Source organism: Mauremys reevesii, linkage group 13 (genome assembly GCF_016161935.1).
Source record: "Mauremys reevesii isolate NIE-2019 linkage group 13, ASM1616193v1, whole genome shotgun sequence".
Classification (NCBI taxonomy): Eukaryota; Metazoa; Chordata; order Testudines; family Geoemydidae; genus Mauremys; species Mauremys reevesii.
Window position 1 is genome coordinate 37,978,789 of NC_052635.1, and position 72,089 is coordinate 38,050,877.

The 72,089-nt window shown below is 41.9% G+C and overlaps 2 protein-coding genes across 9 annotated transcripts; one reads left to right on the plus strand and one right to left on the minus strand.

The window, feature by feature from the left end:
* Positions 1 to 222: 222 nt before the first annotated feature.
* Positions 223 to 30,154, minus strand: CTCFL (CCCTC-binding factor like). 8 transcript variants are annotated; one of them, XM_039499277.1, is made up of 12 exons: positions 30,072 to 30,154; positions 29,224 to 29,379; positions 23,734 to 23,820; positions 17,221 to 17,452; positions 14,868 to 15,038; positions 14,241 to 14,374; positions 12,156 to 12,276; positions 11,005 to 11,154; positions 8,771 to 8,931; positions 6,178 to 6,360; positions 5,200 to 5,323; positions 223 to 2,988 (listed from the first exon to the last, which is right to left on the minus strand). In XM_039499277.1, the coding sequence occupies exons 3-12, from the start codon at positions 23,779 to 23,781 to the stop codon at positions 2,831 to 2,833; spliced, it is 1,482 nt and encodes a 493-aa protein (XP_039355211.1). In that variant the 5' UTR covers positions 23,782 to 23,820; positions 29,224 to 29,379; positions 30,072 to 30,154; the 3' UTR covers positions 223 to 2,830. The 8 variants fall into 8 exon arrangements, with proteins under 8 accessions (XP_039355211.1, XP_039355212.1, XP_039355213.1 ...); XM_039499278.1 differs by lacking the exon at positions 29,224 to 29,379 and adding an exon at positions 24,804 to 24,881 and having other exon boundaries at positions 30,080 to 30,115; XM_039499279.1 differs by lacking the exon at positions 29,224 to 29,379 and having other exon boundaries at positions 30,080 to 30,116.
* A 10,375-nt stretch (positions 30,155 to 40,529) lies between these two features.
* Positions 40,530 to 48,110, plus strand: PCK1 (phosphoenolpyruvate carboxykinase 1). The gene is made up of 10 exons (XM_039499280.1): positions 40,530 to 40,748; positions 40,968 to 41,217; positions 42,064 to 42,245; positions 42,894 to 43,097; positions 43,423 to 43,610; positions 44,707 to 44,869; positions 45,043 to 45,267; positions 45,355 to 45,486; positions 46,493 to 46,588; positions 47,186 to 48,110. Exons 2-10 carry the CDS (start codon positions 40,994 to 40,996, stop codon positions 47,638 to 47,640), a joined length of 1,869 nt encoding a protein of 622 aa, XP_039355214.1. The 5' UTR covers positions 40,530 to 40,748; positions 40,968 to 40,993; the 3' UTR covers positions 47,641 to 48,110.
* The last annotated feature ends 23,979 nt before the right edge of the window (positions 48,111 to 72,089 follow it).

Sequence of the window (72,089 nt, forward strand, 5' to 3'; positions counted from 1 at the left end):
TCATAACCTGACTCAAGATACAAAAGTACTAAAAGCCTCCATCCTGTAGTTCTTATTCAGACAGAATCACCACTGGTTTCAGTGAAAAGTGGAATTAGATTGAATGGCAAAAGACTACAGTTAGGAAAAGACTCCTCATGGAGTCAAAGTACTATCTTTCTATCTTCAAAAGCATACATTACTTTCAATTTATAAATGGCTTAAAATGATAACTACTGTGAGTTCACAAACAAGAGAAAATATCTTTTATTTGAAGCAGTTTGATTTTCTGGTTTAGAGTAAGAAGAAAGCCAATTTACTCTGATTCAAAATAAACAGTTTATACACAAAAAATGGTCAAATGTTTACACAAACATTGTTATGAATTTTAAACAAAGAAACCAATGTTCTGATTTTCAGATGAAGATTGTTAACATTAGAGCATGCTAAGCAAACAATACCATTCACACTTTCATAATAGAAACAAAACCATTCTTAAAACCTAGGTCTTGTTAGGTAATTTAAGTAATCAGCATTAACTATTAGCTTATTAGAAATAGGTAAACATCACCATTAGACAAACTGCCACAGAATATGAACACAGACTATGAATCTGAACAGCCACATAAGATTGTTATTATGGAATGTAGGTGAAACAAACTAGCAAGGTTAACTGGTTCAAGTACACTGCCTTCCCAAGGATTCTAAATGACTTACATTACAAAACTGGATGGAGTATCGCACTGCATTATAAAAGCCGTAGCTAGCTGTAGCTAATGTAATCAGTAGTTGTTTAAGGACTTGATCCTGTCCTGTGGTAGGATGCATCACTCTGTATCTCGTTAACCTGGGTACTCCAGTCTGCAAGGTGACAAGTGCCTTGGTGAGTTGCTCACCACCATTAACTCCTAGATGTGTGTTGGTGCCCAAGAGGGTGACATTGCTTTCCCACTTCCAATGGTAATTGAGTCTCAGCACATCACAGGATCGGCCTTATTTCGAAGTAGGGTAGCTGCTACAAGCTATCTAGTTATACTTGCCATGTAAAGGACAGGATAAAGTTCTTAATACTATATTAATTGAAAAGAAACATACTTTTAAGAGGTTAATAACTGCAACAAAAACATGTGTGTGTTCTTTCAGATGTGAATACTTAAACTCAGTTAACTTGGAATGCACGGAACACAGAAGAATCTTATTGTCATGGCTACAAAAGCATTGTTAAAAAGATAATTAAAAACCTATAGCACATAATTAGGTCTACGCGCAGAATATAAGTGGGGTATCAGTTTGAATTTACAGTATGTGTAGCTTTGTGTTAAAATATTTGCCTTAAAAACATTAGAATTAGGCTGTCAGCCAACTAAAGTGAACCAAATACTGCACTTCTCAGGCAAAACCTTTGCTGAAGTTATGATGATGTTTTGATTGAGTAAAGACAGCAGGATTTGTAACGCTCATAGAAACAATCCAGATATATAAAACATACTCCACATCTGAAAATCAAATATGTTGGGTTTTTTAAATTAAAATAAAATTTGTTCATTATGACTTGTTATTAAAACTAGTTTAAAAAAGCATGTTTTCACTGAAAATGCTAGTATATACTTAAAGTATATATTTTCTATTTTGAGCATGCTTTCAAAAATTAATTGTAAATGCAAGTAAAAATAAGTGAATAATGCAAAAATTGGTTTTGCTCACTGTAACCAACAACAAAATCAATCAATCAATGGTACTATTTGCGATTGTCATGAAGACTGAGCAGTAAGACTGGTATAAAAGTGGGGATTCCAACAAATTGGTAAAAAGCTAAAATGACTAGAATTTCATTGCTTTTTACACACAGCATGTCCCACGAGCATTGTTAAAATACTTTTTATATTTTTTAAAAACAAGCATATATTATTAGAGGCCTGAACCAAAGTGATTTAAGTCAATGGGAATCTTTCAAATGACCTTTATATGTTTATCAAGTTCCAAGTATAAACCCATTCTTACAGTCATCTGCATGTAGCTACATGCAGGACAGCTATAGCGCAAAGTGGTTAGAAAAGTCCTAATAGTCGACCAAAAACAAGGCTCTGATTCTCCTCCCACCCTGGTGTAAATCACAAGTGCCCCAACTGAAATCAATGGAGCTACACCTGTGTAAAACTGGTGTTAAATAGGAGGAGAATTTGACCAAGGCCTCACCCAGTTTTGAGGCTTGGTTGTTATGTTACAAAAGTAGTGTCTTTTTTAAAATTAAGAGATTAAAAGTATACATACTGTAAAGTTAATAATGTTACAATAAACTTACTAACAGGGTACCCAGATGCATATCATGGTTCTCAGATTTATATATATATATAAAAAGTACTATATTAGGCTAAAATTGTACAGATTTGTTAAGATCTTTAGTGTTCCGAGAGCAGACCTAGCTATGTTCTTTGCATCAAAATAATGTTGCCTTTCACAATGTGCTCACCATGAAGTAAATGCAAACAAGCTGAAAGTCACACAGATCTGGATCTGACATGAGCACAGAGCTACTGTGGAATAAATTTGCTTGAAAACTGTATGTTATTCTATAACTAAATCTGGAAGAAAAATGAAAAGTAGGTTGAATTTATTCAATTTACTTTTTTTCCATGGCCTAGTTTTTAAAATTTGTTTTTCTTTGACGCTGATGTGAACATGTTAGAATATATGTGGCTTTCACGTAACTTTAGCTAACAACTTTTTAGCAACTTTTACAGAAACCAATACCTTCTACAGCTTACTTCCCTTAACATGCTTACAAACTTTGCACTAGTATACAAACTGACATTCTGTACGTTAACAATGGAAATCAGAACTTGTGTTTGTATTATTTGTCCATCATGTTGAGGATCATTTCACAAGTTATTTCTGTTTTCTGCTCCCTCGGAGTACTTGTTTCTATTCCATATACGACAGGGGCAATCTCACTGGCACGGCATTCAGTGTTCACAAAGGAAACATCTTGGAATGATCCCAGGTCAACAGCTTTGCAGAAAAATTAAACATCATAATTGTCAACTAGAGAAAGAATGAAATACTAAATGAATTTACCATTCTGCAGTTTCACTGTAGGGGGGAAAAACATTTTCAGTGTCTATAATGCCCCACTACATTTTTTAATTTTAAAGTCTCCAATTTTGGAGGATGAGTACATTCTGTTATAAATGTCACCTTGCTACCATTAGGATTCTGTTCTCAACTTTGGTGGATCAATTTAGTTGTAATGTGCAATAATCAATGCTACTGAGTAGCACCAATGATTTACTAATCAGGAGAGACCTCAACATTAATTAACTGGAGACTTACATACTTCTCACATCCATGGCAGAATGATGAAGAGGGAATTCCTTTAAAAAAAAATTTAAATTCATTTTCAACAGCAGCAGCAGAGCATGTTATTCATCAGTCAGAAAGACACCACAAATCCATTTTTAAACCTGAGCAAGAGAGTCAAAAGTTCTTGTGATACTATGATCTTTTAATAAGCCAATTATATATCTATATTTTATAGTCAATATTCCAAGTGTGTGTGGAAAACTCTTCCTCTGCCCTTGTTTATCCCCAAATACTAACCACTGAAAAAAGTAATTTGGACTCAGTGCTTTAGCATGTAATATCTGAGAGAGTCAGATAACAGGAAGTAGTTGCATTCTGTCTCTAGTGCTTGTAGAGAGATTATTTAAATTCCAGCAAACTGAATTTCTCACCCCAAGAGCTGAAGATGTACAAAAATTCTCATAGTCTGTATGTAGCAAACAGCAGCAGCAAAAGTCTACACAACATAAGTATTGCAAATACAAAAACCACAAGCAAAGCCTAGGTCTGGGCCTACACTGGCATTTCTTTTAAAATCTTCAGTCACAACCATTGCAGCCTTACCACTGAAAGGAGTGGAGGGAACACTATTGTAAAACCACCTGCTGATGTTCCACCTTGAGATGTATTAATCAGACTTTGAAAAATTACAACATCACAATTATCATTATGTGAAATGTTATCCCAGTGGCATTGTCCATACAGGGGAGAAAAAAAAAATCAGTGTAAACTGCCTGCCAATACATTAAATATTGTGTTGCCTACTCATGCTTAGAAAGGGTCAAATAGGACAAGCTTGCAGTGGATCAATGAGCCAGTACCTTTTCATATTGGCTACCATCTTGTACTCCAGAATCTAAGCTTATTTTCTGTTTAAATTACTATATGGCCCTGATGACTGTAAAGATAACCTTCAAAATGTGAACAAATAGTAAACCAACACAGCGTGAAACACTACCTCAGCAGAGATGCCTAAGCTGCTGGCAGGAGTTCTCTTCGAGAGGTTCTCAGTTTGGTAACTCACTTCCCCACCCTTGATCTGCCATAGCCCAGGTAGCTCTCCAGACATGATGCAAAGCTCACCTTGACTCCCTCACCCCTTTTGTAAAGGCTGCTGAGGAGAGTGAGAGAAACACATATCTAGGGGTAATCCTTCTGTTCATCTTGTCATTTTTAATTTATGGGATAAGCGCCCAAAGTACTGGATGGGAGCCTATAGCTGCATTTTAAAAATCAGAAATAACAACAAAACAAATGTGTCCTCCCAAGCCTGCAGACAGCCTGACACAATAGCTTTGAGGTGTGAACTGTCTTACTCATCTCAGTGGCATGTTAACTGAGAAGCCCAATTTTGTTCAAAATAGTCATTTTTACTATTTCTCTGATGACCAAACACAAGATAAAGAAGAGGAATTGATCATATTATGAAGACATGCTCAGTTTACTCTAAGCAGCATTCTAGTTTGGCATCACAAATGGGAGGAGCTTGGTTTGTGGTACTCAGGAGTTTTCAATTTGGTCCCTATTGCCTGCTGACCCACGCTGATCCACACAAGAGAACTCTCTGTGGCCTTCGTCTTCCTTGATTAAAGAACAGTGCTGCATTTTTGACTATTGCAGGGCAGGGAGACTGGGAGGAAACTTGCATGAGCAGGAGAACAGTGGCTCCAGAACAAATAATTGAGCAATGACTCACACTCAGATGACTGGGCTTTCTGACACACACAAAAAGGTGTCTGAAACAAACATTCATCCTATGTTAGCACTTAAATTAACTTCACTGTGAAATATTAATTAAATCACAGGAGGAGATTCACGGCTTTAGCCATATCTGGTTGATTCCAATTTACTTGATTAAATTCTAACTTATTAGCTGATTACCTTCTTGCTTAACATCATGTTTTAGTCTGTCACATCTTTTCTTTTTGCCCTTGCTTCCTTTGCGGCGTGTAACAGATTTTGCCCTCACCAATCCACAGCTTTCAGAATGCTTATGCATATTATTCTGATAGGACAATGAAGCACAGACATATGAATGCAATTATGCATTTTAAATACAAAGAGACAAACATTTCAAGTTTCTAATATATAGATTTTAGAAAACTAGAAAAAAAGTAAATTAATCTCAATGACTTGCTGCTTATCAAACTTCTGAAGATTGTTCCAGTAAAAATTTTTAAATTCCACTTTAAAGGAACATTATAAAGACTGGCAGACTTAAAATCAGATCTAGCATCTTTGTTTGATTCATAAGTGAATAAAATTGATATTTTATAAACTAATTTACAAAGAAGATAGGACCAGATTTTGAAGCTACTATAATCACAAGTCCAAACAACAGTAACACTTCTTGTTGCTAACACAGTATCCTGTGTGCTCAGGAAGCTGGCTGATACAAATTCTGCTGGTAGCATATGGTTTTGAAGAATAGGATTATTATTCTCTCATTCACGTTGCTGAACTATTCCTTATATTTTCTACTTTACACATTTTCTCAGTTTCTTCTGTTTGTCTTTTGGTACCTATCTAGGATACTTTCCAGATATTTACATTTGTTTCTTATTTGCCTTTTATTTTCTATCAATAGACTATTTGCACGTTCAATCTTATTAATTCCGAACTTGCACTGTACCAATAAAATTCTTGAAACAAACACCTGGCCTTTATATAAAGTGGCAAATTGTCAATGTATTAACCCTTTGATGTAAAATCTGGGAAAAGCCTATTGGTGTCTCTGCATCAAGGAGCTAGCAGGAGATTCAGTTCAGCCAGTAGTCTGCTTCCTTATAAAAATGAGGTATGTAGTACTTAACTAAAGATATCTCCCCATTGAGATTCCTTAAAAGGGAAGTACCTTACCCAGCGTGAATAGCCCTTGCCACATTTAGGGCATTCATAAACCGTTGGTTTAAAATTGGAATCATGGTATTTCCTGAAGTGAACAGTTAGAAGCTGCTTCTGCCGGAAGCATTTGCTGCAACATACACAAGTGAAGGGTTTCTCACCAGTATGTGTACGCTTATGCACAATCAAGTGTCGTTCCTGAAACAAAGAAAACAATGTTTAAAACATAACTAACTTTTTGTGACAAGCAAGAAAACTAGAGTCCAAGGTTGTTGCAGTTTCCTTAATTTGTCTCACAGAGCAGAGGTACTGAAGAACATGTAGGGTAAAATTCTGCTCCCACTGAAGTCAATGGCAAAACAGTCACTGACTTGAATGGGACCAGGATTTTACTCAATGTGTACCATCACTTGGAGAACAGTGATCCCTGAAATAAAATGTTAAGGGCTGAGTACTGAGATTTAGTTTGTATTTTCCTAAATTTTTCACTTTACCGGAACATTCAAGAGTGTCAATTATTTTACTGTGCAATCATTTAAAGAATGGTTGGAACAAAACAAACCTTTTCAGAAAAATGAGAGAATAAGTTAACTGTTTTGATTTTTTTTTTTAAAAAAGTTATTTCAGGAGTTGGTGGGTTCTTAAGACTTTGTCTCCTACTGTCCATTGGAAACTCCACCCCTGCAGAGTTTGCACAGCCCCAATGATGCAGTGAGATCCACTGATATGGATCATGCACCTGGAGACACGCTGAAGGAAATGGAACTCTGTAGGGAACAGTCTATGCTAGCCCATCAGAGCCTATGTAATTAACAGTGGGAAGGAATGACTAATAGCAACGGTATCAGACAGGGTAGAAAAGATTGCTGCTTGCAGAGAAAGCACACCTGCATACTGCAGCTTCAAAAACCTCTTCAAGATCTGGCTTGCCTCCTGCCCTCTTTTCCCCAGACAAGTGGACAGCTGACTAGATAAGAGAATGCCTGTGCCCTCCTTTCCTCGGACAAGTGGTAACTGGTGAGTTCAGAGGGCTAAGTGGTTTTAATTCAACAGAAATTATTTAAAATTAATAAGATGCTGAAGTTATAAAGAACACATGTGAAAACCCATATTATTGAGCCCTCAGTATTTTACACTGTTACCCACTTCAAGGGAGCAATGGCAAGATAAAGCTATACATGGTTTCAGTGGGCTTAAAAGCCCAGCCTTAAAAGTTAAATATCCCTTTCTACTACAGAGTATGCTTGTCTGATTGAGAATCCATGCTTTTGATCCGTATTTAGTTATCTTCTCTCTATATTTTAAGTCTCTTCCTGAGTGTGAGAGAATCTTTCTAAAAATCAACAGGCAGAACAAGTCACTAAATTTTCCAGTGACAGTCCTAAAAGCAATTAGAGCAGGAGTCTCAATGAAAGAATCCTGTGTGTTTTTTATGAGTTCTTTTTAGAAAAATTCATACTACTATAGCATGTTTATTCTTTTGGCTTGTGAAGATTTTAACTGTGCTAATGTATAGTACATACATTGCTAATGTAAGAGTAATGGAGTTAATAAACTGTTACGAACAAATAAATATTCCATAGAGCATGGCCACATATTTCAGTTTTTAAATACGACAGATTTCTAAATACAACTTAAGAAGATGAAAATTCATCATGTCTGGACTGCACATAATTCTCTAATCAGAGCATCCAAAAATAAAAGTCTCTTTGGATTGAAATATAGTGTAAAATGATTTGTCTAGAGTGTCCGTAACTCTTTAATCACATCATCCAGGAATGAAAGAAAGACTATAAGGTTATATATTGGGATAAATATGCTTCCCTATGTTACTGATATAGCAAAAAATGTATGAAACATATAGCATGATTTAATTCTTCCATTTTCAGATGTATGAAAATTCCTTCTAGAATAGGTATTAGATAGAAATATGTAGAAATACATTCTGATAACAAAAGGTCCACTAAGAAGTTTGTTTCAGCCAAGGCCAGATAAATAGAGCAACGCTGATTGAGGGTATGAACAAAGCTGTGTAATGAAGTTTCTAAAGAGTTGTCTATATCTGCAAGATATGGGGTACATCTAATCTATTAAAAATGTAAGTTGTGTAAATCAATTAGGCAAGGAATATAGTATCCTATGTCAAAATACTTTTTATGAAAATAACCTACTCCAGGAATCCAGTCTTTCCTGACATTTTGTATTGCTGGGCTTCCAAGCTACTTTTATAGCATATTGTTATTTGTTTTATATAAATGCCAGTTCCGATTGAAAAACTTTATTCTGTACATGTTGAATACTACAAATAAGATGCAAATACCATGTTTTGTTATCACAATGGCAGTGAAAATAACTGCTCTTATTTTCTACTTTCGAACAGATCATGTCTGCATGATTTTTCATAAGCAAATAGTTTTAAGATTTTTTTGCATTACTAATTTATCATTCATTCATAAACCGGTTATCTTGCAAATAAATATAAACACAGAATTTTAGCTAGATTGTGGTAACAAATAACTATGATCAAAGCAAATATAACCCCAAAGCCAAGCCTACCCCACAGAAATATCAACTGAATAAGCAATCCCACTCCAATTAATGTAAATACCTGCTTGCATGCATAACTGCATTGATCACATTTGAATCGCTTTTCATTTCTGTGAGTTTTCCTGTGCTGAATAAGAGCATAGCGCTCATGGAAGAGAGCTTCACAATAACGGCACTTCGTCGCTACGGTCAGGTAGGAATGCAAATTACGTAAGTGGACACCTAAAACAGTTTTAAAGATCATTACACTGAAAAGTTGTGGTAGCTGAAGATGGATATTTGGATGTCCATAGTTTCAGACAAAAGGCTAGTCTGTGAATAGTCCTGAATAGATGTACGGGGGGGAAGGGGCGGAGAGAAGAAAGCTGACAAGGAACCTTCCCGGCCCTTACTACCTCTGTACAGGAGCCAAAAAACAGTCTACTGGCATCACCTATGGGGAGCAGCACAAAGGACCAGATTTTCAAAAGGTGTTTAGGCGCTTAGTGGGATTTTCAAAAGCACCTAAGCAGTTTAGGTACCTACCTCCCATTGAAATCATTCTGCATCTTCAGGCACCTAAGTACTTTTGACAATCTGGCCCAAAATGATATTTACCGTATTGTAATATGGAACCTGCAGTATACGTGGGCTTGTGGACAATCAATAGGTGCTTGTTAGGTGATAATCTTTGAACAAAGACAAATTCCATAAGTAAGCACCCTACTGTATTCCTACCTTTATGAATAAATATTTAATTGATTTCAATTTGAGTTAGACCTTTAGTGGGTTTTCCAAATGTGCCTCTCTTTATATGCCTAAATACCTTTAAAAATGTGGCCCTTAATGCCTCAACCCACCTCATTCAAGCACTGGGAGCCCACTATAACTTATTTAATCAAATACACACACACTTGTGATGAAGGCATGAGCCTTTGTACAAGCTGAAAAATGTGCAGTATTGACCCCAATTGTAACTTTTGGATATTCAGCACTTTTGAAAATCAGGTTGGTACTTAAGTATCCATTTAAGACCCTAGCTTTAGGCTCCTAGTTTGAAAATCTTGGCCTTTGTGTATAAATTTGTTTGGAACCTGTCAGTTATATTGACTCAATTATAACAAATAGGTTGCATTTCTAATACGGTGGCTTGTTAATGGAAATCTGGTTTCTATGATGTCTTCATATTACTTAAACACATCAATTTACAAGTGAACTATATGGATACTGATAATTTTATTGGTATGCAAATGAAGTATTGTTTCAGATACATAGTTAGTATAATCATAATTCTCTTGGAAACTCATGTGGGTTTGTATTTCCAATATAGTGGTTTGTATAACTGAAAATTTAATCTGCATATATCCAGCTTTCATTTATGATATTTTAAGCATAAATTTGCATATACACCAGTACTGTAGTGATATTACTTGCAGGTGAGAAAAAAATCCACGAGTTGTATAAAGAATTTAGGTATCTACAACAGAATATAGTGGTTTGCTTTCTGCTTGATGGGAAAAGACCCAAAGAGATAAAGGTCATTTCTATTTATTGTACACCATCATCTGTCATGTCACATGAAACTTACAGAACCTGAAAATAGATCTGCTACAACTGCTTAATGGAATTTAAAAGTTATATAGTACAAATATCGCCTGTTAAGCATATATGAAAGCAAGATTAAAAGTTAATATACACTTTATGAATTGATTATGAATGTGATTCCTTGTACTCTTTGAAGTCTCATTAGTGAAATGCTCCAAAATTCACAAGTAAAGTTAAAAAGACAGTCGAGGACAAATACAAAAGGTACAAGCAGATCTTATATATTCAAAGATATCAGTATATTAAAAACATTCAATATATTTCTAGCTCCTCAGATTTCTGGTCCGACACCCACTTTTATTTCATGCTTGGGCTGGGGCTGGAACAGAATCTGGAAACTGTGACAGTCCCATCAAGATCTGCTCCTTCTGCCACACTGAGTTTCCACTCTGTGCAGTAGAGAATCTATGGCCTAGATTTTTGTTACGGCTGTCACTCTGGAAAATGGATTTTCCTAATGCCACAGGTATTTAGTAATATCTTGGAAATGTTAACTCTTGAAGTGGAGCATTATAACTGTACCAATCTATAGCAACCACAAGATGGCACCACAGCCCCTCATCACGAGAAATTCATGAATATTTTTTCCCTAAGAATACTTTAATGATAAACATAAGTCAATGAACATTTTTATAGCCTATGATCAGTAAGAAAAGATACCAAAATTCCCTATGCATTTGCATTCCATTTTTTTCTTAAATCCAAACTCACCCAAATCACTTTTTCTTGCAATAAATGTATTACAATGTGGACACTGGTATCTGGGCCCATTTTCACTATGCTTCTGTAATATATGGATTTTCATGGTACCACTTTGTGTGAATCTGGCCTGACAAACATAACATTCATAGGGTTTTTCTCCTATGAAAAAAGCATGAGAAGTTAGATAACATATGCTCAGCAGCTCTACATATATATTTGATACCAACACACCTCTTCCATGGACATCTATAGCCCTGATGCTGCACTGTGATCGACCTGCATGAACCTCTGTGCCCGAACAGAAACTCATTAACTTCAGTAGGAAAACTGCATGATGTGTGCAGAGATCCACACTAGTTTACAGCTGATCCCAATGCAGGATTTTAGCCTACAGAAGTTGTGAGCAGAACTAATGACAGTACAAAGCCATTTATGTAACTTAAAATATTAGTTTGTTCTTTTTTTTCTGCTGTGTTTAATGTAGGAAAATACATAATTGCTAACACTGAATTGGGTTAAATTCTGTTCTCAAGCAAACTTTGTAATCTATTTGTCTTCACGGGGATTCCATAAGGAAATAGGAGACCACGTCAGGAACAAATTACTTTTGTTATTTTGCCATAAATATTAAAATACTGCAAGTTATAATTACAGGATTTGCAGTTACTCATTTGGCAAAATAATTTACATGAAGGGATTGTATTTTTAGGAAACAGATGTGCCACAGTCATGCCCACATTTGGGGGCAGCTTTTTTTTTAAACCCTCCCTGACTGTCAGACACATGCCATGTAAAATTAACCAGGCCTGATACAAAACTGAAAATTGGATCACAGAAAACAAGCGCACACAAGTGAAGACGCTGAACGTTTTATTTCATATGTCAGTTTAAACAAAATAAACACAATTAAAAAAAATTGTCAATCTGATAGGCCACATTTTCAAAAGTAGTTTTAAAAACAGACCCAACAATTTTACATGAACATTTTTCCATATATGTTCTTTTGACACACAAAACATAAGTGAAAAAACTGTCTGTGTAAAACTGCAGCAGCAATTTCAGAGGCTGGATTGAGGCCAGTTTAAAAAAAAAACTGTAGTCCTACAGATTTACCAGAACTGTAAAATATATATATTAACCATTACATTAGTAAATCTTACCTGAATGAGTTACCATATGTCTTTTCAGCTTATAGGTATCTTTGCTAGCATAACTACAGAGGTAACAGTTATAAGGACGTTCTCCTGTGTGTGAACGAATATGACGCTTCAATTTGCTTGCCTAGTGTAAAAGTCAAAAATGTATTCAACACAACCCATATTAAAGGAACACTGTCAACTTAAAATCTAACCCATTTTACAAATGTAGCAATTTCAAGTTCTACACCAGTCATTAAAACACTCTTTCAATTTTAGTGGATTTGCAACCACAATTTTTAGAGGTATTTTTAACATCCCTCCCCTGCATGGAGCATTGGAGACCCACACAAACAAAAGGGAAACTTACTATGCAGGAGGAAACAATGAAACTGGCCCTGCGTACACCTCCATCAAATGCACAAAGGCTAGGATTTTCAAAGCAGCCTAATGAGGGCACCTATTTCCCTTAGGCAGCTGTGAAAACACTAGCCAAAGAAAAATTGAAAATATAGAGAAAAAATGGAAAGGCCAATACTAAGTAACATATTTGCTCATCACATTGGTTTCAATTTGGAAAAGATATACATGCTTAATTTAACCCATGAATAGCCCCACTCAAGGTCACTACCCAAGTAAAAATCATGGTTGTGCTTAAGTGTGTGCTGCATCAAATCCTAACTGCATAGCAATAACTATCTAAGAGCTTCTTCAGCACTCACTCAAGCAAAACTCCCAGAAACTTCAGTGGGAGGTTTACAATAGGAAAAAGTGATTAATAGGAACCTTACTTAAAAAAAGAGAAAAGTACAGAGTATATTTAATATTTTTAAAAATCATTTCAATTTAGATTTAAATACTATTCAAAATCTACTAGCACAATGCATGTGGATAATTAAGGGACCATATTTTGAAAAGAAGAACGGGCAAGGTCTGTACACAGCTGCAAATTGGGCACAGCATGTCAGGTACTTAAGCATCTAAATAGTCATTTAACAATATAACTGCAATAGTAGTGGACACAAATGTAGGTGCATGATTGAATGCTTACTATTCCATGTGAACCTCTGGCATTTTCTAGTTTTTATTTTATTTGACCCAAAATTACAATATAGATGCCAATCCCACAAACACTAAGCAAGTGTTTTACACATTAGCAGTAACAAATGATTACAACAAGCCTACTCATGTGCATAAAGTTAATCAAGTGCCTGTTTGTAGGATCAGGGTCACTGTAAATACATCATGCAGCAGCCATTTTACTGTTAGATAATAACTAGAAAAAATATTAGAACAAAATGTATTTGTTGGTTTGTTTTCAAAAAAGGGTTAGATAAAAACAGAAAATGTTAACTTAAAAAGTACAAGAGCTCACTCAGAATGAGTGAGCAGACAAAATAAGGAAGTGATGATTCTGAATAAATATCTTTTTTTGGAAAGGCATCTTCATAAATAATGAAATTCATCCTCTACTTCTGAAAGTTTTATTAATTGGGCTTTGTGAAGGCACCTGGAGGTGGAGGAATGGAACTCCCTCCCTCAGTATTTGGCCGGATCCTCGGGCTGAAAACTCAACCCTTTGTGGCCATTACACAAGTTTATGGGCCACTGAATCTGGAGATCCGGTATCTCCCTCTGCTTACACATGCCCCTGTGGCAATCTCCATGCCAGTCTATGGGATCAGTGCAGACCCCTCCTTTGTGGTGTGCAGGGACTATATCAGATATCTGTGTGGCCACCCCTCTTCTGTGGAGGGAAGTAATGGGGTTAAAATGGTGGGAAAAGCAATAAACAAGCCCTCTGCACTAAGAAGAATCTCACCAACCCAAACAAGTCATCCAGTGTCAATACTGTAGCTTAACTTATGCAGCTACATACGTAATTTACTGACCTGTGTATCTGCTATGGTTAATGAGTTTTGTAAAACTAAGGTCAATAAAGACAATAAGAAGGTGCACCATTAGGTCCCAATCCTTCAAGCACTTGTGCTCATAAGTAATTTTATGCATTTATGTAAAAACCTACTGAACTCCCAGCATTTCAGGCCTTTGTATTTGAAAACATACATCCTCTCCCCCAAAAAAGAGATTCAGTAGTACTGCACTTACTTCTACACTAGAATATTTACACATTGAGCACTTAAAGGGTTTTTCTAGAGTGTGCTTATATCGCCTGTGTCGTGCAAGCTCACCACTGGTCACAAATGCCATCTCACAATCACTGCACTTATACGGTCTGGTCCCTGTAAGAACATATTATTTAGAATTTTTTAAAAAGGCATATTTGTGTAACTTCTCAGTAGTAAATCAGCATTTACACATTAATGAAAATAGTTTTAATATCAAAATTGATATGAAATTTTTTGAAGATTCAAATATTTTAAAACTATAAATGTATTTCAAATGCAAGGTTTATGTATTACATTCCTAATATTTTAAAATATTAGGAAGAAAAAGGCTCACAGACATTAAAAGAGACAGACTAGGTCATGAGCACAGGAATTCGATATTTTAATTCATTTCACCTTGAGGATGGTTCTGTTGAATATTTTTTATATATATATATATAAAAACCACTAAAGCCATGTCGTGTCACTGCTCTACATATGGAACTCCCAATAAAATCAGTGTGGGGTTTTGAATGCAGACCGATGGCAGAAGACAAGATCATTTCAAAGCCACTTAAATCTGGCAGACACCAAGTAAAAGGAGCACGTTCTTACATACTAAGTATACCTGTATGTGTATTCACATGGTTACGCAGGAGAGTAACTGTACGGAAAGCCTTAAGGCAGAGATGACACACATGGGGTTTTTCATCAGAATGGGTTTTCATGTGACGATTAAGACTTGACATTCTAAGAGAGGTGAATGCGCACAGATCACAATGGAAGATCACCTTTTCCCCTATGAGAATATAGACATATTTAGGACACATGAACCACAAAACAATTATTTGACTTAAAGAATAGTGCCAATTTCCTAACTAAACCTCTTAGATTAAGTAATAATACTTTTCACTTCTGCAGTGTCTTTCATAAGAGTACCTCAAAGTGCTTTCCAAAAATTAAGCCTGTCAGAAAGGTATTATTATACCTATTAGAAAAAGAGTTTAAAGTGATTCATCCAAAACCATATACTGAGTTAGTGGTACAGTTGGGAACAAAATCCAAGAGGCACGATTCCTAGTCTAACTCACACCAATGGATAATCCTCCCTCCCTTGAGAGTATCTTTAACATTTAGCTCATCTAGATGCTTATATCCTGTGGAGTATGCCTCTGATGTCAGTTTCATTAACTAGTGAGACAACCTCCTATACTTACACAAAAGCCTAGAAATGGCAGATTAATTATCAAATTCTCCACATATTCAGAGGCTTGAAAATACTAAGTATAGACAAAAAAACTATTATAGTTTAAAGCCTCTTAATCTATTGCTTGAACTTCAAGAATGCAAATGCAGCAGAATGTTATTTCTTAAGCAGTCAAAGAGAACTATACTCCATGCTGATTATATAACACCTGCAAACTCACATAATAGAAGTAATGAATTTCTTTAGAAAATAAATTGAGGAAATGTGGAACATTTTCAGCTTTCAAGCAGATTCATAGTTGCCAAATGGCACATAGTGTAATATTTGGACAGCCTTCCTGGAACCATTATCTCAGGTCTGGGTCAAGCTGATTCTTTACGACAGCCATTCATGTTGCAGCCAACAAATATTTCTAGAGAATTCATGTGCCTGTATCAGGACATGCAGCTAGTAGTATACTTCAATGAATAACAAACAGAAGTACTTTATCATTATTTTATTCATCAGTTCATATACACAAAAAACTGTATCTTGGAACCACCCATAGGCTCCTCCAAACTTCCTGCAAATCTTGTAAGTTTGGCCACGGGGAGGCATTGTCTAGCATAGCTAGTAAGAGCCATCAAATCAGGGCTCAACCTTATTAAGTACATCAGACAAAAAAACTGCCTCACCAGCAAAGTAGAAACTTTGCTTTTTAGGCAACTTTATCTGTCTGCCCACCCCAATCTCCTGCACCCTATATTGCCTCTGCTGCTGCTAAAAGTTTTTGCCTGCAAACCTCCTCTTCCTTCTGCCTTCTTTTAAGGACTGAGACATGGTGGCAGGGGGCACATGAAGTTTGTCACTGTTACAGAGACTGCTTCTCCACCTGGCAAACTCTTATGGCTCACCAGCAGAAACTCTGCTCTGGCAAACCTTACTCGGACTGTTGAACTGAAACTCCCATTATCACAATCAAAGAAAACTGAAAGTGAAGACACGGATGAGAGAAAAGACTGAAGGCACAGAGGCAGCTAGGAAGAGGGGCTGGTATGGTAGCAGTGGAACTAGATGGGTCAAGCAGGATGCAAAAGGCCAGGGAAGCCAGGATTCACAGGGGAAAGCCTCTGGGAGCCTCTGAGAACGGGAGTTATCTATGAAGATCCGGAGCTCCATCAGCTTCCATAGCAAAAACAAAACAAAAAAAAAAACCACCACAGACGAGTTATAATAAACAGCTCTTTCATATTTTCCTCCACCATGAATTACCCTATTCTGGGCTTATACTTGATAAAGCAGTCAGTGCAATTATAAATTGAGTTTTTCTCATCTTTGAGTTTGTCATAATATAGGAGACTGAAAAAGTTATAATCTAAGGATTTCAGAAGACAATGATTTTAAATATTAAGGATTACCAAGAAGGCTCTAAAGAGTACAAATCTCAGAATGACTTTACAAATCTTCATGTTTAATTATTAAGCATTTACACTCAACATTAAGTGGAAAACCCAATGGAACCTTAGCTATGGAGTCAGGTTTCAACTCCTCCAAGTTACTCAAAGTGCAGATGATTGAGGCAGGAATCTGAAGAATTTCTCTGTTGAAACTTCACAGTGACATTACGATTAAAACATTCTTATCAGGTAAGGTCAGAAAGGGTTATTCATTCTTCCAAATTTCAGTAGTAGTTCTAACCTTAACTTACTCTAACCATAAAGAATGGAAGTTACTTACAGGACTTCAATCGGTTTTCTAAATATGAGCTACAAATACTGTATAGTCAACTTTTTACCTTTTTTCCTATGCTGTGTGTTTTGAGCTTCTAGAGTGTCAGTGTTTTTTATAACTGCTTGTTCTTCTTGCTCTTTGTGTTCACAGTGTGACATTGACATATCATCTTTGGCTTTACAGCTCAAGATCTTTGCCTTCTCAACAGTGAAAATGTCCTTTTCTCTTCCCTCTTCATTTGGAGGCAGTTGCTGGACCTTACCTTCAACTGCATGTAGATCTTTACTTCTATCAATCTAGTTTAAAAAATAAAAAAACAAACAGTTTTGCACTTCATCAAGAAAAAAAATAGTCTCAGTACAATCATGCTTGTGGCAAAACAGCAGAGGCTATCTGTACCAGCAAGCAGAATACAATAAACTACCCATCAATTACTTCTCATTTACAGCTAGTTATTTGGTACATAATCTGCAGGAATTTTGATTTGGGACCTACTGAATCAATGAGTTTTGACATATACTTCAACAGGAACAGGACCAGACTTTGGGGGACACAGTTTTCAAGCACCTACAATTGGGGCCCAATTTTCAAAAAAGGCCATTTAGGCATCTAAATTGAGTGGGCAGATTTTCAACTCGGTGGAAATTGGAGGAAGTTGAGCACTTCTGAAAAATTAACAGATTCATGTAAAGTTCCTAAATGGGAGCTACAGAGTGCTGGGCAATTTCCAAAACCTGGCCCTGAATCTTTACAGATTTAAACAAATTTTAGACCTTCTTTTTGAGACTATAGCAATGAGACTATAAAAGTTTATATTTTCAACTTCTTTTGACAGCATTTTTCATATAATTTCTAGGACTCTACATTTTAAGAAAAAACAAGGAAAATAGATGTAATTTTTATAAATTATATTTTTGTAAAATTAATATAGGATTTATGCAGTATATTTGTAAACATTTTGTATTAATTCCAAATCATGCGGTAGTTACTAAGGTATTGTAATTGAATTTTTGTTAACTAAATAGGTTTTAATAATCAGTGTGATCATTACTACTCCCGAGACTACAAAATATAATGCATCATCTCTTGAAAGGGCCAATGTCTAGTATTTTAGGCCCAACATTCAAGTTTTGTAGCAAAATTTACAAAGCCAAATATTTATAGCAATACCAGCGTTTTCATGAACTTTCCAAATAGTTTGTTCTAAGTGAAAAATAGTTGTGTCTGGCATTAAACATTCCAACTTTCACACCCAAACACTACAGTATTATACTGATGTGTGAGACCCAGGAAAGGAAGCCTACCAGCGTACTTATGAACATCTGAGTCAACTGAAATGCAAATAATGCAGAAATGAGAAAAATAAAATTTAAAAAGTATTTTAGTTTTAACAAACTGTCTGTAATGTATATAGGAAAGATTGCTTTTTAATAATATAGGATGAGATTTAAAAAACTCGCTTAAAGGATTTTTATGTCTAAATACCTTCATTTAAAAAGTCACAGCCATGATTTTTATTTTTCATTTATATTTTTTAAAACCAGATTTTAGTTTTAAGTATACCAATATAACACTACAGACCAAAGGTTACCATCTCATCATCTTCATTGATGGTATCTCTACCTTAATCAGTAGCATTCCTGGGGGTTTATCCAATGACTGTTTTTCTTCATCTTTTGCCTGTACTTTTTCTTGCAAAACGTTAATCTGCATCACCTCCACGTCATGAAATGTATAAACACCATCCTGTATACTTATTGCTACACCTGTGGGTAGATTCGGCTGAGCACCTACTCCCTGTTGCACTACTACCAAGGGCTGCAAGACACTTGCACCTCGTTGTACCACCATGTGCACCCCACTCTGCTGCTGAATATTCAACTGACTGACCGCCTGGAGCTCATCTTCTCCTTCCTTCAAATGCACAGTCTGCAGCATTATCAAATGTTTTTCACCCTGTACTGGAGATGGGGACAACTCCAGGTTTCCTCCCTCTTCCAGCTGCTTGGCTAGAGGGGCTCCATTTAGGCCTTCAGCATCTGGGTCACAGATGCTGTTTCTTTCTTTCACCCAGGATATCTTGCCCCCTCCATCATCTTCTCTTGCCTTGTCCCAGGTTCTTTCAGCACCTTTTATTTTCGTGAACGGCTCAGGCAGGGCTGAGTCCTGAGAGGCCATCATTAAGCGAACCTGTCCCAAGACACAGCAAAGAAAGCTACTAAGGCCCCTCATCGCCCTTAAATTCAGCTCACACCAACTCCACACGCTGCCCTACGCCGCACCACTTCCGCTCCTTAATAACCCCCACACCCAGAAATCTTCTCAGCTAAAACCCTGCTCACCCAAAACCTACCTCCACTAGCCACACCCTGGGAAAACAGTCCCCACGACCCTTGCAAAGCTGCCCTTTCCCCATTAAACCCCACAACGCCTCCCCTCCAATAACCCCCCCTCCATCTACCACCCACCCTGGCACCCCTCAAGCACCTAGCCCCAAATACCCCCCCCCCATATGGGCTACCCTCCAGGAAACCTACCTCCCGCCCTCCCCAGAAGCTCCCCAAACCCACCCACTCCAACCAACCACCTCTGCACCCCACCCTAGTGACCCGGCTGCTCCCCCCCCCCATAATGCCCCTAAAGCTCCACTAGCCCCCGCCCCCCGGGTCCCCCAGCCGCTGCCGCGCGGGGAGCCCCCACCTCCAGGGGCGGCCGCCGCCGCCCTTTCCCCAGCCCCGCGCTCCCCCCAGCGGCCGGCCCGGCGCGCTCCGCAAAGAGCGGGAGCGCGGCCGGCCCACGTGACTGCGGGCCGGCCGCGAAGCGGAGCTCCGAGTCCCGCGGGGGGAGGGGCGACAAGAAGCGCCCCTCCCCCACGGCAAGGGGACAGGGACCCCCCCCTCCCGCCTGCAAGGGATCGCCCTGAAGTACCTCACTCCTTCCCCCACTGCAGGGAGACATGGGACCTTCACTGCCCTGAGATCCCCACTCCCTCCCCCAGCAGCGGGGACTGAGGCCTGAGCTCCCTTTCCCCAGCTGGAAACCAACCCCTTCCACTTCATTTCCATCACACCTCATCACAAGGGGCAAGATGGAAAACGCCCAGTGCAAGGGCCCCCCCAGCAATGTACTGCCAGTGCCAGGGTAGGGAGGAGAGCCTGACCTTTCCCGGCTCTCACTTGCAATCTGACCAGTAGGAGAAAGGCCCTGTGTCACTATAGCCTTCACAAGCTTAGCAGACACAGAAAACCATACACAGAAAAAATAGTTTAAATTTGTTTCAATTTCCAGAGACAATACAAGTCAGGACCTTCAAGATGCTGACTGAATAGTTAGAGCCCTGCAAATCCATGGATATTCGCTTTGTATCTGCAGACATTTGCAGAGCTGATGCGGATACACGTTTTGTATCAGTATAGGGCTCTATGAATAGGAACCACCTCTTCACCCTGTTAATGAAGGCCAACAGCTTGCAACTCTATCCCAATGCATGAGCCCATGGGACCACATGGATCTTGCTGCATGGTCAGAGTCCAAGTTTCCATTTTCCACTTTTATGCAACCATAGCAAGTTCCTGTGACTAGACAGTAAAATCTCCCATAAAACCCAAAAATATTTAAAAGCAGCAGAGTCCTGCATGCATCCGACAAAGTGGGTATTCACCCACGAAAGCTCATGCTCCAAAACGTCTGTTAGTCTATAAGGTGCCACAGGACTCTTTGCTGCTTTTAGAGATCCAGACTAACACGGCTACCCCTCTGATACAAAAATATTTAGAAACATTTCCTCTAACTGAGTCATAAAGGAAGATTTCTGAGTGTTTGTTTAATGTTCTTAACATGTGCTCCTACTTGGTGAGAGTCAATGGAACAGCACTCAGTTGGCTTTCCACTTTCAAACTAAAGTATTTACATGCTTCTCTTATGGAAACACTCAGCCTAGATATTATGCCAGTTGAGTGTTATTCAAGAGATAGTTGACAGCCAGTAGTGTATCATAGAATCACATAGAATCATAGATTATTAGGGTTGGAAGGGACCTCAGGAGATCATCTAGTCCAACCCCCTGCTCAAAGCAGGACTAATCCCCCAATGGGGCCCTCAAGGATTGAACTCACAACCCTGGGTTTAGCAGGCCAATCTTACCATCAAAGCTTAAGTATTTTACAAAATTGATTGAAGAGCTATAAGCATTATTACACTATACTGTAGTTCAGGATTGGTTATTCAACCAGGGAACAACAAGTTTTATGTTCAAGAGTTTTCTAAAGGCTTTATAAAAATGTCTGAGATATTTTGTGAAATCTTACAAGTTTATTTCATCTTTTATATCCTTCAAAAACAGAATTTTTCAATCTTCAGGATAAACCATTAAAGTCCCATATATTTTTTATGGTCCATTTGCTGCTAATACTCTAACATTAGATATCAGCGCAGAGGAAGGATTTAAAGATTCAACTCTAACTTTTAGGATGACAAATTGTAAAATGCCTATAGGTTAGCATCTCCCATGTCCCAGTGGTGGCCTAGGCAGTCTATATAATATTCCACTAAACTGTTTTCACATTGATTGTCAAAACTGATAGGCTCAACCCATTTAAAAATATTGATTGTGGTTGAAATTAATTCAGCACAAAAGCAGCCCACAGTGCACATCCTGGTCTACATAGCTGATATAATGGAATTTTGCAGACAGCCTACTTTACGCTGTATCCAATGTATACTACTGAATACATTTAAACTACGGTACAAATACTTTTCAGTGAAAATCCAGGTATTATGCATTTCATTTTCTGCAAGAATATAACAAAGGCATAATTATTTGTTTCAACTAGTGCCCACAACGATAGATGCTATACAACCACAAAAGGAAGGCACTAAAGACTTCACAGTCAAGGCAGTGATCGTGTGACTTGTTGCAAGAGATCAGTGCCTGAAGTCCCATTGTTATCAGAGGAGCTCCACTTAGGTGCAGACATCCAGGTTGCAGGATGTTGACCTAAAAAATACATACACAGAAAAGTGATTCTCATGACTTGACTGATGTTAGTAAATTAACCTTACAAGGCCTTGTTCTCGGAGGTGCTAAGTTTCCATAGCTCCCATGTGCTCCAGTGGGTACTACCAGAAACCAAACACCTATAGCCATAAACTTGCAGAAACCAAACAATTGTAGGGTTTTACCTCATAGTCGTTTTACAGTTTAGTTTATTCAGGAATACACAGTGGCGCATAAGGTAGACAGTATTATCACAAAGCAACTAAGCCTACAAATTCCCATCTCATCTAAAAAAAACTTCCAGGTGTAGACACTAGAAAAGTAGACACAGGCTACTTTATGAGCAAATAATTTCACAACTATTAAGTTATTTGTTAATAGGGCAACCCAAACCAAAGCAGTTATTTAAGTAAGATTATTTACTCCAGTAATTTCTGATAACATTTTAGTTGGGTATCAAATTGTTTACACTCAATGGGAGTCTCTCAATACCACTAAAGATAAGACACAGAACACCAGAATGGTGCCACTGGCTGCATTCAAAGATCATACTTTCAGATTTTCTGTATCTCTTCAGGTTGCTACTGTGTATTATGTAGTAATCATAGGTAGTTGAAGGGCACTGGGGAAAAAGAAGCTGTTAAAATTATACCTCTTCCTTTAGGTCATTTTAATGAGTTTCTCTGCACTTGAACAGTCATCTGCACCTAAGTGCTCTCTTGCTTTGTACTTCTGTATTATTAATACCAGTACGATCCATGCAGTTTTAGTTAAGGGTCTATCATTATTTCCATTACCATCTGATATTTTCAGGATTTATAACTCTAATTTAAAATATCAATTCAGTTCATTTTCATTAAATTCAAAAGAGCCATTTGATCAGTGATCCACAAACTAAAAATTCCCTAATGAAGTTTTGACACAATAGATAGTAACAGCACCATTATGATCCTTATGGTCTATTGTGTGTACAATCTCCATAGCTATGAATATTGTCTGTTACATCATCTGTCTATAAACTACAACCAGGCTTTTACCCAATACTCCAAAGGTTCCATTTCAGTCCGTCAAGTGAAGAATCTACATTTATCTTGTGAACAGTATAGTTTTTAAAAAAAACATTTTAATTATTTTGGGGAGAGTAAACAAAGTATGAATCATTATTAATTAGGGAATTTAAATATTTGTCAGACTTTTTTGTCAAAACAGTGTTGCATAAAGAAACAAAGAGTTCAGCTGTACAAATTAAGATAAATTGCTGTAAAGGAGTTAAGAGGGCATGAAAGTGAATATATATATATACACACCCTAAGATCTAAAGTCATTGGGCCAAATGCTGCTCTCGGGTGCCCCAGAGTAAAGGAACAGTGTTTGATCCAATATGAGTTTTTATGTGTACAAACTGCACAGTTGGAATTCACTTTTTGGGGGAGTATTTTGGCATGAGTTAAAATCAGACCATTAGTCCAGATTTCAGATGTAATTCTCAATTGACTGTCATTTACAGATTTAATTGAGACTCTTAATATTAGTTAAAATGTATTTAATGCTAATAGCTTGAACAACTTTATCATCACATACCATATCTTTGCTCTTCAGAGTAATTAAAAGCCTTCCTTTTGGTCCCATTCTTCCACTTTAGGAAACAGCCACTGGTGATTGAAGAACCTGTGGTAATCAAGAACCATTCTGTACATTTTGTACTGCTTCTGCATGTCCCTAACATGGGCCCTAATCCAAATCCCACTGAAATGATTTGGAGGCTTTCCATTGACTTCAGCAGGTTTTGGATAGGGCCTGTGGTCTATAAATCTCTGAAGCAATAAGGCCTGATTTATGGAAAAATATTCAGCCTGTCCAGAGTTCAGGCTGGATCAGGTTTATTGTCGCAATGAATCAAGTCGGCAAAAGGGAAAAAGCAAACAAACCAATCAGCCGCAACCTGGCCTCTATGCGGAACCAGTCCAAATCTTTTCAGCGTTTCAAATGGGTTCAGTTTATGAACTATCTTCTTGCACTCCAAGGTCCATTGTAATCCTAAACATGACTCCCATTTAATCTAGTACAAAGACTCACATTCCATCTTTCTTAGCAGCCTTACAGTGGGGCATTTTGAAGGTTTTTCATAGTCCCCTGCCTGGAAGTATCACTTTTGTATATTGCTTAATCTAATATTTGTAGCCTGCCCCTCATTGTGGTATCTGAGTGCTTCAACACTGCTCTCCATGGCAACAATTTTTATGTTTCTAACCCTGGTCTCAGTGGCAAAGATTACCTTCTTCACTATCACCTGATTTGTGAAGAGATATTCCCCCTCTTATTAGTCACACAGGTAAGTAATCCTCTACACATTGTCACCGGCTTCAGAGGCAGTGATTATTGCACTGTAATTTTCTAACCTTTGTTTTCTAAGTTGTTCAGTTTTGAAGCTGCTTCTACTCTGCCGCTGAAACTGGATGAATGCAATGTGTGTTGTCAATTTGTAATTCTTTTACTTCTCTTGTCTTTCATGCTGATGAGTCATTTCTTCAGAGAGCAACTAGAGAACTTAATTAAAATATGAAAACATGTCCGCTAAAGAGAGATTAGAAAATAGCTATTTTCTTGGTCAGGCCAGTACAGGAAACTGGGAGTTGCAGATTTAGAATTACCTTAATGCTCTGAAGTGCTGGCCTGGCAGATTGTCAAGGAGGGGGATACATTCTGAATTTCAGGAAGGATATTGATCACTTGGGAAAGAAAATTGTTTATTAAAGTATTTTAACCTTTTGTTGCAGAAATCTTGCTTCCCTGGCTCTAAGATCAGAGTTACACAAATACAGAAGGAAGCTGCTGAACATATACAAAAATGTTATATGCAGCTGTACAGTCAGATTGGGGTTCCAGTACATATTTACTTCAGCAGATGTAGTTTAGGATTCAGTTGTGACTTGGACTACATGCACGATGCACAAGGCAGTAGTAAGGAAGCCCTTCCCTTTACCTCTACAAGGTGTAACCCAGGGGTTCTCAAACTGGGGGTCAGTACCCCTTAGGGGGTCACAAGGTTATTATATGGGGGGTCACAAGCTCTCAGCCTCCACCCCAAACCCTGCTTTGCCTCTAGCATTTATAATGGTGTTAGATATATTAAAAGGTGTTTTTAATTTATAAGGGGGGATCGCACTCAGAGGCTTGCTATGTGAAAGGGGTCACCAGTACAAAAGTTTGAGAACCACTGGTGTAACCTCACCTTGCGTCCAAGCATTTAGGAAGAAATGGGGCTACTTGCTTCCTTACACCCTCTTCAAAGCAAGTGGGAATGGAGGGACAAGGAATAGACAGAATCTTGGTTCCACACCTCAGTGCACTGGCCAGACAATCTGTGCTATCCTGGGGAGGATTAGTACTTTACTGCAGGTATATGTCAGCAATAAATTATTCTTCCTTTGGGAGGTGGGAAGAGGGGAGAAAGGAGGAGCAGCAGCAAATTGGAAGCTAGGGAGAAATTGAGACTGAGGTATCCCTCTGAGGTATTCGTCAAACAACTATCCCCTCTCTTGATAGAGAGGGGCCCTGCTAGAGGCCTTTGTCCTTCTCTGTTGCCAGGCTTTGCTCCATCTCATCTGAATCTGTTTGGTAGGTTGGCTTGAGATGAAGGTAAAATAACTCAAGTGAATATATCTGGCACTGTCTCTTAACAACACTTAAGTGTTTGCTGAGGGAGGGAGCTTTAGCCATTTTCTCCTTCCTGCTTGTTTTTCCTTATTAAACCCAGCCAATATATTCATACAGAAAACATCCCAGTAACTAGGTCAACATACAGTATTCATCAATTACAGAGCAGCCCCAAATCCATCACAGAAGATTAGCAGTGATTTCCAGCTTGGATAGTGTGAACCAACCATCTTACTGGCAGGTAATTTTTTGCCAGTTGTGTAGCCAATGATTGTTTGGAGGCAAAAAATTCTGTTTTTGGGGTTTTTTTTGGGCTGTCTTAAGAATCATGTTGTCTTACCATAGTCTCTAAAAATACCCATCGTGCTGTGTGCATGACACCTTCATGATTTGAATTGCCTCTCCAATCACGTTTGATCACAGATAAAGCAAGCTGAGCCTACTTCCAGTAAATTAAAAATCTTCAATCAATGGGCTTTAGCGTCAAAATATTCTATAAAATAATTAATAATAATGAGGACTTTGTATTTACACAGCATTTTTCATTCAAACCTCTCAAAGGATCCTACAACCATCAGGTAGGCCATATAGCATCCCTGCTAAGTATTTCTATACCCATTTTTGCAGTTAACTGAAAGTGAGTAACTTGTCCTACCCTTTGTGATGTTGCACTCCATATGTTTTATGGAAATATGCTTATGAGTGTGAATATATCATCACTGGAATAGGCTTTATGCAAAAGGTCTCTTGTAAGGTCTCATACCAAAGGTTATAACCTACTGAATATATTCCTATTTGTATGTATGTATGCATGTATCATTCTTGTATTTGAAGCTAGAAATATGAAGTATAACTCTGAGGTCCTATAGTAATTATGCAAAGAGTGGGCCATTAATGGTGGTTTACAATCTTGTGGCTCCCATTGACTAGGACAATTGGTTGTAAATGGCTCTGTTTACTTACAAACCTTCCTGTGTATATGTAGGCCAGCCCAGGAAGAATGGAGGCTGGGTCTCTCAGGACATGTGACCACGTCACATGATACTGGAATCCATCTTAAATCTGGTACTTTTCCATTTAGAAGAAGGGTTGGGGACCCCGAGAGACAAAAGATTCCCCCCTTGTGCCAAAACTATAAAAGGAGGTGGAACAAGACAAAGGAGGCTGCCAGTCATGAGAAAACCCTGAGTTTTCACCTAAGATGTCTGCTGGAACTAACAAGGACTGTACCAGGGAAAGGATCGGGCCCAGACCAGGAATGAGTCTGGTCTGTGAAAGAAGCTTATTGGACCATCTCTGAGGGTGAGATTTTACCTGGAATCAGTTTCTAAATGTATTAAGTAGATATAGAATCATAGAATATCATTGGAAGGGAACTCAGGTGGTCATCTAGTTCAACCCCCTGCTCAGAGCAGGACCAATCCCCAGACAGATTTTTGCCCCAAATCATTAGACTTAGACTTGCGTGTTTTTGCTTTATTTTGCTTGGTGACTTACTTTGTTCTATCAGTTATTACTTGAAACCACTTAAATCCTACTTGTTATACGTAATAAAATCACTTTTGTTTATTAATGAACCCAGAGTAAGTGATTAATACCTGGGGGAGAAAACAGCTGTGCATCTCTCTATCAGTGTTATAGAGGGCGAACAATTTATGAGTTTACTCTGTATAAGCTTTATACAGAGTAAAATGGATTTATTTGGGGTTTGGATCCAATTGGAGGCTGGGTGCAGGAGGCAAGTAACTTGCTGAGCAGTTTTTAGTTAAAGTCTGCAGCTTTGGGGGGCATGGAGCTGACCTGGGTCTGGGTTGCCGCAGGCTAGAGTGTCTGGCTCAAAAGGGCAGTGTTCTGGAGTCCCAAGCTGGCAGGGAAAACAGGCTCAGAGGTAATCTCAGCACATCAGGTGACAGTCCAAAGGGGATCTCTGTGACCAAACCCGTCACACCCTCCCTATCAGAACTATTATCTTACTGTATCAACTGCTGTCTTTGCTCTGCTGGCATGTGCAGGCTTCACTGCCCATTAAACCTTTTCTCCCACAGGCACCTATGCACTCATGCTACTAATGCATGATACAAATTTTCTGAAAAATAAAAATAAAATCAGAAAGCTACTATCTCTATTAGGTCCCTCCCACCTCTGCTGTGATGCCTACAGGGGTGAGGGTGATAGGACTATCCAGAGAGTTCAAACTCTGTTGCCCTTCCATGCACACTGCTTGAGGGAGAACAGCATAGGCTCCGCCGGAACCACAGGCATCTCTCCCTGATCATGCCCATGACCTGCTCTACCCACCTTCGATACATGGCCATGCAGCATGCCACCCTTCTTCCCTCCCCACAAAATATTATTTTCTTTTGCATAGCAAAATTGGATTATTTCTCTGCCATGGAACCCTCCATGGCATTAGAGGCAGGGGCAAAATTTGCCCTATAGGATGATTTCTTATCCTTGCTTTCAAGGCTCTTCACCCTTTTGCTCTTGCCTGCATCACTATTGTCATTTCAACCCACTCTCAGCATCTCACTTTGTCCTCCCTTCTCCCTAACAGCCGGAACACTTTCACTTCTCAGCGCCAGACACCCTCCTTTTCCTCCTTAGAACTCACATCTTTCATTCCATACAAATCTCTGCATTAGTCTGAATGACTTCAGTGAAGCTACACTGGTATACACCTGCAGAAGACTGAGGCCCTGGTATCTTACATACCAAGTGCTGTGCAAACATATGGTGCTCTATAAACAACAAAAAAACACTAACAATTTTCTGAAGATTGTTGTATTTACAGAACACTTTAATCTAATCAATAGCAGTTTTTCTAAAGACCACTCCCCCTTGTTTAGTGTTTTCAGCACATGCTGCTATTTGTGCAAGAGTCAAAGAACTACCAAGTTGAGAAAGCAGAAAGTTTTCCATTTATTTTGGCTAATGTAGAGAAAAGTTGGAGTGCAGAATCTGATTGCCAAACCCAGAATGAAGATACACAAATGGGAAGAGATAGTAAAGGTTTAACTTAACTGATGAAAGAAACAAGTTTCAAGGATGTCCATGTTTCCTTGCTTTTATCAGTGTTAATCGTTAATCAGGAAAAGAGTTCTGAGAACAGAGGGTGTGTGCCAACTCTTAGGAGTTAATAAACTCAGAGGATGAAACTATTAAATCATTGTTTCAAATACAGTTGAGAGTGACAGGCCCAAAAGGGTTAATATTCAGTCTCCATTTGGAAATGTCCCCAGCACAAGCACATAAACACTGCAAAAATCAGCATTAATGTGTTCTGGCCAGCAGTGGTCCCACACATGCAAGTTACTCCTACTGGGATCACAAACCTGCATGGACATTGGAACCATTGAGCAGACATGGGAACCATTGAGCAGACATGGGATAGGTACAAAAACACATGAGCAATGCCTCTTCATGTTAGAGTTCAGGGGAGTCCAGAAGGGGGTGCAAAACTTCATAGGATCCAATTCTGAGCTCACATTGGAATAACTTCACTGACTTCAGTGGACTCTCTCCTAATCTACACCCACATCCAGACCCTGTTCCTTAAGATCATTTTCCTTCCTACAGTGAGATACCATAACTTGTAAAGACCACAAACAACTCTAATGGTGACCTCTTTTGTCAAGAGGAGGTAACGTAGCTGTTGTATAAAAATGCCTCCCAGGCTGCTTTTCTGCATTAAGGAAGCCCCTCGTAAAAGTCTGCAAAAACACCAAGTCCTCCTTTAAGTTTTTTTTTCCTTAAAACCCATTGTAACAGGGCTCACTCACTCCTAAGGTGCCTTCTCCTGGCTGCTCAGGGGATTAGCTTTGTCCAGGTCTGATACCTCATCCAGCATTTGCTCTTGCCATGACCCCTCCCACTCTCTGGAACTCAGCACACTTCCTCTTTATGACTTGGTTGCTCCCCTCTTTGTGGCTTGGCCCTCTGGCTAGATCACTATGAGTCTTCCCCTTTGGGGGGTTTCAAAGTCCCACAGGAGAAACCACCCCAGGAAGCCTTCAACTCTACTGCCCTGACTGTACCACTTCCCCAGTGGCTGGTAAGGGAACCTGTGCCCACTCTCTACTCTGGGTTCCAGCTCAGGGACCCTCTAATCAGCAGTTAAGGTCTACAACACCCCACCTTGCTGTCATTTCCCTGAGCTTTTCCTGCTCTGCCCACCCCCTCAAGCTTCTGCTCCACCACTCTTCTGGGCAAATCCTTCCTTCAGGGCCTGGGTCCCTAGAGTTTCTACTCCCATTCTGTGTTACCTCCTTTCCTGCACTAGAGCCCAGAGAATGGTTGTAGCCTTCCTTCTATAGCCCCTGGCTATAGGCAGCTTCTTGGCTTTATACTAGCCCTGCCTTTTCCTTCTCAGCTGGGCTCAATCATCACTCTGGGCTTACTTAGGCCACACCTGGGGGAAGTTAGGTGGCCTATCTGGTTAATTGGCTCCTTCTCAGCCTCATCAATCCTTTCCAGGCTAACATGGGGTGAACATGTGCCATGATGCCTCCAGATAATGGCTAGGCAACTGGTGTGCTGTGGCCCCTGCTTATTATACTGTTAATAGCTATTATCTCCTGTTACCTTATGCTTCCTCAGTCTCTCATTCATATCCACCTGTTGCCTTTCATCTTAGATTGTAAGATCTTTTGGGCAAAGATTGTTTCTTATATGTTTATGCCCAATAAAATGGGGCCTAGTCTTCTAGGTACAACCACACTACTAATTAATATGTAATAAAGTGTCCAAGGTTAGCGATTAATGGGTTACTTTGTTTTCCTTGATTTGCGTTACAGAAATCAGTTAAGACTCATTTGCACATAATTTTTTTAAAAAAGCAGATGTAATAAAAGTTTTTTCCTCCTCAAAATAAATTGCATCCATTTGTTTGAGTGGTGCTAGATTTGCAGATCTGAACATTGATGTGCTGTATTTATCAACAGAATAGATGCAGTAGAGCTAATATTCTGCCAATATGTCTTCACTGTGACCTGGAAGGACCACCCGTAGGGAGAAGAGAATATTTTGTCTCCATGGCCCATTGGAATCCCTGCACAGACTGTCATTAACAGTTCACTGGTTAGTTTTTGTGGTGTGGACACATCTCAGAGTCACCAAACAGAAATGTGTTTTATTTTTTAAAAAAAAGCTAACTCACATTTGAATCATTCTTGTTACCTTCCTGCTAATAGAAATACATTGGGCTGTTTTTGTACTGTACAATAAATTCTGCTGCATGGGAAAAGGGAAATGCACAATCTTCCCTTGACTGTTTTCCAGTCTGAATGCAGCTTGTCCCCTGCCTCCTAATGGTGGCTATGCCATCCAGCCAGGCAAAAAAGAATTTATTTACCAAGCAAAGAGCCTACTCAATAATGCCTCGATAGAAAAAAAAATAACAACCAAAGCCTCCTCCAATAGAAATGAATTTGGCTATTGGACAATACATAACATTCTTTGAGCTGGCCAAATAACCCTTAAATCAGTGTTTATCAGTAAACACTTGAAACATTATCACTCAATTGCTTTTTCTCATGTTGATTTTTATGAAGCAGTCAGGTTCAGGCACCAGCAGCTGTGTACTGCCTGATACAGGTACAATGTTTGCCTTCTGACCTTTATAGAGCTTGGCTTTTATTTTTGCACGGTCAGCTTCTTTATCCTGTCCTTGTTTCCACTATTACACAGAGCGTGAAATATTCAGCCAAGCAAAATATAGAGCAAAGATTATTTGAAACAGAAAACATGCTTAAATCCTGTTTAAATGCGTCTGTGCTGGTAGGAAAGTAGAAAATAGGTTTTAGGTGAAAGGAAACACATTTATCTAAAGGCTAGGAACAGGTGAGAGAGAACGTTAGTATTATTATTTGTATTACAATAGTCTCAACCAAGATCAAGATCCCACTGTGCTAGGCATTGTACATACACAGAGTAATAGAAAGTTCCTGTCCAGAAGAATTTAAAAAGCTAAATAGACAAGACTGTGAAGAAATGACTAATCTACATAGACAAGAGCAAGAAGAAGGAGTATTACCCTCCCCATTTGGCACATTGGGAATTAAGGCACAGAGAGATAAACGTGCCCAGGGTCACAGAGGAAGCCTGAAGCAGAAGTATGGATTGAACCCTGAATCCCTGTCCTATATTTGTTAACTGCTTTTTCTCTACTGCCTGGGGGGTGGCATTAGGAGGTTTGTCACCTGTCCCCTCCTCATGCAGGAAGTGGGAATCCCTGACAATGTCACCGGCTGAGTACACAACAGCTATGTGGTAAGCCTGGATTTCCATCACTGGCTGACTGCAGCAACTGTGCCCTTACTTTGTAAACGTAAGTCTCGGGGCCATCTGGACTTTGTACAAATTGACCAGAGCAGCTGCTGGAGAGGGAAAGGGAAATGCACAACCTTCCACTGACTGTTTTCCAGTCTGAGTGCAGCTTGTCCCTTGTCTCCTAATGGTGGCTATGCCATCCATCGAGCCAAAAAGAATATATTAACCAAGCAAACAGCCTAATCAATAATGCATTGATAGAAAAAAAAATCCACCAAAGCCTTCCTGGGGCCGCTTTGCAAGACTGTGATCGCAAAATGCTCTCAAGTGCCACCCAGCATCACCTCTGTCTTGTGGGGAGTATGTTTAAGATTGTGGCTATTCATCTAGCTCCCTGCTGTAGCATTAGGAGAATGCCAAGCACCTTGATAAGGAGGCTATGTAAAGCTGGATGCTGTCCAGATACTTAGAGCCCTGCAAATTTGTGGGTATCTGCTTTATATCTGAAGACCAGATGCGGATACAAATTTTGTATCTATGCAGGGCTCTGATGGTAACAGCCCAGTGGGCAGCTGTGAGGAACCAGGGCACAGATCTTGCACCTGCCTTGGGCTGTGGCTCCGAGCTGCCTTCCCCTCTCACCCCTGGTGGGAGCTGGGTCGGGGAGAGCTGCGCTGGCAGCTGTGGGAAGCCTGGGTCCCTCCACCTGTCCTGGGCAGAGGGGCTGGGGGGGCAGGGATAGATACTGGGCAGGGGGCAGGGACATGGGCCGGGGGCTGCTCAGGCCCCCCGCCCAGGGCACGTGGAAGGTCCACCACGGCTCCACACAGCTGCCTGCCTGGCTTTTACTGTGGCCAGGCTGCCCCTTCAAGGCACCCCCTGTTGCAGCCCAGTCGGGGAGAGCTGCGCTGGCAGCTGTGGGGAGCCTGGATCCCTCTAACTGCTCTAAGAGGGGGGCCTGCAGGGCAGGGGCAGGGACAGGGGCTGGGGGCCATTCGGGCCTCCTGCCCAGGGCAGGTGGAGGGATCCAGGCTCTCCACAGCTGCCAGTGCGGCTCTCCCTGACCCGGCTCCAGCCTGAGGGGAGGCGGCTCAGAGCTGCAGCCCGGCCATGGTAAGAGCCAGGTTGGCAGCTGTGGGGAGCTGTGGTGGACCCTCCACCTGCCCTGGGTGGGGGGTCCGAGTAGCCCCCGGGCAGCTCCACAGGTCCCCCTCGGCCAGGCCAGCGTGGAGCCCAGCTAAGGGTGAGGCAGGTCTGAGGGAAGGCCAGAGGGGCTGGGGAACTCCAGACTGGCAACTCCCGAGGCTGCAGGGCCTTGCCCAAGGCCCCATAGAGGCACTGGGTGGCAGAGAGAGGCAGCAGATCCAGACCCAACCTTGCCTGTAATGAGTGGCTGCCACTGCAGTCTGCCCCAGGGCGAGTTGGTGACTGGCCCTAGCCTATAACTGAGGCGAGGTAGGAATAGAAGGGGTGGGGGTTCCCCTGGGTGGGGAGACTCTGAGACTGCAGGGGTATTGCCAGGGGGCAGCATCCCAAACATGAGGGACACTGGGGCCAGCGGCAGCAGGACACCAGCCTGCAGAGGGTGCTCCAGAAGCTGGAAGAGCTAATTCCCTGGACAACCAGCAGGTGGCGCTGCAGCGGTGAGTCACGCATGGCTACAGGGATCTATAATCACCAGTTCCTCCAACTCTCACACAGAGGTTCTCCACCACATTGGCATTGCGGCATCTGCCATGAATTGTTTACAATGAGTATGGAATCACCATCATCTCGGCACGACAGCCAAGTTCAGGATGTATTCTCCGTATCTTCTCCCTATTGCTGTACAGTTGCGAAATACAGACACTATGCCTTCAGACCGGGGAAAGCTGGAGGTTTTCTATATAAAATGCCAATGCAATATATTAGGCATAAAGTGGAATGACTTCCTTGAAATGCAGATGTTTATGGTCATGCTGGTCCACAGACCAGAGGGGCAGCAGCACAACATACTGCCCCTAAAACAAGGCTCATGTAATGACCAAGCTCTCAAGAAGGTATTAACAATTTTTACTGGTAGGAAGCTCAGATAATCTCCTCAATTCTATCAGCCAAGAGGGACATGGATCCATTTGTGTCACTGCTAATGCATTTTCCCCTTTATCATGGATTTGCTTATATTACATTGTCACGAAGCTTCAGCATGGGCAGCGCAGAGATGAGAAAGCGAGAGTGGCAAATGCAAATGAAAAAACAAATCCACCATATTTCCTGGCACAACTATAAAACTAGACCAAATGTTTCGATATCTTCTGTCATTCTCTTGGCTCTCTCAGTAACTCAGCAGATCTTACTTCTCAGGCAATGTTGTGCCAGGTTGAAAACTATGCAGCTTCAGGGATTTTCCACCATATTAAAGTAACTTTACAAGCAGCATAAAGCAAACAATGCAATAACATTTATGATGAGAAGAAACAGGTGAGATGGGGAAGAACTGTAATGAAGTCTGCAACCTTTTCTCTCTCTCCAGAGAGGCCCTATTCTGCAGTCCAATGCAAGGTTTTGCAGTCCAGATGTATTTCATATGCAGTGCACATCTGGGTTTGCAACGCCTTTTCTGTGGGGATAGGAATGCAGAAGGCCGAGGGCCAGAACTTCCCTTTACTTCAATGGAGCTGGGCCCCTTTGCACAGCTGAGGATCTGGCCTTGAGAAATTAGAGGAAGGATGCTTTTGTGATTTCTTCATGTAGCGAATTATTCCAGATATTTTCATATTAAAAAAAAAAGTATGTGACACCTGTTTTGTTTTAAGATGTGGACTGGGTCTTAATGGAGCTGGGCTCAATACCTGGCTCTGCCACAGACTCCCTATGCAGTCCAGATAAATTGATTTTTAAAAATCTATTGCCTTAAAACAAAACAGCTATCACACCAAACTTTTTTTTATTTGACAATACCTGCAATAGTTAGCTATGTGAGGAACTCAGAATTTCCAACTCTATTACAAATAATTATGTGCCATTAGTGACTTTCGTGTGTGTGTGTGTGTGTGTGTGTGTGTGTGTGTGTGTGTGTGTGTGTGTGTGTGTGTGTGTGTGTGTGTGTGTGTGTGTGTGTGAGATTCTTTTCTTGAGTACCTAAGAACATTTAATTTTATTTTATTGAGCTCTGGTAAGTCACTCCTAAACTGAAGCACTCAAAACCTCTAATTTGAACAGCCTGACTGGTGTCCATCAAAGTAGACATCTTGAAAACACTCTTTTCAAGGCACTTATTGAACACTATCATCTGGAAATGTCAGATTTGCACTCATTTAAATAATGTGACAGCTTCCAAAAAAGACACCTGATGAGCTTCAGATTCCTGTGTCACAAAAAGTACAGAGAAGAAGTAGCAAGAAAATATTCAATCTAGAGGATTTGAATTCTGCTACTAGATGTGATATATTAAAATACTCTTACTATTAAAAAAAGTGTTTTTCATTTAAAACAAAACAAAATGTACACGTGAGACATTTTTTAAAAAGGCCCTTACACTTTCCCCAATGATTTTATTGCTGGTGAAATTTGCCAGCTTGATAGTCCTGGACACTGGAGTGTTCTGCTTAGCTAAGACTACGGGTGGCAGCAGCAGTGCAAGCTAATTGTAGTTGTGCAACATGACCCAGTAGGGTTGGATTGTCAGGGGGCTGAATACCCTATGGACTACACTGGGAGTTGTGGTGCTCAGCACCTCTGAAAATCAGACCTCTTTAGTGACTCAAATTGAGCATCCCCAAAGTGAGAAGAACCATTTGGAAAACCATGGTCCTAGTTTTTCTATGCTCCAATTATCCTACTGGAATATGGGTACAATACTAGCATACCTCACAGAGGGGTTGGGAGGCTTAATGGAGTATTTATAATAATGGGCTTTAGATCTTCTGGCAAGAGGTGCTACCCAAATACAAAGCATATGCTGGTTATGGATTGACACTGCCCAGTGTATGGGCATTCATATTCAAATTCTGCTGACATCAAAAGTGAAAAAGTTTGGAAGCCTTAATGTAACATGAAATGGACATAGGTTCACTCAGCAGTGCCATCGATTTAGCTTTGCACGGATGTCACTAAGATGAGTCTGGCCCATTGCCCTTTTCTACAGATATACACATTGTTATTTTACTCTCTCTTGTTTGTTCATATAGACACAATACAGTGATTTCTTATGTGCCCACCACCACAGCCTCTGGCTACAAATACATCATTAAAAATAATATACCCTGTACTACTGACAATAGGCAGCAACAATCACCAGTTAACCTCCTGTCTGTGCCTAGTGATGACTTGGAAACAGCCCACGCTAGCTCAAGCACACGATAATCCTTGGGTAAATGCAGTGTGCCCTGGACTATGCTCTGCAGGTTTGCAAACTTGGCCCCCTCACAAGTTTAAGAAAAATCCTCAAGAATTTTGCTTATTCCATTAGGCAAACATGGAGGTTTCCTGTGAGCTGAAATTTACAGAGCTCCTTTTGATTTGCCTATTAACTCCTGTTTGTCAACATCCTCAACCATGTCGTCAGTAAAGGCAGCTTAGTCCCTGGAAGAGGTTTTCTTGGCTAACATGTGTTTGCTTTATTGGCTGTTGGCTGGATCTGCAGAATCTCTTTTTCTCTCCCTGTCTCTGGATGAAAACTGTGACCTGCAACCTAAGGTCTGGGTGAAACTCTCCAACCTCAGGGCTAAAGCCACTATATGACAGTTGTGTGATGATACTGAAGCCACATAAATACACATCCCATCATCCCAATCCTGGCCTGACCCCGAACCATCGCCCCCATATTCTTGTTCCCCACTGCCCTGCATAGGAACTGTAATGACATTTAATACAATACACAGTTCCAGCCATATACCTCTAGCAAGGGCACAATGCTGCATATTCTTGAGCACCACCTACTGACAATTTATCTTTTAACAGATGTGCACGGATGGGGTGGGACACCATATGATGACAGGACAGGAAAAAGCTCTATTAAGACATATAAAGCTTAGAGCGGGTTGGAAAAATTCCAACAAAACATTGCCAAATCAGCAAATTCTGATGAAGCAAAGTCAGAACATTTTGCAGTGTCTGATTTTGCCAAAGTACTGATGGAACCCAAGCAGGGTTCCACCTGTAAGTGGGCCCAAAGCATGGGCAACCTTCCTCTCAGCATTAGATTGCTTTTAATTTGACCTATCTTAATGCATTTGTATCTCTCGCAGCAATCTTTAGTATCTCTTATCCACTCCATGCTTTACCAGCCTTTGGTTTTATCAGGAATGTTGGCCTTGCTACGCATCAAGGACATCTCCTGTTACTTCACTATTTTCTTTCCTTTGCTTGCACAAAACACAATAAAAGACTTTCCCAGGAGTGTACTCTTTTCTTTCCTGTATTGCTGTTTCTGCCAGTCACTCACCAACTAACACAAGAGACCCTTCAAACTGATGGCATTTTAAAGGTGGAGGTTGTGGGTCAGGTTGGAATTTTTATCTACTATACAGATAGGCTTGGCATTGCACAGTATTACTATTCAGGGTTTGAATTCCAGTATCAAGAGATGAATTGTCTGTAACAATGAAGTCTAACTAATGGAAATCTACTTGGAAAAATATTACTGAATGGCATAAACTTGAACTTTTGACAGCTTCTGAATTCCGCTACAAGCTTGTAGCTCATTAGCTAGGCCACTGACACCAATTTTATTACTTCATAATACTCAATAGCCTGACTAAAGTGAGATCCAAGATTTGCTGTCCTAGAAACTTTATATATCTATATCTATCTATATATATATATATATATATATGAATGTATATAGGAGTAAGATGGAAAGACCATGTCATTCAGTGCTCAGCATCTCTGCTGGGACTGGGGGTGAAAAGGTAGAAAAGGAGGTGAAAAGTAAGGTGGCAAAATTTGCAAATGATACACTATTACTGAAGATAGTTAAGTCCAAAGCTGACTGTGAAGCATTACAAAGGGATCTCACTAAACTGGGTGACTGGATAACAAAATGGCAGATGAAATTCAATGTTGGTAAGTGCAAAGTGATGCACATTGGAAAATATAATCCCAACTATACACAGAAAATGATGGGAGTCTAAATTGGCTCTTCCCACTCAAGAAAGAGATCTTGGAGTTATCGTTGCTAGATCTCTGAAAACATCTGCTCAGTGTACAGCAGCAGTCAAAGAAGCTGTCATAATCAATATTATAATGCCACTATATAAATCCATAGTACACATACACCTTGAATACTGAATGCAGTTCTGGTCGCCCCATCTCAGAAAAGGTATTAGAATTGGAAAAGGTATAGCGAAGGACAACAAAAATTATTAGGGGTATGAAACAGCTTCTGTCTGAGGAGAGATTAAAAAGCTTGGCGTGCTGGGGCCTGGAGCCGCCCCTGTGCATACCAGAGTGGGAGGGCACATGCATACAAATCTCAAGCTTCTCTTTATGAAAAGCATTTTCTCAGAGAGTGTTTCTCAAATACAGCCACCAGGGGCTTTTCTTGCAGCCACAGCCTTCTGCACAGTGATTGGAGGGGTGGGGGAAAAACAGCAGCCCCTCCCCTGGGATCGCCAGGATGGGTTTGGCCTGCCCCCCTTTGGAGCCACAACGGCAGAGGAACAGACAGCTGGTGTGAGTTCCCCACCTTCCCAGGGGCAGTGGTGCTCTGGCTTCCGGCTTCAGCCCTGGGGCGGCGGGCAGCAGGCTCTGGGCACGTTCCAGCTGCATGGCAGCAGACTCCAGCCACAGGCTCTGTCCCCCTCCCCCACAGCTGCAGGACCTGGCAGGCTCCATCCTCAGACCCATCCACCCCATCACCCCTGGCCCCCACTGCCTACCTCCTCATCTAAGGTTTAATTTATCCCCCAGCTTGCCAGGGTTGAGTAAGTCTGCTGTGAAAAGTGATATATGTATGTTTGTTAATATCACTTTTCACTGCTTCCCAGCTAGCTAAGAAGTCTGCTGTGAAAAGTGAGTTTAACAAACGTATTTTTCACAGAAGCAGACTTACTAGCTAGCAAGTCTAACACAAATATGCAACCAAAAAAGCAAAAGAAACAACAACAAGACAAGGACATGCCATGAACCTTCTCTATGTTTCTATTCTATTTAGGTCTAGTAAAGAATAGAGACAACTGTACATTATTTGTATTATTCAGTCTGCAAAAAAACCCTTACATAAATAAATTACTATGATTTGAATGTGTATTTGTTCATATTTATATGTTTTTCCTCAAGTTAATTAAGTATTTTAGGAAAAATTGTCATAGCGGCCACCAGCAAGAGTTAGTGGCTGTACTCTGAGGCCACCAAAAAATTTGTTGTGAGAACCCTTGTAAGAGGTGGACATCTAAAGACCTAAACATAGCAAAATGCATAGGGAGTTATGGGCCAGATATATCCAAAGAGTTTAGGCCATACAGATGTCCTCAATTGTCTGATTTGTGGGCAGGATTGCATCAGTTATAAAGACATGTGCAACTGAATGCCTGAACTCTGCAAATCTGGTCCTATCTCTAGGAACCGTGCAGGAATGAAATACTTTCACAGGGTTACCATGGGGTCAATCATTTCATCAATCAAATTATATCAATTAATGACAAAAAAACTGCTGTTGCCTTACAGGAAGTTACATATGGAAAGCAGAATTTTATGTTATTCTTTTATTAACTTAGAGAACTGTTATTAACTCTTCCTTGCTAAACACAAGGAAGTTTTCTGATTTTTCTTGGGTAGCAATTTAGATACAGCTTTACATTTTCCATAGTAACTCTGTTAAATCAACAATAACAGAAGTTTTTTTAGGTGCTCAGACAATTGCTGATCTGTCACTGCTCACTCTACTGGGAAGTTACAGAATTTTGAGACTATCTGTTCTGTACACATGCAGAGCCCTGGCTTAGCGAGACAGAGCTTTTGCTTATATCTAACACTATAGGAAATACATCAGCAAGAATGATTTTGGCATAGCTTTTCAGAACTTCATGCACAAACTTAAAACCTGCAGGTACATTGATATGTGAATAGAATGTGAAATGCTCTCTTTTATTCCCCTGCTATTACTGCTCAAAGCTGCACTTTATCCCCACATCAGGCAGTGTTTCCAAGGTGAGTAAACACACTCTGTATGAGGCTCCAGTTCACAGCCAACTAGCAGGCGCACACATACGAAATGTGCCAGGCTGTCTATTATGCTTTACTACCCTTGGTGTTCTAGTTTCAGCCACTCATTGCGCACAACCTTTCCCACACATTGAGGAGTTACAACACTTTTTGCATCAGAGCAGAACTAGTTCAAAGATTGTCCAAACCAACAAGTTTTGTAATTGCTTAAAGCAGCAAATCCAAGGGCTGAGAATCTCAGCTTCGAGCATTCATTAATCAAGCCTGTTAAATAATTACCTCTTCACGGCTTCTTGTCAATTGTTCATGACGATAACTGTCCACGACACTGTTCCAAGAGCCATCCTGTGATGACATGGGGACAAGCCTGCTTCACCTCAGCTGGTGGGAAGGACTCCAGCATCCGAGGAGTATTTAAGAGAGGTATCCTTCTTGGAAGTAAATGATCACAAGAATAGTCCAAAGTAGGCAAAATCTGAACAGGTAGAAGAAGCAGTGAAATCCTCTCTGAACTCTTTTACAGGAAAGTAAGTGGAGTTTCTATATATAAATTTTATGCATTCTTCTAGAGCTTTAAATTCCATATCTATGCACAGGTTTGATTTAGATTTATTACCATAAGCACACAATTAAATTTATTACACATTCTTTTTATTACTGAATGTGTTTTTAGAAAAGCATATTCCTTCCATTAGGAATTGTTGGGTAATGTGCTAACAGGCCAAATGTTTGATCTTTGATTGCAGACAATATCCACTGCCGCCTACAAATAATGACTCCCCAGCTGAAGACTCGACTGAACATAACCTCACGACTCATCCAGGGGGATCTGAAGAGCCTGTCTCAGGAAGTGAGATACTTCATTGAAAGCAATGCCAAGCTATGCCAACCTGCTAGAATTCATATCTGTGACGGCTCAGAGGAAGAGAACAAAAACATTCTGGATATCATGGTAGAACAAGGCATGATCAAGAAGCTGAAGAAGTATGAGAACTGGTAAGTAACAGACATATGTAAAAGAAAGTCAGGGTTAGACCTGAGAGAATTGTGGTATATAATTTTCCATGAACATTTATATTTAAAAGGGCATTTCATTTCAACCATGTTCAAAACCCTTTAGTGTTTACTTTCCATGAGCATTTGAGTACTCAGAAAAAGCGCACTTTATCCTTGAATATTCACCCAATGCTGATTTAAATGGTATTATTCAGTTGGAATATTCACAGTTTACAATTCATTTTTCTATTACATAAATCATCCAATTCAGGAACAAAACCATATCATGTGACGTGCGTAGCACTTTAAGTCTTCAAAATGCTTTGCCAACACAATGGGTTAGGTTCTGATCTCACTTAGGCCTTGATCCTGCAAACACTTTCACCTGTATTCAAAGTGTTTACAGGGTCTCCGCTTTAGCCAGGAGTCGCTCTATTGATTTCTGTGCAAAACTGGCAAAACTCTCGATTTATACTGGTGTAAATAAGACTAGAATCAAGTCTTACATCTCCTGATGAGTTATTAACCCCATTTGACTGTTGGTGAAGCTTAGATCAAGAGAGATTAACATGTAACTATACTACAGCTAAATTTCTTAAGTCATGACACCGTCAGTTCATTCTGCAATATCATAGCTATTTTGTATGACAGAATACATTCCACCGATCCTTTATCTGAATAAGCTGTGGCTGTCTGGAAAGATATCTGGATGTTATGGGCTCTGTCACCTTACCCACTATAACGCATTTTACCCTATTGTGCCTTCCCTGTAGGGAAGGATTAAATGTACTCTACCTACCACTTTTTAACGACCAAAACACAATTTCCTAATTTTTTTTTTAATAGTTGGTTGGCTCTCACTGATCCAAGGGATGTGGCAAGGATTGAAAGCAAAACAGTCATTATCACTCAGGAGCAGAGAGATACCATTCCGATCCCTAAAACTGGAACTAGCCAGCTGGGTCACTGGATGTCAGAAGAAGATTTTGAGAAAGCCTTCAATGTCAGATTCCCCGGGTGCATGAAAGGTAAAAAGAAAATTCACATGATACTTTCATAATAATAAAAACACCAGTAATAATAAATAATAATCTAAACATACAAACACATTTGGCTAAGATTTACAAACTTTGGCACATAAGGTTAGGCACCTAACTCATTTTATCAGGTCTTTCAGTCTCAGAGCTCTGCATACATATACGCGGTCATTCTACTACCCATTTTAAAGAAGGGCAACTAAAGCTTGGGTGACTTTCCTGAAATCAACAGAGAGTCAGCAGTAGATGGAAAATTGAGGACAGAACCCAGGAATCCTGACTCCTTGGGTCAAATTCTCTTCAATGGAATTCCACCAGTTTACACTAGCAGAGAATTTGGCCTCTTGCTCCTTCTGAGACTGCTAGACAATTCTACCTACACAGCACACCAGCTTTTATAATTTTAAAACACAGAAAACTACTAGTAGTTAAAAACAAAACCTTTTATTACATAACCTGACGAAAAGGAACACTTCAAATCTATAAATATCCTCTGGAACCACCTTGCAAAAGGTGGGGAGCTTTTAAGGAAGTGAGAAAATGTAAAGGGACAATATACTTTTTGATGATTATTCTAACAATACACTGTTTTTCTTCTTGGTCACATCTCACTCACGTGGCTCTGCTCCTACTTTACAGGGCGTACAATGTATGTCATCCCCTTTAGTATGGGGCCCATTGGGTCTCCTTTATGCAAGATTGGGATTGAGTTGACAGATTCACCATACGTGGTGGCCAGCATGAGAATTATGACCCGGATGGGAACAGCCGTCTTGGAAGCCCTAGGGAATGGAGAGTTTGTAAAATGTCTTCATTCGGTTGGGTGCCCTTTCCCACTAAAAAGTAAGTAATCGTATTAACCATTAACTCTGGCTAATTCTCAGACATATGTGTTGCACCTATCTTGTATCCTTGGCACACTGAAAACTGCCAGTGAAATCAATGGGAGGATTTGGCGTGTGCAAGAAAAGCAGAGTCAAGTCCAAGGTGAAGGAATTAGGATTTAAGGCCTTTCTACGGGGCAGATTATTCCCCAGATGCCCACTGGAGGGTTTCTGAAGCATCTGGTACTGGTCAGTGTCAGACACAGGACGCTGACTAGACGAACCTTTGGTCTGACCCAGTCTGGCAATTCCTATATTCACAAGTAGTGCATTGTGTTTTGCAGAACCACTAGTAAACAATTGGCCCTGCAACCCAGATTTGACTCTGATTGCTCAGATTCCTGATCGCAGAGAAATCATCTCATTTGGCAGTGGTTATGGAGGAAACTCCTTGCTGGGGAAAAAGTGCTTTGCCCTCAGGATTGCCAGCAGAATTGCCAAGGAAGAGGGCTGGCTTGCTGAGCACATGCTGGTAAGAGCCGTTAAAATCAGAAGTGCATTTTTTAAAGCAATTAAACCTCAAAACAGCTCAGCGTGAATATGCCATGACTTGATACAGTATTAGGGGAATTACTGTCTGGCATGAATGTTACTGTGATGTGAGATATATATATCATACAACCAGCTTATGTAGAAATAGGGAAGTACTTGTGTTGTTGATCAATAAGCATTTTATAGAAGAAAATATAAAAATAGGGATCTAAGCAAGATTTCCATCTGCTTGTTTAGGCCCTGATCTTGAATTACGTTCCATACAGGCAGACCTCAGTGTCTGTGCAGATCCCATTCACTTCAGTAAGGATACAGATGGGAATACGGATCTACATGCATACAACAGCTTGCAGAATAGGGTCCATAGTTCGTAAAATTATCTTTGATATTAAAAGCAGACCTGAAAAAAACTCCTGAAAATATGCATTTGCTTTTTCAAATGAATGGCATTTGCCTGTGTTCATGCCCTTCCTGTGTTCACTTTCCACTCTCATTTGAGCAATCAAGTTTCACTAAAATGGTCCTGCAAAGTGAATTTCCTAGTTACACACTTGAGTATTCACGGCAAGGACATTTTACATTCATTCGCACACGTATTTATGCCAGGTTGACCCACTCAGGGAACTGAAAAATACCACGTGGCTTACCTGATCATCCATCACAGCTCAGCAACACAAAAATATTCAAAGTCTGAATATTTTTAATCTGTAAAGTAAATTGATCTCCCTCTAACTCACTCTCCCTCCCTCCCCTTCTCCTCTTCTTAACCTCTCACTCTCCTCTGGCTCTTTCACTTCACAATAAAAGTATGCACTAGTCATTCCTATCATAAAAAAAAAAATCCCACCTTTGACCCCACTTGCCACTCCAACACAATAATAATAAAGTTTGAGTAAATGTGTGAATAAATTTGAAAAACCTGCGATCTGCTCACATGTATTCCATGAGGGGACACTTTGTCAAATAAAATTCTATCTGCAGCAAATCCAGCATGTTTTATTATTACCATTTACTGGTAATAACACAAGTGCAGGAAAAAATAAGCATATTAAACAGAGACATTTATTTTTCAATAGATCCTGGGTATCACAAACCCAGAGGGTGAGAAGAAGTACTTTACCGCGGCATTCCCCAGTGCATGTGGCAAAACTAACTTGGCTATGATGAACCCAACTCTGCCAGGATGGAAAATTGAGTGTGTTGGGGATGATATTGCCTGGATGAAATTTGATGAGCAAGGTAACTCTTCTTACTTTAAGGCTGAATTGCTCTAGGGACCAGTCCTGCTCTCATTAAAGTCTGTGGCCACTTCCCTCTGACTTTGACGGCAGCAGGATCTGGATCCTACTCTGCCGAGAGCTCAAATGGTGAGTTGGGTTTTGTATCATTGTTTGGTATCTCTTAAATTCCAGGTAATTTAAGGGCAATCAATCCAGAAAATGGATTTTTTGGAGTTGCTCCTGGGACATCAGTAAAAACAAACCCCAATGCCATAAAGACCATACACAAGAATACCATCTTCACCAATGTAGCAGAAACCAGCGATGGAGGCATATACTGGGAAGGCATTGATGAACCACTTGCACCAGGAGTGACACTGACTTCATGGAAGAACAAGAAGTGGACTCCAGGGAATGGTAACTGTGCATGTTTGGGGGGCTTTTTAAATTTCTCATCCCATTTCACGTTAACTCCGCAATCATGAAATATTTTGGTCTGTACAGGGGAGACTTGCGCCCATCCCAATTCTCGATTCTGCACCCCTGCCAGCCAGTGCCCAATCATTGACCCTGCCTGGGAATCTCCAGAAGGAGTGCCGATTGAGGGTATAATATTTGGAGGCCGTAGACCTGCTGGTAAGAGCTGCAATAATGTGTATCAAGACCAAAGCCCTAGCCACTGTATGCCTAAAACTGTGCTGGCAACAGTTGGGTTTAAATATGATTTTTGCTACTGTGGTGTCCCTGAGCAGTGAGAGCAGCAAAATAACTAGGTTAGTAAACCACATTTTAAGAAGCGGCCTATGATTTTTGGGGGCCCAACACCTTATAATTATCTGTATTATGTTAACACCTAGGGGCCCCAACAAAGATCAGGGCCCCATTGTGCTAGGCATGGGACAGAGAGTTAGTAAGATACAGTCCATGCCTCAGAGCCTGGGCTTACAGTGTAGATAGCCCAGACTGAGAAAGAGTGGGAGAAATGAAGTATTATCCCCAATTTATAGATGAGGCTGCCTACTGGACCACGTTCCATTCAAAATCTGGCCACAAGAGCAAGCGATGTCCACATTATGACTTTTAGCCCTGTGGCTAGAGCACTCACCTGGGAGGTAGGACACCCAGGTTTGATTCCCTCCTCTGCTTGATTTGGAGAAGTAATTTGCGTCGGGGTCTCCCACCTCTGAAGGGAGCACTCTAAGCACTGAGCTATGGGATATTCTAGGGTGGTGCTTCCTCAAGCTCTCCAATTGAAGTTGTTCAGTTTGGAAAGCTAATTAAAAAGTGATTGGAGTAGGGAGACTGGACCCCAGATCTCCCACCTTTTAGGTGGGTGCTGTAACCACCAGACAACAGTATCAGTCTCCCTTTCTCTCTCTCTCTTGCTCACGGACTCAAAGTATTTATACACGGTGGAACAGCTTCAAATATTTAAAGATTCGTTGGGCCAGAGAGAAAGAGAGAATTCTGACCTAAATTATTTTCCAATAAGAGAGAGGGGGAAAAATGAACTGAATTATATAACAGGAAAAAGAGGGACTGAATTCTATAGTAATGTGCATACTGCTATAGCATATAGCTAAAGCTGCTATAGCAAAGACTTTTGGACCTTTAATTAGTGAAGCTATTTTGTTCTCTACAGGTGTGCCTCTAGTATATGAGGCCCTTAGCTGGCAGCATGGCGTATTTATAGGAGCAGCTATGAGATCTGAAGCAACAGCAGCTGCTGAGCACAAAGGTAAATCAAAATCTAATTTGCCTTTCCATATTAAAAGTAGTCCTTTCTGGATACCCAACAGTGATCACCTGTAAATTACTATATGCTAAAGTCTGCTTCTTGGGAGTTAATTTTGTGAATTGTGCAGTTTTCAAAATACAAAATATTCTGCTTGGAGCTAAAAAAAAAATTTCTAAAACTCCATGTGGGTAATATGGAGCAAGGACACAGTGTGACCACCAGGATGCCGGAGTCTGAGTTGAAAGACTTGATACTGAGGCATTGTGTGATCTTAGACAAGTCACTGAAGTCTTCTGTTTTGCTACAGAGCACATGTTGCATGGGCAATGCAAGCTAGTTTTGGGATGCCCAACTTCAGACACTCAGGGATGAATTTTCAGAGTTCTGACCATCCGCACCATCCATTTACTTAAACTGGAGTTGACCATGCTTAGCGCCTCTGCAATTCAGGCTCTGAATCAATTTTTGCCTCAGTTTCCCCATTTGTAGATTGGGGATAATGCTTAACCAGATTCTTAAAGCTCTTCTTGCTGACAGGTTAAAATGTTGTATGAGGGCTAAGTATTATCTTACTTTCCACGTACATTCTTTTAACAGGAAAAATCATTATGCACGACCCCTTTGCCATGAGGCCTTTCTTTGGCTACAACTTTGGCAAATACCTTGCCCACTGGCTTAGCATGGCACATCGCCCAGCTGCAAAACTGCCCAAGATCTTCCATGTGAACTGGTTCAGAAAAGACAAGCAAGGAAAATTCCTGTGGCCCGGTTATGGGGAGAACTCCCGTGTCCTGGAATGGATGTTCAACAGAATCCGTGGAGAGGCTGATGCCAAGCGAACTCCTATAGGCTACATCCCTGCTGACACAGCCTTGAACCTGAAGGGCCTAGAAGGCATTGACATGACAGAACTGTTTGATATCTCCAAAGAGTTCTGGGAAAAAGAGGTAATGGAAATCAAGAAATATTTTGAAGAGCAAGTTAATGCTGACCTACCTTATGAAATAGAAAGAGAAATTCTTGCACTGGAGCAAAGGATAAAACAGCTGTAACTGATCAAAACAGTTCTGAGTCCACACATAATGAAGATGACAAGCACACTTTACTGGAAGCACACTAATACATTGATAGGTAGGAGCGCAATGCTGAAAAATATAAACATTTTCATTCTAAAAAGGAAAATCAAGGTTGTTAGTCAGCTGGAACTCCTGGACATCCCAGAGGTAACTTCCAGCCCATGGGTTTAGTATTACATGTGCAAATGACCCTTAAGGCATCTGAATGATCATTTGCATGCATAATTACTATAATTCTGCACGCAATCACATGTACAGATTACTTGGATACATTTTTGCATGTGGAGTCTGTGTTTTCAGAATTGCAATGTTTTCGAGAATGCCTGTTTCTGTTATAATGAGCATTAAAGACCCAGATGAATTTGTTTTTACCTTAGGCCTGGTCTACACTAGGAGTTTATGTCGAATTTAGCAGCGTTAATTCGACTTAACCGTGCACCCGTCCACACCAGGAAGCTAATTAGTTCGACCTAGAGGGCTCTTTAGTTCGAATTCTGTACTCCTCCCCGACGAGGGGAGTAGCGCTAAATTCGACATGGCTATGTTGAATTAGGCTATGTGTGGACGGAAATTGACCTTAGTAGCTCCGGGAGCTATCCCACAGTGCACCACTCTGTTGACGCTCTGGACAGCAGTCCGAGCTTGGATGTTCTGACCAGCCACACAGGAAATGCCCAGGGAAAATTTGACATGCTCCGGCGCCTTGTGGATGTTCTGCAGGACCACAGGCAGGAGGACAGAGCCCCCCTGCACTGTATCTGCAACCGCCCTCCCCCACCACAAAGTCCCAAACCCCCCTCACCCAAAGTAACAAGAAGGAGGGGCGACAGGGGCCATGAAAACTGTCACTGCACCCCTGCAGAGTGCACAAATACAAGAAGGCTCTCATTCCCTAAATGTTGAGAAGTCCTTCCCTTCCTGGCTCACCGAAGCCCCAATCCCAGTTTCATCCCCTAACTGTGTAGTTGATTATTAAAAGTAGTTTGCTGTTAATTACTATTTCCATCAAGTTTTTCTTCAGAAGACTGTCTGTGAAGTGCAGGGGAAAGGGGGTTGTTAATTGCATGGGACAGTCACCTTTACCAGGGTACAGACACGGGGGCAGGATCAACAGCAGGTCACACACACAGTGCAGTCAGTAGGCACCCTGGTCGGTCTGGGAGGTGTTATCCATGTTCTGTGTGGGTGGGGGGTACGTGACTTTGTGGCACGGGAGGGCGGTTACAGAACTTATGCAGCGGTCCTTGTCCCGGACCACAGAGCCACGCAGCAGGGGAATCTGTAACCGTCCTCCCCCGCCACAAGGTCACATAGCCCCCGCACACAGAGTCCCGAAAAGGAGGGATGGCAGGCTCCATTGAAACAACCAGTCCGGCACTGCAGACCGCTCTAGGAGCAGGAGCCTATCATTCCTCAAGTGTAGAAGCGGTGTTAACATCACTGCACACCCTACCCACCACAGTCTGCGTTCCTGTTTCAACCCTTTAACGCGAATTCATTAATAAAGAAAACGTTAAGTATCAGAGAGGTAGCCGTGTTAGTCTGGTTCTGTAAAAGCAGCAAAGAATCCTGTGGCATCCTGTTAGTCTATAAGGTGCCACAGGATTCTTTGCTGCTTTTAAAGAAAACGTTGTTAATTAACAATGTTCCATTAACTTTATTTTTAAACGTGTGTTGGAAGGGGGGAAACGTGGTGAACGGGGTATGTAACTGCAGAAGAAAGTCAACAGTAACTGAAGCAGGGGCAGGTTCAGCTTCTCTGTAAAGAAACTGAACAGTCACAGGTTACCCTGCTCCTTGAGGAACCTAGCTTTCAAAGCCTCCCGGATGCACAGCGCTTCCCGCTGGGCTCTTCTAATTGCACGGCTGTCTGGCTGAGCATAATCAGCAGCCAGGCGATTTGCCTCAACCTCCCATCCCGCGATAAAGGTCTCTCCCTTGCTCTCACAGAGATTGTGGAGCACACAGCAAGCTGCAATAACAATGGGGATATTGGTTTTGCTGAGATCCGAGCGAGTCAGTAAGCTCCTCCATCTCCCCTTGAGACGTCCAAAAGCACGTTGAATGATGACAGTTACTCAAGACCACCCTCGACACATTTTCCCCCCTAGCATGCATTGTGGGGAAATCCCAGAATTCAAATGGGCAGCGGGGACTGCAGGAACTGTGGGATAGCTGCCCACAGTGCACCGCTTCCAATGTCGACGCTTGCCCCGTTAGTGTGGACTCCCAAAGTCGAATTAGTGTCCTTAGTGTGGACACACAAATTCGACTTTGTAAGGTCGATTCCACAAATTCGAATTAAGTTAAATCGAACTAATCTGGTAGTGTAGACCTACCCTTAGTGGTGTCAGTTACAATAAAGAAAAAAAAACCTGTAAGCTATATATATGTATTATCTAGCTATATTTTCTATCTTTAAAAATATTTGGAAAGATTACTTACCAGAGTGAAAGATTATTTTGTATTACAAATGCATATTTAAAATATTTTTATTTTATGTCTCATATTCAGGTGATTTCCAGATGTTTTGCACAGCCTGTTCTTTAAATCAGTGAAATAAACTTTTTTTTTACAGAATATTCTCTCATTTTCTGTATTCTCACTGTCCAGAAAACTGCATGCAAATGTCCTGGGCCTCCAATCATTCCCACTGCGAGGAAGGGTAGTGTTCATGGGAGAAAACTAATCACCAAATAAGTCAGTTTCTCACCCATTACTGAAATATACTTAAAGTCAAAGAATTCCAAACAATAAGTGGCTTCTGGGAAAGTTTTTTCCTAATCCCCATGAATTAGAGGTTGGTTCAAGTGCTGAAGTATGAGGGTGCGTGTCTATTCCTCAGCTCCAGGGAGGAAGGGGAGCAAAGGTGCTGGTGTGGAATTCAGGGTGCTTTGTGGAAGAGTTTTCTGGACTTGTTGGAATGGCTTGTAGGGCTTCAGGAATGGGGAAGAGGGAGGAAGGGGTACTTCACCCAGCTGCTGAAACCCTGCTATCCTCCTCACCAAAGTGCTCCCTTCATGCCTTCCAGTCCACACGCATGGCAAGTCGCCTGCTTTTTTCCCGTTGAATGCTTGGTCACCCTGAATAGGCTGCAAATATTTGTTTAGCAAAAAGAAAACCACTTCTATGGTGTAATTAAACTCTTTATAGACTCTGCTTCCTTGCAAAACAAATAGAGCCAGGGGCTGGTCAACAGATGTCCTTCAGAGCTTGCTAGGTGAGGTCACACAGCCTGGAAAACCTTTAACTATCTCTTGGCTGTGTGTTTAGGAATGACCTGAAGCAGGCCACCCCATTACAGGAAGTCCTGCTAGAGCAAGGACATCAGGTTCAGATCCGTTGGACTGTAGCACTAGGAATTTCTCTCCCTTCTCTCCTTCCCCCCTCAGTTGTACCCCACCATTCTCCAGGGAATAGGTTTCCGATGACACTACCTAACATGATGCACTGAAAAAAAAATATTCCAATCAATTGTAACAACGGTATTTTAATTGTTTGTGGTTCTCCCCCTCTGCACCCGACCCTCTCCCCGCATAGAACGTTGCTATTAAATGCTTGGGTATGTAAACTACATAACATTTAAGCAATTACAGAAAATGGGAAAAATATGTCATTAAGGGTATGAACCAGAAAATAATTTTGTATTTGAATCATTCAGTCCCTGATTTGTATGTGTATATACTCAAACCCATCAGTATCTATGGGTAATGCAATTTACATTCTGAATGATCAAAATGTTTAGTATCAGCAGATGAAAATGTTTTTTAAAAAGAGAAAGCAGTGGTTTGAAATTTAGAAATGTAGTCAACCATGCCAGATTATGGTCTCAACTTCTCTCCACCCAGCAAATACCATGCTCCATAAATGCAAAACGAATTAAAACAAAACACTTTTAAATTGAAATCTGGAAGCTTCTCCGATTTAAAAAAAGACAATAAATCTAGACAAACTAGCAGTTAACTATAAAACTTGGCCTATTAAATGGGCTTCAGAGAAGCGAAGCATTGGCAAGACTAATGCACGAAACATATAGAACCATAAAGTTTGCATCAACTTATATTATGAAATGAACTTTGTATTCTGGACTCTTAGAAGCAGATCATTTTGTTAAACGCTGAGGGATATAGCAGTGGCCATCCTATGTGTGTATGTGCGGGGCAGAGGAAAATGTGAGGCCAAGTTGGTGTAAGACAGTGTAGCTCCATCCAAGTCAATGGAGTTGCACTGATTTATACCAGCTGGCCTGTGATCTCTTGTTAGGAGCATGGTACCTAGGATCGGGACTCTGCCACAGACTCAATGTGACCATGGCACTTAACCTCCTTGGGCCTCAGTTAACCCCTTTGCAAAATGCCATGCAAAAATACTCACCCCTTTTTGGGGTAAAGGTGGCTTTTCATTAAAACCATCCAAACAATGTACTCTTGGGCATGTTTTTACACAAAAGGAGACTTTTTTTAATGCATTTTGGACAAAAGAAAAAGCAGAGTGGGGCAGAGTTGGAAGGGAGAAAAATGGCATGGCAGGGGATGAATGCACCTGATGTGGGAAACAAATATTTGCACAAAAATGACAACTTGTGTCCAGCTCTACTTCTTATGTCTCATTACTAATGAATTCTGCACTCCATTCTGGTGAAACCCCCATTGAATTCTACTACTACCAAGGGTCATGGTAGATTCTCCATCACTAGGAATTTTTAAATCAAGATTGGATGCTTTTTCGGAAAGATCTGCTGAAGTTCAAACAGGAATCATTTTGGGGAACTTCTAGGGCGTGTGTTATACAGGAGGTCAGATTAGATTATCAGAATGGTCCCTTGTAGCCTTGAAATCTAAGAATCTATGAACAAGAATAAGGAGTATCGGTGCAGTGTTTGTAAACTACTTTTGAGGATATGTCTGCACTGCAAGTAAAGAAAGGAATGTAACATGGCTAGCATACATACCCTTGCTGCCTTTATTCCAGCCAGTACAGGAAACACTAGTTGTGTAGATGTAGCAGCAACCTGAGTACATACGCAGGGTCCCCAGAAGGCTTGTACTCTGGTTGCTAGCCCTTGCTGAAGCCTACTTTACTATTGTTACCTATGCTAGCTAGATTAAAGCCAGCATAAGTAGCCGACCCATGCTACAATCACACTTTCACTTGCAGTGTGGACATATCCTGAGATACTTGGACAAAAGGCGCTTCCTTCAAGAAGTAATAGTATGCATAGAGATAGGCCTCAGCCACAAAGTTCAGACCCAGATTTTGGTCCCATCTTCCTTAAAGTTTGGGGGCCTCTGAACCTGGAAGTTTGTTTCAGACCCATTTCTAGGTCAAATTCTTCAATCCTGACCCTGCAAACCCTTTATCTAGTGACAATCCCAACATTAACTCGAATGCACACATCCTATTTCAAAGGGACTCATCAGTAAGCACTTTGTTAATGAATAAGGAGAAAGAAACTCAGGCCAAGCTTGCACTCCTCCTTACAAAACTCACATTCTTTTCCTTACTTCCAGGAAGGAACAAAATCCAGCTTCAAACCTCTCACGTCTCAGTCACAAAAGGCCTAATTTCTTAGGAAGAAAGAAAATTCAGGGAAATGAGACATCTTGTGTTCCAAACCCTTGGCTACCATAGTAACATTATTTATTCCACACTTGCTGCAGCAGAGTCAATTAGCTCCCTAACTGAAAGATAATTACCATAACTGGAGACATACCTGGCTGGGAAACTGCTGCAACACTGCTTAGAAAAGGCAAACTGGAATACTCTGAATTCCAAATGAGTAATCATCAGTGTAGCTCATGAACTACTTTCCTGGCAGTGAACTAACCCCCAGAAACACAAAGGGCACATTTTCCAATTCAGTGTTGACAAACTTTGATCAACGATATTTCAAATGCATCCAGACACCTGTGACAGTTAGAATGCAAAACAGTGCAGCATGAAACATTGCTAGTGTTACACGGGATTGTTCAGCCATTATAGACTTAATATTCAGCCATGAAAGTTGGAAGGCACACTACTGCAATAGAGTCACTCTCTATTAATACTATTTAAAGAAATACACATGCATTAATGTGCAAAATTCAGACCCCATTTGAGCATCCCATGATAATTACTTTCCCAAACAAGAATTGTGTGTTTTTTATAGTGAAAAATCAGTGCAGAAGATCTCTGGCTTTGTGTCATGAAGCTTTAAGAAACAGTAAATTGTATTCTATTGTACATAGGTTCTTTTACTGCCTTCATCACCCCAGTACCGGAGCACCTTCCAGGAGCACATTAAGTGACGTGACTAACATCTGTCACATCAGATCACATTCTCCTCTCCTGTTTGCTGTTGATTCCAGAGTGACTCCACCGGAAGTACTCATGATTTGCACCACATAAGTGAGACCCGATTAAAGTTCTAAGATCCTTTCTGCTTTGCACGGCCTTTTGTCAACAAGTGCACTCACTACTTGTGTACCCTCCTGTGGCTGGCTGTGGCATACAGGGGCAGCTCCAGGCACTAGCACACCAAGCACGTGCCTGGGGCGGCAAGCCGCGGGCGGCGGTTTGCCAGTCGCTGTGTGGGCGGCAGTCAGGCAGCCTTTGGCGGCATGCCTGAAGGAGGTCCGCCGGTCCTGTGGTTTTGGCGGCAATTCGGCAGCGGGTACGCCGAAGGCGCGGGACGGCGGACCTCCTGCAGGCATGCCGCCGAAAGCTGCCTGTCTGCCATGCTTGGGGTGGCAAAATACATAGATCTGCCCCTGGTGGCATAGCAGGCTCTCCTCCTTTCATGCCCCCTGCTGACACTCTGGCATTGTGGTGGTCGGCCTCTTCTTGTGACTTGGACCTCCGGCCCTGTCATGTGTAGTCCTCCCCGTTTCGAGGTAAATAAACTCACAATAAAATAAACCCAAACAAACACGGCTCTTCGCCCCCACCCAGACTCACTCCTCAGCAGACTCTTTCCCCCAGCCAGGCTGTGGAGGGTTGTCGTCCTTCTCTTGTGCAGAGTGACATCTCCCAGAGCTTTTCCCTCCTTGTGTCAGGCTGTTCCATACTACCTTTTCCAGAGGCCAGTAGGGGAACCCAGTCCCTCCCGCTCCTCTGGGTTCCAGTCCAGGGACCCTGTGGTACACAGGGTCTGCTCTCCCAGACTCCTCACGGCTTCCCTGGCCTTCCTTCAGACACATCCCATGGCCCTTCCCTGGCTTTACGGTACATCTGCCTCTCCCTAAGCTCTTCCTCCCCTCTCTGTCAACCGGAGTGTTCTCTCTCCCTGCAGCCTCCTTCTCATCTGGGCTTCCTCCCTTTATACTCGCTCCCAGCTCCTCACCCAGCAGGGCCTCATCTTTAATTGGGACTGGCTCACCCTCCTGATGCAACCAGGCACACTTACTGCTCTCTCACTGAACTCTTTCAATACCTCTGTGGGCACACACCCAGCCACACCATTAAACTGTTCATGTGGATACTCTTCCGGTGGAAACTTTCTCTATGGGCAGTTTCTTCTCAAAATGCTCCCTGTGGGTTTTTTGACACCTCCCTCTGGTGACGGCATTATCCCATATGCGCAATTGCTGTGTTCCACAGTAAAAAAGCCGAGGGCTTGCCTAGGTGTCCTGGTGAGGGTTTGTAAACACGTGAAACAAGAGATCTCTATTCAGGATAAGCTGTCCTGTCCTGTGACCCCTTACAACATGTTACAACAAAGGGTGGAAAGTCTATCTGTTTTCTTTCTCCCTAGAGAAGTTATCAAAGTTCCTGGGTTGTTTTGATTCCACCCTGATGGCCTTTCACCCAGTGAAGCAAACCTTGCGTAAACCTGCTGTTTTTTTACTGAGCTATTGCTCACTTCAGAGTAACTGTTTTTTTCTTTGAAAGCATCACAACAACACTTCACAGGCTGAGAGACTGAACAAAGGGCATCGAGGGGGCCCCCACAGCTCTTCCCCACAGATAATATCTGAAACCTGCTGTTTCCTAGCAAACCAGGCTCTATTTCTATGGAGAACGGCTTCCAGGCCCACGCAGATAAGAGATCTTACTCTTGCTTTAATTACACAGCTAATTTTTGAAAATGGCTTTAAAACTAGTTAGAGTAACAGCCTGAGCCCCCTCCTCACCCCCATCTCCTCAGTAAAACCATAAGAAGCTCTTGTAATCATGATGTAGGCTCACTCAGACACAGCACATGGTAATCAAGCCTATGTAAGTGCAGAAAGGCTGTAAAGGCAGAGAGCACGACAAACCCCATTTTAGCCACAGGAAACAAACTCCTTATTTCGCTGTGTGTTCCTAAACAGCTGAGAACCTTCCCACCATGTTTTATATCTTTCAGATTCCCGGGGGTAGAGCTCAACAACAGTTAAACCCCAGCAGTATTTAAACAAGCCTAGAGATTAAGCTAACTTTATGTTACATGTGACAAGAGACTGTCCAGTTGGTCCAGAAGGCCATGTCACCACCTTTGGGCAATTGTAGGAGAGACAAGGAGGCAAACTCTAGCCCGTCATGGAAACAGAACCACCACAGGTGCCCACGTATGCTCAGGGCCGGCTCCAGGCACCAGCATCCCAAGCAGGTGCTTGGGGCGGCAATCTGCAAGGGGCGGCACTCCCTGTGTTTTTGCCCCAAGCAGCGCGCAAATTGCCGCGGGACGGCGGGGGGCAGTCCGTGTGCCGTTAGGGCGGCATGCGCGTTTCCCGTAGCCACGGCAATTCAGCGTCAGCTTCTATGTTCATCTGTCCGTGGGGGCGCAGCTTCTGTCTTCCAGCTGACGACAGAAGCTGCCTCCGAATTGCCACCGCCACGGAAACGTGCGTACCGCCCTAACGGCACACGGACTGCCCCCTGCTGTCCCGCGGCAATTCAGCGCACTGCTTGGGGTGGCAAAAACCATAGAGCCGGTCCTGTGTATGCTGCGAAAGTTGTGTTAGACTGCGTATATGTTCTCAAAACTATTGAACACAGTCCCACCCTCAAGCAAACAATTCCTAAAATAGGAATAATTTGGCTAATAATAGGCTAAAATAGGAATAATTTGTATGTATTTTCATGCATAAGAAGGAGGGCTGGGTGAGAGAGAATACATGCAAAACCTTCTTTCCAGCCCATATTCTGTGGTGGGTATGTACTTTCTGGCAGGCATCTCTGTGCAGAGCCCTGGTACAATGTGACACCACCAGTGGGCCCAGAGTAAACCTAAGACTCTAATCCATTTGAGGAGCTTTGCTAACATAAACACTTGTGCAATTTAAAAGCCTCAGGAGAGGCCAAAGGATGTTTTGACCCTGGAGCAATTCTTTTGGGATTTATAGTACATTTCACTGTGTCTTCTCATTCAGCTCTATATTTTATCCTACTTGTGTTCCTGCAAAAATTAATGGTAAATGTTCAGAAAAGCGCGTGCCTTTCCCTACAGCTCCTCCAGGTCTGTTGAACGGAGCCAGACAAGGCTGTACTTGCTTTCCAGCTGAAATCACTGGAAAAATATCAAGACTATACAGTGAGTTCACTAAGGGTCCAAGGCTGATCATGTTGAAATTAATGCCAAAACTCCAACTGAAATCAATGGGACCAAGATTTGGGCATAAGAGAGAAGAAACCAGGTTCTAGGATTAGGTTTCTTTGGGGAATTTTTGTATGTTCAGTCTCTGTTTCTGGCTTTCAAATTGGAAATCTACCAACATTTCCCTGTGCCTCCATAGGCAGCCAATGGAAATAAGAAGATATGGATTAAACTAGAGCATCGGCTGAAAAACACACACGAACATTTACGAAATGGCTGGGAGGCTCAAAGAAGAAATGCACTTGCCTCTTGCTGCTGGAGGGTGGAGGCAGGACAGAGATTTGATGGTCTCATCTTGATCCCTAAAAGTTTGGCCTAATTCACTCCATGATTGACCATTTGTGCTCAGGAAAACCCCACATTGCCACTAGCAGTGGTATTGCTGGGTCAAGGACTAGTTGCATTGAGAGAGCTATACAGGGCAGATACAGACAACTGCCTGCACCTTTGCCTAATTCCAGAAGTTCTACTACCCATTTTCATAAGCACATTGTTGCTTTTTTTTTTTTTAAATAGTCTGCTCATCTCCTTCAGCTAATTGCAGAAGAGGTTCAAGGAAGATTTCTGCAGAAAATACATTCCTGGCAAAATAATGATTGCTGTTAGGAAGAAGAAGCCACCATACAAATCTTGTTAGGGACTTCAAGCAGGAACTTACAAAATATGCACTGCAGAGATAAGCTAAAAAAGCAACAATATCCAGGAAGGAAAGGCAGCCTATCCAGCTGGCTGCGACTCTAATTCCAATCCATGACAGACCCCTGGGGCAGCTCCAAAGCCACTTAGCACAACCGTGGAGCTCAGCCAGGAGGCAGCTGCTGGCACTGAGAGAACGTGTCTGGCCATTCCAGAGCTGAATTCTGTAATTTGCTGGAGAAACGGACATGGCTAGAACTGCGACTTGCTGGAACTTTTGGGTGCTAGCAGACTGCCACAGGACTGCATGCCCCCAGCTCTGTAATACTTTCAGAAAAGGATACCCTTTGGAGCTAATGTGACACCACGATACTGCAATAATATCCCTTGAGTGACCTCTGTGAGGGGAGAGGAGAATGTGTGTGTATAGGAAGGGGAAGGGGGGGAAAGGAGCAGTACCTCTGTAAATGACATGGGTGCCAACGTGTTTCCAATGCAGCTTAGCAAGGGTGCCTGTATCGAATGTCTCTGCCTAGTCCAGGGTTCAGTGGACCCATATTCAGAGATTTCTGTATCTTCAAGTAGCTGGCCTGAAAGTCAGCTCTGTGCAGAGCATCAGCACAAGGCCCATGTGCCATGTGGGTCCCAACTCAGAGTTATGTCTTAAGTGGTGGATAGGCTTCATGCTGCTGCTTTTGCACAGGGGTGAATTTCCCATGATAGTTAGCAAGGCACAACGCCCAGCAGCAGAGGTCAAAATTGCCCACCTGTGCCTGTCAGACCACCTTAACATTATTTGATAAAAAGGAGTGGTTCGAAAGAACAGGCAGAATGTGAACAAAAGGAAACAGCAAGATACACAAAGTGTTGGCAGAGCATGGACTGAAAAACACTTGGACACAGGCCGCCCAATGGAAGATGTAGAAAACGAGCCCTTGTGAGCAGGTAGATGGATATATTCTAAGGCCACAAGGAACCATCGTTCTCATATAGTCTGCCCTCCTGCATGACACAGGCCAGAGGACTTCCTGGAATTAATTTCTGTTTGAACGAGAGCATAACTTTTAGAAAACCGTCCAGTTGTATTGATCATCCTGGTGAGAGAGCAATCGCCCCAAAGAGAATCAAAAAGAACAATCTGCACTGTCATAGCACCTCTCACCAGAGGTCCTTCAGGTGTTTTGCAAACAATGGGCCTAATTCAAAAACCCATGGAAATCAATGGGAGACTTTCCACTGACTTCAGTGGGCTTTGGATCAGGCCCATTCAGCCTCACAACAATGCTGTGATGTAGGTAAGCGTTACCCTTATTTATTCTGAGGCACAGACAGGTGAATAAATGCATCCAAGTGACTCAGCAAGAGAGCAGGGAAGCAAACTCAGAAATCCCAACTCTCTGCCCTCCGCTTGCCCCCAGAGCTGTGAGAAGAGGGAGCCAACAGGTAGTAAGCATGAAAGATAACACTGAGAAAGAGGAAAATCTAGGTTATTCATATTTATGTTACTGTGGAATTCGGAGGTTCCTCACTGGGATCAGGGCCTTGGAATGCTACTGTAATATCCATATTACAATCATAGTCACTATAAAAACACATGATAATGCAGCCTCTGATCTGCAGTGTTTACAGCCTATGACATAGAAGTTAGAAGATCCTTCTTCTAGTGCAAGCTCACCCATTGCTGGGGACAGCTTCTGAGCCCCCTATTTCAGTGAAACGTCTGGCAAGCACTGTCCATGCTGACGGAGGAGCAGGGAAGTCAGAGAAGGACCTGTCCTTAGAGATGGTGATGACGGCATGTTATTTGATCTACAAATTATTGAATGAAAAGCAACTTGTGTCCTAAGATTAATGACCAGCAGAAAGGTATTTATGGCGGCATGCATACAACTGCCTGCAGAAATTAATCACTTACAATGAGATGAGGAATATTTCTTTGAAGAAATACGACAGCTGAAACTTCACTGCAGTAAAGCAATTAATGAATGCATTGTAACAGACCCAAATGCAATCAGTCCCATCTCAGGGCTGCTGGGACCTTCTCCGATTTCTCTTCTCTCCCCCTTGCTCCGCTTATTGTTTGCTTTATTATTAATCTTACCTAATTTGAAAATGGGAAATTGATTTCTTATGTATCCATTACAAAACCAAATAATTTCTTTACAAGAAGGCTTACATTTCAAAAGCACGTCATGGAAAATTAAAGCCATTCCTGTTGCTTTGCTGAAATAATGGAAAGAGGATTGGCTGCTGTTGGCCCTCATGCAGCCTGCGTTGCAAGTTAACTCTTTGCAAGCATCCAGATTCAGGACAGCTGGCTGGCTGGCTTTTCAGTTTGCAAGTGCTTTCATCCTCTTTTCAATCCTTTGGTTCCGTTGTAAGCATTCAGAGCGTGTCAGTCTGCTAACCTATGTGGGGCTCTAATTCAAGAGGAATGTAGTTCCTCTAATCAAGGTAAATTAATCATTTAAATTACTGCATGTAGTCACTATTGTTTTATCAATAAAAATTTGCAAGTGTGATTGCCTGCACAAACAGGTACACTGTTATTAAGTATATATATTGCAGTAGCATGCAAGGACCTCAGCCAGGACCTTGGGACCATTGTGCAAGGTATGGTATAAACACAAAGATATAGTTCCTGCCATGCAGCATACAATTTAATAAGAGTCTTAAATCTAAGTGGCACAGTGGTAGCCCTTAAAAAACAAGTGTTTCCTGTACCATAGTGTTAATGACACATCATGGGTTGTACAAATTCTAAGGATAGGATATGCTGTAGTAAAATCAATGCCGCAGTGTGGTAAAGGTTTATTTTTTAAGGGGGAACCACTCTCTCTCTCTGTGTTAAGTAACTACTTTTCACAGCAAATATAGGATCTGCCAGCAGGTACATACCTTAACTCGGTTATTAATCAGGAACCTAATGTAACCTGGGAGTAGATCATGAATTAAAATGGAACCCAGTGTGTGTGTTGTGGGGCTGTCTCCATAAACCATTTGACAAACTTTGCCCTTAGAAGCTGACAGGACATTGTTCCACTGAAAGATAACTCATAAGAACTACACTGGGCAGAGTGTTACAGTGCCATAGGCTTGCAAAGTTCATTGAGTACTCCACTAACATGCTGATCTCTAGGACATCTTCCATTTCCTTGTCTGAAAGGAAAAGACCAGTGAGCTAGTACCATACAATGTATTAGGAACTGCATGAGTTTTTTAAAAATAATGTACTCATGTAAATATGGTGCCTGAGTATGATATTAAAATTGTCCAAACCTACTGTTACAAGTCATGGGTGTGCAAACTCCATGAGGATCAAAAATTGTACAAGGTGTTACAAATACAGAGTAGCTGCACCTCTGATCCCTTCTCCAGTCTCTCTGACTGTACCCCCTCAAGTATGAGGCCTCATACTTTTACCTTCCTGAAGTGAAATCACGTTTCTCCCACTCCTAGACTGGGTCCCTGGCTACAAACATGTGGATCAATCATGTTTATCCCAGAAGGTCTGACTGGGTTCAGGTACCTGTGATTTTTCCCCTTGGGAATTTGCGACCAGCTGTATATACATTGACCCAAACCAGTCATCTCAAGGTTAAGTATTGTTTAATCTTAACAGCAGGAACAACGCATAAGTGAAAAGAATGTTTAAAACAGTAAAGAGTCCACACTCAGGTGTATCTTACCACTACCCCATTGCAAAGGGAGTTTAGGACATTGTAGATTCTTTATAACTCCCCCACTCCCAGGAGTGTGAGTTTGTGTCTTTTTAATGCTTTATGGTCCTTTTGAGCAGTTGGTTTTCACCACTGGCAGAACAAGTTTTATAACTTGGCTGGAGCCAAGGAAGTGGGCGCTCTCTCTGTTTACTCATTGTCTCTTAAGCCCCCTGAAGAGTTTACCTGGAGATGTCTTATTGGGAGCCATTATCTTCCCTTCCCGCTTGTTTTTCCAGCAGCCTGCTATTAAATTGAATATAATCATACAGTAAACATCCTGTGACAGGGCCTGCTTCTGTGGTGCCCTCTTCCAGCCCAAAGAGGCACTACTTACCTGGTCATAGAATCCAGTAAGATGGTGCTTTAGCTCTCTGGCTAAGTCATCTATGAGTTCCATCCCTTCTGGGTAATTAAAGTCCAAAAATAAAAGAATGCTATGAACTTAAAACAGGGTCATCTGATGGCAGGCACCTGCTCTTCTACACAGGGCCTGTTTTCATTCAGCTAATTCTTAGGTCGGTCTCCCTGGGCCCGGTTGTTCCATCCACCAGGAGGCTCAGCCAGGCAGCAAGCTGTCTCCAACTTTTGACAGAAGCCTGGCTTCCCTCACAAGAGTGAAGCAGAGTTCTGCTCTCCTTCCTGCTCACCCCCAAACTGAGCCAGGCTTCCTTTTAACTCCCCTCTCCACACCTGACATCTGCTGCAGTTGTACGAGAGCAGGGCCAACTGGGTCCACAGGCCCCCGTTATCTCCCCACTTACCTGTGTGGGGTCTGCATGTCCCACCACATATCCCAATAACCAGGTAATGTATTAGGAATGGCAATATACAAAACCCTGTAGAGGAACACTTCAACCTCCCTGGACACACAATAGCAGATTTAAAGGTAGCCATCCTGCAGCAAAAAAACCTTCAGGACCAGACTTCAAAGAGAAACTGCTGAGTTTCAGTTCATTTGCAAATTTGACCCCATCAGCTCAGGATTAAACAAAGACTGTGAATGGCTAGCCAACTACAAAAGCAGTTTCTCCTCCCTTGGTGTTCACACCTCAACTGCTAGAAGAGGGCTTCATCCTCTCTGATTGAATTAACCTCGTTATCTCTAGACTGATTCTTACCTGCATATTTATACCTGCCTCTGGAAATTTCCACCACATGCGTCTGACGAAGTGGGTATTCACCCACGCAAGCTTATGCTCCAATACGTCTGTTAGTCTATAAGGTGCCACAGGACTCTGTCACTTTTTACAGATCCAGACTAACACAGCTACCCCTCTGATACTTGACAGATAAGGTACAGTATTCAAAAATGATCACAGAGCAGCTCCAGGTCTGTCACACAAGGTTTTCTGAACCCCTGTAAAAAAACTATTCTTTACAATATCAAGAAATGCAATAGAAAGGTCACGCAACTTCCTGTAAATAAAATACTGCTATATTCACTGTTACAGTGGAGTAACAAGGTCTGTTCTGTTCAATGATTAGAGCTAATCTACCCAGCTTTCTAGACCATAGGAAGTTATGCTTTTTGCTTATCAGTTCATGTAGGTAATTGATTCTTAAGGGCATGGTATTAATACATAGAGACAGTCAACATTTTTCAGTTGAGATTTTTCATCCCCCAAAATTGCTCTTTTATTAAACAATTCTTGTTGCAAAATATTGTCAGTCTGATCCATTTTTTTCATTTTTCATCAAAATATGGTGCCCTTTTCTGATATTTATAACTGGTATTTTTATTGATACTAACTTCCAAATTGTAACAGAAATGATTTTCAAAAGTCTTTACGTACCAAATCAAAAACAAAAACAACCCCGAAGTTTTTGGTGGACAAAAACTGTCAATAACCATTTTGCTAAAAATATCTCCTAAAAATAGAAGGAAATTAATGAAAATTTTCAAAAAAACCAAATAGGAAAAGTCAGTTTCAAACACTTAAAAACTAAAACAAGTTCAGGAGGTGGAATTTTTTTGTGAAATTATTTTTGGATTTTTCGACCAGCTGCACTAATATATCCTGACCCAAGCGATAGAACAATGCCCACCCGACATTTCCCCTGAATGGCCTAGGACAGTGAGGGGCCATTGAACTGGAGCGCTCAGCCAGCAAGTGCACCTACCACAGCTGGAGTGGGGTGCACCCAGGCCACAGAAGGCAGGGCTGCTTTGTATTCTCACTTATGGGCTTGGATGGCCCAATGGAAGAGGGGACTAGTGCTTGTAAGAATGTGCTTGTGGGGGGAAAGGTGCTAAATAATTTGGGGGGCTCAGTACTTGGGAGGCATGTGGGCTTGATTGCCATGCAATGTACTTAGGAAGGACATAATAAAAATGAACTGGGTCGGGGGAGTGGACGGGGGGATGAATCGTTATGTGGATTCATATCAGGAAGTTACTGAAGTGTGAATTGTTGTATCTAACCGCACTGCGGAAGAGTATTTGCTTAGTGATCATGCTCTATTATCTGAAATCCTGAGTATATGATTGGTATGCAGTGATAGCAACAAACTTTCTGGATGACATAAAAGGCTTTATTTGTAAACGTGAGTTAAAACAGTACAACGGTCACCATTGTAACGGCAGCTGGCCTTCCTAACACCCCCAAAATAAGCAACAGAAGAACATTTCCAAAACAAAACAAATCATAGAGCAAGAACCAGGGCAAACACAACCCCTCCCCACTCCACACACACACACTGCTGCATGCCCCCTAGCCCTGCATTCTCCTTTCCCTTCTTTCCCCACTTTCCATATGCTTGGGGCTGGGGGAGGAGGCTGGAAGTATCCACAGGAGAGGGGTTCATGAAGAAGGCTGCATGGGGCTTAGTTGCCCTGCCCAGCCGCTCGTGGGGCCTGAATGCATGGGCCTCCCCGACATGGCGTTGTCCAGGCTACTTCGGGACTGAGGGTCGTTGCAGGAGAATCAGGCTGTAGCATGGGAGAGACAGCTGGAGCCAATGCTTTTCTAGCCATGATGGAGATGAGTCGTGTCTGCTCCCTTGCTGAACCGATGCCCTCCAGCTGTGTGGCGAGCTGCAGCCTTTCTTCCTGCCTCTCAGCATGCTGGGATTGGGTTGAGAATCCATGAGGGAATTAACCGGAAGCTGCATTAGCTTATGCATGGCTTACCCCATTATGGCTGCATGCAAACATGCAGAACTCCACAGCCTTCTTCCTCCCCGCCCACAGCACATTTCTGGGCAAAAAGAGACACCCCAGTCATACCTGGGAAAAATGATTTTGTCACCCGCAGACTGCAAAGACTACTTCTAACTGAAATGGACTAGATTTTGAAATAGAATAGTGTCAGACTCACACTGACTTCACTGTTTCCAGGTGGTTCCATAGACCGCTGAATGAGTGGCAAACTTAAAGCCTTTAATACTTTAAGGAAAACAGGAATGATCCTAGCAGACATCTGTGCCTTTCCAGTAAAAATACTCTTTAAAGTTGCTGTGTACTATTTGCAATTCCCAGTCACCATTTTGAATTCCACATGGTGGAGGAGAGAGACAGAGGAGGGTTGCCAATGTGCTGGGATACAGTCCGCCATTAGCGGATACACACTGATAGCTGGGGCGTCTCATAATTTTTGCAGTGGTTCCTAGAGCAGAAATTCCTCCCATTACTGTAGTAATAAACTTTAAATTGGAGGCAGAAACTTACCAGGCTCAGGGGCAGCTTCTGTCTCCTCCGGGTTTGCTGCAGGTTCAGCAGCGGGGTGTTTCTCGGGGGCGCATCAAACAGCTCCTCCGAGCATGGACCCAGAATTTGCCATTGATCATGTTCCATGGCCTGGTCTGGAACAGGTTTCAGCAACAGAGTCATTTCATGGTCCCTTTGCAGAATGTGCTACTGGCTTCCATCAGTCCCCATGCTGGGTTCTGGGGCCAGCAGGCTACCATACCTGCTGACCAGATTATCATGCATCATGATGGTGCAGAGCCCAACACCAGGTCAAACTCCTCATAAAATAGACATGAAGTCAATGGGTTGCCTGTGGTGCAGTTCTGGTCTATGGTCTTCCAGCACTTGCTCTTCAGCCTCTTAATCCGCTCCCTGCAATAATCATCAGTCTGGAAAATGTGCTAAGTTGCCAGCTTTTTGCTATTGCTGGTATGTGTGGTCGTTCTTGGGACTTTTGCTAAAGTCCCCAGTTTTACGGGCCTCGCACAAGAGATTCGCCAACATTTGGCTGTGCTCCATGATCATGAAGCAGCATGCTTTGCAAAAGGCTTGTTCTGTTCGGTCTCCATTGCAAACACGGAAGGCTCTCTGATGGTGTGTTTGCAGCTCAGTGGTCAGAAGACAATGGAAGGGTTAATGCTGACTCACTGCGGTGCTGCTGCATGCTGACGGGGGGGTGGCTTTTGTTTTCAGCTGAGTCGATTGGAGATTGTTGGGATAGAGAGGACAAAGGAAGTTGCCCCATGGGATTGTGGGATACTTTTGGTGGACTCCCAGGACATGAGTCAAATGGAGCTGCATCTACACTGCAAAGCAATAGGGCTCGAATGTGGGTCATGGCTTGACCTGTTCTTGGACCCTCCAGCCCTACAGGGTCCTACAACCCCAAGTCTGAGAGAGTCGTGTTTGGGGGGGGTTGGGGCTTGAGCCTGAGTTGGAGCCTGGGCTTACACTACAATGTAGACATACCCTAAGCCTCTGATCAGATTGATTAGCTCAGCATTAATTTTAAATAGCTTTTGGCAGTCCTCTTATTTATTCTCCTTTGTGCTCTATGACTGAGTGTTGTAGTGCAAAGAAAGGCGTTTTGCATGGCTAGCAATCGACCTCTGTTGCGAGTCAAAACATTGGCTGCAAACACCTTCAATCTTTCCGTTCAGATTCAGATCTGAACTTTGCAACAAGGGATGCAATGTCCTCTAAGGTCTGATAAGCAGGGCAGTAAACAGGATCCTAAAATAACTCCTATGTGTATGAAGAAAGTGATTTGTTTAGACATATACAGTATGCTTCCATCCAAGGGCTAATGGCTAGTCCAAAGGTAAGTGAGCAGAAAATATTTCCAACCATATTGGTCCTTGAGAACAAGTAGATAAGGCTGATAACATGGTAAGTGAAATTCTTGTGCAAAATACTACTGCCAAAGGTTGGGCAGTTATAGCAAACGTATTTGTTAATTTGTTGATTATTATTATGTGTATTACAGTAACACCAACAGGCCCCAACCAAAATCAAAGCCTCATTGTGCTAGATATTGTACAAACACCTAATAAAAAACAGCCCTTGCCCCAAAAAGCTTAGGCTCAGTTATTCAAAGGAATTTAGGCTCCTAAGGATCTGACCGTTGAGGGTCTGGGCCTTATCGTCTAAATCAGTGGTGGGCAATCTGCGTCCCACAGGCCGGACACGGCCTATCAGGGTAATCTGCTGGCAGGCCAGGCTGCGAGACAGTTTGTTTACATTGACCGTCCGCAGGCGCAGCTGCCCGCAGCTCCCAGTGGCTGTGGTTCACTGTTCCCGGCCAATGGGAGCTGCGGGAAGCGACGGTCAGCACGTCCCTACGGCTCGCACCGTTTCCCACAGCTCCCATTGGCTGGGAATGGCAAACCACGGCCACTGGGAGCTGCGGGCGGCCTGGCCTGTGGACGGTCAATGTAAACAAACTGTCTCGCAGCCCTCCAGTAGGTTACCCTGATGGGCCGCAGGCTGCCCACCACTGGTCTAAATGGATAAGTCACTGAGCATGGAGGTGACCCAGCTAGACTTGGAACACAGGTTTCGTGACTCCCAGTCCAGTGCACTATGATCCAGTGCCAGCCTTTGGGGTGGGCTGTCCAGGCGCTGTGCACAGAGTTTGGATTCTCACCTGGCCTGCTGACAGCCAGCTGCGCTGACGGAGGCGTCAGGCAGGCAGATGAACTGGGAAAGAATTGAACTTCCTTGTTTCAACTTTTGTATTTTTAAATAATTATCCACAAGAATTAAAAACAACAAAACAAGACTAAGGAAATGAAGTGATATAGTCCCATCAATCCACAGCAATGGTTCCCAAACTGGGGTTCATGAACCTGGGGGGTTGCGAAATGTTACAGGGGGTTCTCAGGAAAAAAACTTCCTAATGGTGGACAGAACTGTCCCTAGGGATCTTGGGCAGCACAGGGCCACCAGCCTGGAGCTCCTGGACTTCCAAGAGCTATGCAGATCAAGGCAAGCATATCTGTCACACTGAGGAGATTTAAAATTCAAGACTCCTTATAAGAAATGGAAAGGGAGGTGGATATTTTTTGCTGTTTTTAAAATTAAATAGGCAGCTAGTATTGTTTTTAAAATTATTATGAAGAACAATTTTAAGCTTTGTTGTAACGTGCGTTGTTTGCCTGGACTGCTCAAGACCTGAATGCTTGTGTAGGAAGAACTCTTTTGAGTTGGCTTCTTAAATACCTTCCTGCTGTTTCACATCTGATACTCCTTGATGAAACATAGGAGCCTTGTCTTATAACAGGCTTATTCAAAGTGATACAAGCTACGAAAGTGAGATCTTGGAAGAGTGTTGCCATTTTCATAATGTAATAAAAATACTGTAATGATAAATAATAATTAATAATGAATAGTGTGTAATAAATAGTGTCTCATAAAAACAAATGTTATATTCCCAAGATCACTGCTTTTATAATTTATACTCAGGTAAAGGAGAAAATTCATGGAAATATTCATTTTTTAGGAGGGGGTTCACGAGACTTGACATTTTAGTGAAAGGGGTTCACAGGCTGTTAAAGTTTGGGAACCACTGATCCACAGGAATAGCCCTGATGAGCTGGCCCTGCAAGCAGAATTTCTGAAAGAGAATCTCCCTCAGCCCTTTTAGACAAAGATTCATTAATAACTGTAGAATTTAATAAGAACAACTGTAAAGGCCTTATTATTAAATTGCTCTGACTCCAGTTCCTTAATGTTCTTTCTTTATTCGATTCATTTTTTCCCTATAAATTCCCCCCCTTTTTATTTTTACCTCTGGGATCTTAACAAATTGTCTGATTTGGATTAAATAGGCCAAAATGGGAATCAAGTCCTGGTAGGGCCAAAATATAACTTTCCAATGAAACAACAGCTTAGAATAGGAAACTACTCATCAGCCATTCGTACAGCCTTCAAAGCAGTGACTGCCCAGGGAGACTGTGGAGGGCTTAGACTGCCCCACCTTTGACATCTGAAAAAACACGGAGAAAGTACATTAAAATTAGGGACAAAGAGCTTGATTTTTAGTGGTGTTGAGCACATTCACTGCACTTGGAATTGTGGGTAAGTCACACGTTTTAAAAATGTTTTAGAAGGGATAGAAATCCTCATGCTTCAGAGCATAAATCAGGCTCTGAGTGGTCAGGAGGAAACTTCCTCTACAGGCAGCTTATTCCATAATAATATACTACTACAGGATTTCTTGCACCTTTCCCTAATGCATCAGATACTGGTTACTGCCAGAGACAGGATATTGAACTTCATCTAGTATGGCCATTCTTCTGTTCCTCTGCACTATAGAAGCATAATTAATTATTGAAATGGGAGTGCTAGGAGTCAGCCTCCCATTCATTTTTCCATTGTGTTCCATGCTGTCTTGCCTGTTCCTCTGTTTCTTTTGGGGATATCTCAGCTTGGCACAAACACCCAGGGAAGCAGTTACAGCTCCTTCTTGATGGTGTAACATGTTTGTCCACTTACTTGTCAGATTCCTGTTTGCAGTTGGCTGTATTAGCTGCTCAGCTGTACTTTGGCCCAAGATCATTTCATCTGAATGTATGAACTTACCCTCCTATTAACCAGAGTAAATATTTTATTTTCAGCAAGGAACACACATAGCTTTGTTAAATAAGCTAATATAATGTATTGACTTTATTCAATATATGTATTCAGCCTTTTCAGCAAATTCACACTATTCAGTGAATCCTCATAGCAAACTGTATCTGTTTCATAGGACGGATGACCTTTGATGGGACCAGAGGAGAGCTGCTGTGTGGGGACTGGGACAGCTGGTGCTTAACCTTCCCCAGCATCCAGCACCTACTGTCCCTGGCTGGGTGGGGTTACTCCTTCATAGGGGAAGGAGATATATGTGAGTGGGGAGATAGCACATGCTGCAGGCTCCAGTCTGGTCTCCATCCTCCCCCAGGCCTATCGGACATTTCAGGGGATGCAGAGATCTGAGTGGCTACTTGCACTTCCTGGTAGGATATGTCTATTTCCTCTAAGTCTGGGCAGCCTCCATTGGTGCCCAAACTTTCTGCCACACCCTTTGTCCCATTAGATAAGTGCACTGGATCTCCTAGTCTGCTGGAAGCTCAGCAGATCCCCTTTTGCAGGGCCTGGAAGGGCCCCACATGGAAAAATTGGCAAACCACTTTGTGGATGTTTTTCACCTTGCCCTTGGCATCCTAGAAGTCTGGCTGTGGGCTATAGATTGTGCTTGTGACTGATGCATGTTTCCAGAGTGGATTCCAGACTAACACAGGCCAATTGTGGTTTCTTAACCCTAGCTGTGAGTCTATGAGGCATTGGCTTGGCATATTGGGGATGACTGCTTTAAGCTCCCCCTTCATAATGCCTTTCCTCACGTGAGCAGGGCACATGGGCCCTGGTACCCCGACCCATCCCCTTACATGGCAGTTACCTGGGGTATGGGCCTATATCATTCTGGTTCGGTAGCACTGGCAGCTATTGGAATCTGCACTGGGACTCCCCTGCCAGGCAGTGGTTATGGGGCTGTTTCCCCAACGTCGAGTTATAAGATACCCGAATAATGTTGCGGCCCTCTACCTTTAACCCATATTGCTGCATCATTTTCTCATTGCATCCTTGTCCAGTTCAAATCAGACAATGCCATTCAATTCCTTGTTATCTGAGGCTCAGCACTTGAAGATCTCAGCTTTCAGCAACCACAAAATTATGCCATTGTGCCAGGCGCTGTACAGACACATTTTTAATGGGTGCATTTTTAACGGGTTGACCCCGCTTCAGAGCTTTTGCTTCTCTAAAGCTGAGTGTCTCCCCTTCTAGAAATATTTCTCACTGGAGCTCTTAGGAGTGGCTACCACAAAGCTTTGGTTTTGACTCACCTTCCAGGCCCCTGCTTTGGCATCTAGTTTGTCAACAGAGGTGGAGCAGGATTGCCTCATCTCTGGCCCAAAAGCAAGACTGATGAAGTCTATAAAATGTACTGCATATACAGCGCCTTGGGAAGGCTGAAGTACAGGCGCTGACCTGTCATTGCCTCACTTACTGTACACAATGCCTTTCCCAACCATCTGTTGCCATGCACCTGCAACTTGTTAGCATTGCTCGTGCTTACAGAGTGGGAGATCCCAGAACTTGCACTGTAAATCCTAAATTGCCCCCATTTTAAAAGCTGATTATATTTTACAAAAGCAGAAGCCAAGAGACACACCTAAGTCAACTGAGAAACACAGACAGTAAGAAAGTAAATTTCTGCTGTGGTTTGTTCTACCCTCTGATGGCACGGTTTGATGCTCCCGCCTAGCATCCACCTTGGCCTAACTCAAGGTCTGCACTTCACATAGGCTGAGCACTCATGACTGAGTGGGAGAATCTCTCCAACTGCAGTCAGCTGACGTGCTCGAGTAACTAGCCCCCCAGCTTTCATGGGAGAGAGCTGCTGGCAGGTCATCTCAGCGAGGGGCTCTTGACAATGCAATGTGCTTCTGCCCTTGGTCTTGCAGTCCCTAAGTCTTGCACTGGTAATTCCTGACTGCTGACCTCAGGGCATTTGGCAAGGCTTGTATATTTATTCTCCCAGACCCCTGAGGAGGGCATAGGAGGATTGGGTGGATGAGGAAGAGTTTGCTATTGCTGTTCATTTAATTAGCTGGTTCAGAAGGGTCAGCCTGAGAGGATCTTACAGAATCTTATCTCTTTATAAGAATCAAAACAAATGGCAAATGTAGGTTTGTGTGTAAAAATGGCAAATATGTGACAGTAGTCCCCCCGCCCCAACACACACACCCCTCATATGTCTTTTTATGCAAAGGTACTGTCTTCCTATGTGTTCATACTTCATCAATCCCTTGAGGCCCCAGGGTTCGGGGTTCCAGGCTCCTTCCCCGCAGAGCTGTAGGCTTCAGCAGCAGAGTGCATGGCTACCTTGGGCCCCAGCCAGTCTAATGATGGCCCTGCTTCGCAGACCCCCTGAAACTAGCTTGCGGCCCCCCAGGGGGCCACAGACCCCAGGTTGAGAACCCCTGGTCTGACCTAGTGTTCAGAGCAGGGGTCGGGAGTCAGGCTGGGTGAGATACCAGGAGGTCGGAGTCCGAGATAGGCCAGGGGACAAAGGTGTCAGAAGGCAGGTAGGGTCAGGTTACCTGGAGATCAGAGTCAAGCAGATGGAGCAGGTAGCATGAGGGAAGCAGTCGTAAGCAGGAGGAACCCAGTTGCATGAACTACTACCTGTGCCTGTGTTTGGTTTAAATAAGAGCCAGGAACCAATTAGGACCCCCCAGCATTCCACCAATCAGACCCCAGGACTGACGTCCTCTGT

Bases quoted from the DNA above. Each gene is read 5' to 3' on its own strand.
- CTCFL (XM_039499271.1), bottom strand. From the start codon at position 19,388: ATGAGGGGCCTTAGTAGCTTTCTTTGCTGTGTCTTGGGACAGGTTCGC. The intron at 11,155-12,155 runs GTAAGATTTACT...CTTTTTTCATAG, and splicing joins ACATATGGTAACTCATTCAG to GAGAAAAACCCTATGAATGT. The intron at 2,989-5,199 runs GTAATCAGCTAA...TTTTCTGCAAAG, and splicing joins ACATGATGTTAAGCAAGAAG to CTGTTGACCTGGGATCATTC.
- PCK1 (XM_039499280.1), top strand. From the start codon at position 40,994: ATGACTCCCCAGCTGAAGACTCGACTGAACATAACCTCACGACTCATC. The intron at 45,487-46,492 runs GTAAGAGCTGCA...TGTTCTCTACAG, and splicing joins TGGAGGCCGTAGACCTGCTG to GTGTGCCTCTAGTATATGAG. The intron at 46,589-47,185 runs GTAAATCAAAAT...TTCTTTTAACAG, and splicing joins AGCAGCTGCTGAGCACAAAG to GAAAAATCATTATGCACGAC.